The 71233-nt window shown below is 34.8% G+C and overlaps 5 protein-coding genes, 1 long non-coding RNA gene and 2 other non-coding genes across 13 annotated transcripts in view; 1 reads left to right on the forward strand and 7 right to left on the reverse strand.

The window, feature by feature from the left end:
• Nucleotides 1–490: 490 nt before the first annotated feature.
• LOC110797286 (factor of DNA methylation 1) lies at nt 491–8906 on the reverse strand. Its single transcript, XM_022002381.2, has 9 exons — nt 8749–8906; nt 6010–6920; nt 5094–5275; nt 4614–4703; nt 4148–4435; nt 3830–4045; nt 2912–3148; nt 1577–2048; nt 491–838 (listed from the first exon to the last, which is right to left on the reverse strand). Exons 1-7 carry the CDS (start codon nt 8814–8816, stop codon nt 2921–2923), a joined length of 1983 nt encoding a protein of 660 aa, XP_021858073.2. The 5' UTR covers nt 8817–8906; the 3' UTR covers nt 491–838; nt 1577–2048; nt 2912–2920.
• A 3796-nt stretch (nt 8907–12702) lies between these two features.
• On the reverse strand, nt 12703–28710 carry LOC110797288 (factor of DNA methylation 1). 3 transcript variants are annotated; one of them, XM_056829149.1, is made up of 20 exons: nt 28560–28710; nt 27269–27657; nt 26460–26638; nt 26231–26285; nt 24037–24322; nt 23233–23411; nt 22791–22880; nt 22242–22721; nt 21305–21517; nt 17854–18095; nt 17587–17710; nt 15290–15482; nt 14690–14783; nt 14448–14512; nt 14278–14325; nt 13939–14092; nt 13595–13822; nt 13445–13519; nt 13277–13355; nt 12703–13085 (listed from the first exon to the last, which is right to left on the reverse strand). In XM_056829149.1, exons 3-10 carry the CDS (start codon nt 26504–26506, stop codon nt 17928–17930), a joined length of 1518 nt encoding a protein of 505 aa, XP_056685127.1. In that variant the 5' UTR covers nt 26507–26638; nt 27269–27657; nt 28560–28710; the 3' UTR covers nt 12703–13085; nt 13277–13355; nt 13445–13519; nt 13595–13822; nt 13939–14092; nt 14278–14325; nt 14448–14512; nt 14690–14783; nt 15290–15482; nt 17587–17710; nt 17854–17927. The 3 variants fall into 3 exon arrangements, with proteins under 3 accessions (XP_056685127.1, XP_056685129.1, XP_056685128.1); XM_056829151.1 differs by having other exon boundaries at nt 13595–14092; nt 24037–24329; XM_056829150.1 differs by lacking the exon at nt 14448–14512 and having other exon boundaries at nt 13595–14092.
• An 855-nt stretch (nt 28711–29565) lies between these two features.
• On the reverse strand, nt 29566–36877 carry LOC110797284 (factor of DNA methylation 2-like). Its single transcript, XM_022002380.2, has 9 exons — nt 36711–36877; nt 36545–36600; nt 33868–34754; nt 33219–33400; nt 32129–32218; nt 31758–32045; nt 31305–31520; nt 30939–31198; nt 29566–29960 (listed from the first exon to the last, which is right to left on the reverse strand). Exons 3-8 carry the CDS (start codon nt 34745–34747, stop codon nt 30971–30973), a joined length of 1884 nt encoding a protein of 627 aa, XP_021858072.1. The 5' UTR covers nt 34748–34754; nt 36545–36600; nt 36711–36877; the 3' UTR covers nt 29566–29960; nt 30939–30970.
• Nucleotides 36878–38137: 1260 nt separating this feature from the next.
• TRNAP-UGG (transfer RNA proline (anticodon UGG)) lies at nt 38138–38209 on the reverse strand. The gene has a single exon. It is a non-coding gene; the product is annotated as a tRNA-Pro (tRNA).
• Nucleotides 38210–38290: 81 nt separating this feature from the next.
• On the reverse strand, nt 38291–38362 carry TRNAP-AGG (transfer RNA proline (anticodon AGG)). Its single transcript has one exon. It is a non-coding gene; the product is annotated as a tRNA-Pro (tRNA).
• Nucleotides 38363–39773: 1411 nt separating this feature from the next.
• Nucleotides 39774–46832, reverse strand: LOC110797302 (monocopper oxidase-like protein SKU5). Of its 2 annotated transcripts, none has more exons than XM_022002406.2 (9): nt 46364–46825; nt 44776–44885; nt 44412–44682; nt 44180–44318; nt 42729–43092; nt 42095–42460; nt 41930–42008; nt 40620–40816; nt 39774–40078 (listed from the first exon to the last, which is right to left on the reverse strand). In XM_022002406.2, the coding sequence occupies exons 1-9, from the start codon at nt 46508–46510 to the stop codon at nt 39952–39954; spliced, it is 1800 nt and encodes a 599-aa protein (XP_021858098.1). In that variant the 5' UTR covers nt 46511–46825; the 3' UTR covers nt 39774–39951. The 2 variants fall into 2 exon arrangements, 1 of the variants encoding a protein (XP_021858098.1); XR_008920960.1 differs by lacking the exon at nt 39774–40078 and adding an exon at nt 41213–41363 and having other exon boundaries at nt 40680–40816; nt 46364–46832.
• Nucleotides 46833–53935: 7103 nt separating this feature from the next.
• Nucleotides 53936–56070, forward strand: LOC110797303 (uncharacterized). The gene is made up of 2 exons (XM_022002407.2): nt 53936–54602; nt 55435–56070. Exons 1-2 carry the CDS (start codon nt 54135–54137, stop codon nt 55495–55497), a joined length of 531 nt encoding a protein of 176 aa, XP_021858099.1. The 5' UTR covers nt 53936–54134; the 3' UTR covers nt 55498–56070.
• Nucleotides 56071–68142: 12072 nt separating this feature from the next.
• LOC110797304 (uncharacterized) overlaps nt 68143–71233 on the reverse strand; it is a 6115-nt gene continuing 3024 nt past the window's right edge. For all 3 annotated transcript variants that reach the window (XR_008920669.1, XR_002535806.2, XR_008920668.1), the window contains one exon: nt 68143–69093. This is a non-coding gene — a long non-coding RNA (uncharacterized lncRNA). The remainder of the gene's footprint in view (nt 69094–71233) is intronic.

Consider the following 71233-nt stretch of genomic DNA (forward strand, 5'->3'; position numbering starts at 1 on the left):
AGATGATCAGTCTAGATTAAGGTGAAAGGATTAAACTTGTTCAGTTACTCCCTTCTTCAAGACTTAGCAAGATGTCCAAAATTTTTAAGATTGAAATTTGAACTTTATGTGAAGTTTATAAATATTAGAAGTTTACACAACTCTAAAATGTGGAGTTATGACTATTGACTAGTAAGGCTATTAAATTTGATCATCGGTAAATTACAAGTCAGATATAATCAGTTCAAATATATTGGAATAATGTTTTATGCGGGATGACTGTTCTCATGCGGATTGAATGTGAGATATTTTTTCCGAGTCACTCCACTTTTATCAGATGTCGGTCGAATCAGGTCAATTTTAACAGCCCTAGTAATGAGATTGACAAGAGCATAAGAAGTTCCGTCTATACTTGTAGTCAACATCTACATTAATATGGGTCAACTGTTGTATAATACTCCGTACTTGGCATTGAATGTCGAAACCTTAGTGAAACCGCACATAAGTGACATAAGTACCAATGTCCAACATGCTTCATGGCTTCTTGAAAAGAGGTTGTACACTTCAATTATAGTCAACGGAGTAAGCCCAATTTGACCCCAAAAGGTAAAAAGATCATTTTGTGCTTCACATATAACATAACCAAATGATTTGATAAACAATACCGGTTACAAGAGTAAACTTCATAGTTGATACTACTACACTAGAGGTACAATGATACCGTCACCGTGTCAAGGTGTCGATAACCAACCACCTAGCCACCCATCAACCAGTTACATCACAAAAAAGGCGGCGCCAAACGAGCTAGTGTTGAACCTCAGCTCGTTCACTCCAGTTCCTATACTCATCCCCCAGAATTCTGTCAGGATCATTCATGCAAAACATAGTAATTAGTAAGGTCATCTGCTTATAAGATTAATGAGCATTTTAAATCAAATAATAACCTGTTCAATGTAAAGTTTAAATGCTGATCGAATAAGATTACAATTTACAAGACCTGCTCAAATATGACAACATAAACAAGCAAACATGCAGACTCTCTCATGCCAATTCTTACTGTGGAATGTAACTACAGTTCTGAAGGCAGGATAGTCAGATTAGTTTACATCAGGAGTTCTTAGACTGTTATATATATATATATATACTCTGACATTATCTCTGAGAGCAGGGAGATTTATGTAATAACAACAACTGCTCAAACCAAACTTGAACCCAAATCAATAAGTTATTACTCTGACATAAGTTGCACATAATCACATAGATCAGGTGATCTAATATCAGGATTTGTTCTGGTCAGCAATAACCACTTACCTAAACCTGAACTTATTAGACCTTATACGATCCTTTTCTTCTCATTAACTTAGGTAATCCTTAAGTTAATTCCACATCTGGCGGACTTACTGGCTTATATCAGAACTTATTTTTCCTTATCGTACAACTCGAAAAGGGTGTGAATCTTAGGAAGAACAAATATCCTATCATCCCTACGGAGTATAGCAAATAGGCTAAGGCGCTAAGCTCACTGGTTAATTATCAAACAGTTCTATTCTCTTTAATCACTGATTTTAAGCACAATCAAGAGGAAAGAAAAACTGACCATCTTCAGATCTTACTCAGTCTGTTTCTTCTGGAAATCTTTTGGTTCAAAATATTCTGATGCTGTCAATATCCACACAAAAATACTGTTGCTCTGTCTTCCAACTTCCTGTGCACAACTTCAGAAGCTCCTACTATTCAAAGAGTTACAGATTTGCACGTACAAATTCCTTTCTCTTTCAAAATGAGCTGTTGTCAATCTCCTCCCAAAAAACCACTACGGAATTTCGACATACTTCTAAGTTATATTGTATTACCATTCTACCAGATTACTAGCCACCAAGGCCCCCAAAAAATACCAATCAACCATCTGTCATATACAACCATAAAACCAGCTGAGAAGAAGAGTATATATACATTCAAAAGACATCAAAAGTCAAAAAACTCATCTCCTAATCCTTGTGTTCATCTTCTGGTTTCCATCTCAGAATTGTCAAGCAAAAAAACATCATGCCAAAAATCATTCACATCCCCTGCATAATCATACAAAAAAAACCATTTATGGAGTTTTTCATATTTCAGAAGAAATTAGATGATACAAAGACATTTCCTCAGAAAATAAACATGCATGCAAACATTCATTTGTGTGCTGTCACTATGTCATACGCACCCAACATATACACTGCAGAAACATTTGCCCACAAACAAAAACCATATTCCAAAGAACTTGGGTGTTGCTCTGGCATGCTGACATACATACTATGATACTAGTACAATTTTGAAAACATGATACAGGACATTTTATATGTATATGTATGTGTAGAACTGTAGATGCTATGTGTCATTGATTCAAAGAAGAGGGTCCTCCTATATTATTTCCTTAAAGGGTCTTCCAAAATACTCTTGCAAATGAAATTCATTATCAAGTATTCAGAAATTGTTTCACACACAGGATCAACAAACCTAAGATTGTGTGCAAGAGCTAATACTGTGTATATTCTTAAGATCAAAATTATCTCATCCACTAATCGCATATAACAGAAATGGAGTAAAAGTTGAACACTTTCAATTCTAGAACACTTGCAGCATAAAATTAGTTGATTCACAAGGTCATATTATCAATGAATTGGGGTGGACATAGCTAACATCAAGCTCAAGATTCTGAGAATCAGGTAAGAATGATATTGCCAAACACCCGAAAACAGAAATAAGCCTATTTAACCCTTTGAACTCCCTAATGATCAGAAACACTTACCAAGCTATCATTTTCACAAAACAATCTAATCATCAGAAACAACTTCCAAGTTATCTGAATATATCATGGAATTGCACAAAGGAAATGACACGCAACACCACAGAAAACAGCAATGTAACCAAGTTAAGCTGTCATACTTACATCGCAACTTCACCTCTTGCGCTTCAAAGTCTTCAGGTTCTTAAAGATATAATTCACTACTTCCTTAACTGTTGCCTTGCGTCCTTCCTTGTAGTTCCAGAGTTCGTTGACCACATATCTCCCACTTGGATTATACTCATTCACCTCTTTCAAGGCTATTACAACTGTTTTGTACACTTCCTCGCCCCATTCCTCCTTGAGCTTCATCAATTTTTCATCTTTCTCATTGATTATTTCCTGCAACATGAACCCATTTGTTAGGAATTAAACGCAACTTAATTAAATCGACTACGACGTGTATCGGAGACTGGAGTCAAAATCGTACTAAATGTCAATACGTCAAAACATTACGAAGAAATACATCATTGGAATATTATTTGAATGGTTTCCTAGAAACCTTGAGATTCTTTGGAAATAACGTGAAAGCAAGAGATGGATTAGGAAAGTCAAGTCATATGGTATTTCGTTCACAAAGGTTTTGGCAAATTTGTTAATCACTTTGTTTCCTAGTTTATGCAAATGTAATTAGGAAACTAATAGTATTTTGGTATGTTTGTATCTCTAGAAGCATTTAGATTTGGGGAGCAAATATAATTCTAGTAGGCGGGGGTTTCTAGTGTAGCATATAAAAGGGGATTTAGGACTAGCTAGAAAATAGGAGGAAAAAACACATTGGTGAGGGGTTATTGTATTATTTTGCAGGAACTTAATATAGAAATGAGAAAATCTAAATTTCCTCGTAACCACTTGTGTCCTTTATTATTGTTTTTGCTATTTGTTCTACATTGTATTAGTAGGGTTTGTTCCTAATTGTTCGTGACAAACATTTAGTTATAACACCATTGCAAAGTACTAATGATAAGTACAGAAAACCAAAAAGACAAGCAATTTGGACTTCAAAAGGAAGATATAATTCACCTCAGTCTTTCCATCATGTTCAAGGATACCGAAAGGATGCCACGCTGAATCTTTTAAATTCTCTTGCCACAACGAGCACCCCTCACTTGCCTTCATAAAGGCCTCATCTATTGTGAATCTTCTCTTACATTCTTCAACAAAGGCCTTCCCATCAATTTCACCCATTCTTTTGACTCCAATATTAGTGCGGTTGCTTTGCAACATTTCCGATAGACCCTAGCACATAGTAAAAGTAAAATGTATGTTCATCATTATGTGAAAACAGAGAAACACATTGTAGCAACTACAGTTGGAGAAATGATGTTGCAAAGACAATACTGCAATTAACACTTTGCGAGCTTTCTGCAGTTCATCGTTGCTCTGCCTTTGTTTTATCATAAGAGCTTGATTTATATCTTCTAGATGGTTCAAATCGCCAATCTTCTGTTCCAACTCTTCAGCCATTTTCTTCATCTTTATCTGTACTGCGGCGTCATCATCATCTCCCAAATGCTTCATAACTTCTAGTTTTCCTCTTAACTCCTCGATCTCCATTTGCAGCTTCTGCTTAGCATCCAGCTCCTTTTCTAACTGAAGAATCTTCTTCAAGGACTCTTCCTTCTCTCTCTGCACATTCAGTATTAGGAATCATAGTGTTGATATAATTCCGGTGTTTGTTTTATATAAAGTTTCCTATTGTGATTAGGTTTAGGAGTTTATGTGGTGTTAGGGTTGTGTACATTGTAGTATAAATATGTTATAAATATGCACATGATTTAATGGCAACATGCTAATCAAATTTTACCTTATGTTCTTCAACAAGCCTCAATACATTTTCATCTGCTTTCTTCTGCTCCACAGTAGCCATTTGCAGCGAATTGTTTCTTTCATCATTCTAAAACACCGTAAAGTTTCTCCCAAATTAGAAAACCCAATGTAGATGACTTCGAAAAATACATCTATGGTTTACAAGATATCAGCCACAAGTCCACAACGACACAAGAAGCACAAATTTTGAAACATAGCATGGATAAAAATGGCAAACTTAGATACATTTTTCCTTTTAAAAAGCTTAGACACACAAAACTTGAAATATAACATGTACAAAGAGGCTGAGTTAACAATAAATGAAACCATCTTTTTCGATATACAGTATACTAAGTCCATCTAAAATTTTAAAGCAGGAAATTGACAGCGAAAAATACACGAATTAAACAATTGACCTTTGTTATCTAAAGCAAATACAGGGAAATCATTAAAAATAACAACCAAGAAAAAAGCTTACCTGCCGCTTCTCCTCCTCAAGTTTCTGAAACTCACGCTCAGTTAAGACCTCACGTTTGCTTAATTCTCTAGTACGCCAATCAACCTGGCTTTTTAACTCATCCAATTCGCGGTTCATTTTTTCTTGTTCTGCTAATATCTTTTGAAAATGATCCCGAGCATTGCGCTGTATCTCACGGGTTTCTGTCACACAAAACAATAACTACATAAGGTAATTAAACAAGCTTGGAGCTTTCTAAATTTTCACCCCTCCCCTGTCCTTGAACAGAGAAGAAACTTAATCAAACACAAAATGTGATCCTAGGGCAAACAAAAGAAAGATATGTTTTCTGAAGATGAACTCAAGTAAAACTGACAGTTTTATTTATCAACATGTGATAACCTAAAGAAGAAGATCCCATATCAAAGACAAGGCTCCATGAACAAACACTTGCTAGCTCTCGCCCTCATGCAAATCACTCAGCAATTTGGATTATACACCCGAGTGCACAGTGCTCATTCTACACCCTAATGAACATTCATTGAGCACCTAATGAACATGGATAATGATTTCAATGTACGCGTACAAGTGAAATATTCTAAGATATGTTCTTTAGATTTGAACTATATGTTCATTTACTATTTGTTCTTTGGGTATAAACAACATGTTCTTTATATTTGCACTAAATGTTCATTTAAGATCAGGGTGTGCACAGTGAGCATTGCATTATGCACGTGGGTGCACAAACCATATTTTGAAATCACTAGGCCGGATTTAGTTCCACAAAGACAAAGATAAAATGGATCAAACATATTCTAAGTTTCTAACATCAAAAAAAAAAAATTGAACTATATAACAGATGTATCAATAAAATCATCATAGCACATAACAGGATGAGAATGTAATCCGGGACAAAAAAAAAAAGAAAAAAACAGACCTTCATAAAATGCCTGGTGCATCCTGTTTTTCTCTTCCAGCATCCGACTCAAGGACATAGCTTTCTCATTAACCTTAGATTGCATTTCCTCCAAGTGCTGATTCTTTATATCAATCTCATTCGCCAAGATAACAACCATATTTTCTTTCTCCTGTTTTTCCTTTACCATAACTTCTGAAAGTGTCTTGAGTTCTCGGTTCTTGCGAAGGTACTCTCCCATCTTGCCCTCCGCATGATAATCATCTGCACGTGCAAGCCAACCGTAGATGCCACTACCAAGATTACCCTTTTCAGCAATCCACTCCTTCTTGCTATGACGACCAGATTCAAATGACATCTCAAAGTCCATTGCGTTTTTAAAACTAGCCCATTCCTTCTCAAAGTGAACCACACCTTGCATTGCAGTTTGTTCTTGTTCTTGTTCGTCATGAAAAACCTCAACTCGAATAGGCTTATACTTGGAGAAAGTCTTCATCCAAAACCCACTATCAGTCAATTGTTTACCAGTCTTCACATCACTCACAATATTGACAACAACACCAATCCATGGCCAGCAATAGACATCCTCCTTTTTGTCACTAACTTGTGGTTCGGGATCAGCTGATTGTGTAAGTTCACATACAAAACCCATATCAACTACAAGATATCTTTCCAATGCAAGATGTGTAGCCTTTTGTTTAGCACTTCGATGGGAAGCACCCTTGGCAACACCCGAGGCGTGTTGGTAAAGGTCCTTGATTCCAAACTCTTGCTTCTTCTTTCCGGCACAGAACGGACACCTAAGTGTACCATTTGAGTTCTTCACTTTATATGTCCCGGTTTTCAGCTTTTGATATGGTTTCTCTACGTACTCCTCAATCTCAGAATCGCTGATGCCTGAACCTTCACTTGAGCTGTTCTCCATCATGTTCCTTCAAAAATGTGGAAAACAAATGCAACATTTAGAAATAAAATGAACTCACTAGTCGTGTTTTGGGCATGCTAGTAGCAGCATTATGCTGACAGAATGAATCATATGAATCTCTCATAGTATAAAAGACTGAATATAACAGATTGATCTTTTCATAATCCATTAAAAGAAATCTAATTTTCTTATAAATATCTACAATCATATCAAATTCCACCAAATGTCTCTAGGTTGAAGTTCAAATAAACAAGTACTACCTCCGTTTTGCTATACATGCAGATTTTTCATTTGGGCACTATTCATCAACCAACTTTGACAATCTTTCTTTCACCATCATGTAAGAAAAAATATAATCAAGTGAGATCTTGTTAAATTCATATCAATGCAAGAATTTCAAAGACTGCGTATAACTTTTTGAGTAATTTTTACTTATACTCATTTTGAGATACTAATGTCAAAAGTAGCATGTTAGAATACGTTAAAAAGAAATGTTGCATGTATTGTAGAACGGAGATAGTACAAGCTAGGCTCAAGTCCCCCGGCTAACAAAACAAGAAGTTGAAATCAGCTCAAAGTACAAAAAAGGCAATAGTTAAACTGTTAACTACTTTTCCCGCCGAAAACTGCATAACAGAATTCCTATTTTGGGAGCTAATCTTAACTAACTATGGAGTACTTGGTATTACACACTCCCATTATACTATTTACAAGTGTTTATTTCAAAAAAAAAAAAATTACAAGTGTCTTCTCTCACAATTTTTTAAAATTAGAGTCTCATACAATAAGCCCCTGGAATCCGGCACAATCTTTGACCCTAACCAAAAAATATAAAAAATTTCCGACAAAAATATACTAAAAACTGAGTTTAGTTTCATTCAGCTAACTTAATTTTCATCTAATAAGAAAAAAAGACCCTGATTTGGGAATTGACAGTTGAAAACATTTCCATGAAAAACATTTTCTATTGAAAAACACCACAACAACAACAACAACAACAACAACAACAACATTTAAGGTTGGCTAACATAAACCATTATAAGGAATCGTCCGCGAAACATGAAGATAAAATGTCATGTTAAAGAGAGTAAACACGCAAAATTGACAGAGTGAAGGGGAAAGTAACGGGGCACGAAAAATAGGTATTCGGTTTAAAGAAGAAACACAATAAGTTTAAATAAACAATAAAAAAACATACAAAAATGAGAAGTTTGGAAAGGAAAATAGGAAAAAGAAAAGGTCAGTTGGCATATATTATCAATTTATCATCTACAGCCGCCCTATAAAGTCTACTGCCCGTTTCAAAATGATCTTTACACTCTCCTTAGCATTCATACCCATCTTATTACGATTTTTTAACTCACTTTTTATTACTTTATTCATTTTTCCTTAGAGCCACCTAATTTTTACACATTTTACTTATTTTATTCATATTTTATTATATTCAACCAAATTTTTTTAAATTTTGTCTTAATATTTGTATAGCATATTGACGGTAAAAATCTTTATGAAACGGAATAGTATCACCCTATTTCGAAAAGTACAATTCCGGATAAATTATCAAAAACAAAATAAAAAAAACACAAATTATATGAAAAAAATAGAAAACACAAAAATCATCTCCCATGAAACCCAATGTTAAGAGGGAAACCCACTTTACACCAAATCAAACTGAGGTTAACATGCATTCATAATTTCGTGATACTGGAACAAAATTAAGACCAACAAACTATAATTTTAAAATAAATCGCACCCAAAGAAGTTGATTATAACAAAAATTACATAAACAACAATCGTTTCAAAGATTCATAAGGAAAAGAAAGAGAGAATTTTACCTGGGAAGAGAAAAGGACTCAAGAACTAAGAAAGACCTGCAAACCTTTTGAATTTTCTTTTCATGCATATCAGAGTCATGAGTACTTATACTGGCACGGTTAGACACTTAGACTTCCATATTAAATTATTTCATAAAAGCAATTGACCGATTATACACTTCCTCGGGGAAGCGTGCTTTAAATTTCAAAAAAAAAAAAAAAATGTACTACAAATCTACAATAACAAGAGACTAGATACTCTGTACAAAGAAAGTGATACTTTGTAGGTTCTTATCAATACCTAGTCAATCATCAATACCTAGTATTTAAAAAACATAACCATCACTATTTCAATGACACATAAGCAATACTATTTTGATGACATGTGTCTCAATCAATACCTAGTATTTAAAAAGCATAACCATCACCATTTCAATGACACATAAACAATACTATTTTGATGACACATGTCTCAATCAATACCTAGTATTTAAAAAGCATAATCATCACCATTTCAATGACACATAAGCAATACTATTTTGATGACACGTGTCTCAATCTTATTAATCTTTCTATTTACTTTTTGTTATAAAAAAATAATGGTCATTCATTATTCTACTTTATTGTCATTAGTTATTATGTAGTATACTACTTATCTCGGTCTCTTTAATTTACTAGAATTGTACTGCATCCATCCCATATTTATAGTGTTTATTTGACTAAAAACACGGGTTTTAAGAAAAGTGTAATATAGTACACGGAAATTTAGAATATAGTACATTGATAATTGATTTGTATGAGAAAGTGAAGTATAATACATGGATAAAGGATAGTACATGGAGATCGAAGTGTTGGGTTTTCAGTGCATTCTTAATTAATATAGTACATGGGAAAGTTGAAAACTTAATGGCCAGAAATAGAAACATGATTTTAATTTTGGGACGCTTAAAATAAAATCAGGACTACAAAAACGGGACAGAGGGATTACCAAAAATTAGGATCGATACTCAACTTTATTATGCCTAAACTACCGTCCTCTACTTCATCTTCCCCATTATTCACTTTCCCATTAACTCTCCAAACTTAATTATTTTCAATGTCAATTTAATTCAATCCCCAAATCTTCTCCCCTTCTCCTGTAGCATTAATTCAAAATTTAACCTCACTAATAGACTTTTGACTGATCCGTTTTGAAACGGTAGGAGATTATAGGGTGTTTTAATTCAACATTTCTATTGTTTATTTTCATGCATGCAATTCAAGCTGAAATACCACCTCCCCCCCCCCCTTCTATCTCTCTCTAATTAAGCACGTTGTTCTTGATTTCTTAAGCACGTTGGAATTATGTTGTTTATTTTTCTTGCTTAATTAGTTTCAATTCATTTTGCAGAGAAGGATAATCTTATAATGTATGGTTTCCATGCAAATGATTAAAGGTGGGGTTTTATTTGTATATTTTTATCGTTAGGGGAACTTACAATTAGTTTTAGTTCTCATATAAGGAAAGTTTTGTCAGTATAGTTCAATAGTTAGACTTTGGTAAGTCTTTCCCTTAATTGGATAACATGAGTATAGTCGTAAACTGTAACAGTTGCAAATTTGTTTGGTCTTTGTACAAATGATATGTTATTGGTGGTAATAAGTGATTTAAAGTGGATCTATTTTTTTAGGGAAGATAAACATAAGCAGAAAAATGTAATGATTAAAAAGACAAGACTTCATATGTTAAAGTTTTAATTATTGTCATTTGGTTTAAACACCTTCTAACACATACTTAAGAACAACATAACTTCTAAATTCCATTACTCGACCAACATATAACCAGTCCGTTCGTCGAACGGGCCCAAAAACTAGTTTAAATGATATAATAATTGAGTTTAAGATCTTATTGACACATATTTCTTTAATTTTATTTTGTGATTTATACTTAATAAAAAAAAAAATTGTGTGGAATCTTATTAGATTTGTATTAATAAATATTTTTAAAATATAACTTTTATAAATTTTTTTCTTATCCATAATTAAAAATATTAAATTTTGAAATCGTGTATTGGCAAACGTGTCTAAATAATTATATCATATAAAAAAAGACCGATGAAGTATTTTAAGTGGACACTAATAACTTAGGGTCCGTTCGGTGTCGTTTTTTGTTTCCACTTTTCTATTTTTTACAAAATAAAAACCAAAATATGAAAACCACAAAAGGTAGATTCCAATTTTTTGTTACCAGTTTTCAAAATCTACATGATTACTATAAGTAAGATTATTTTTTAGTTCATTATTCAATATAAATCATATAATTTACAAAATCAAAAACCAAAAACTGAAAATTAATAGTAATACCGACCGAGCCCTTAATTAAGAGTTGTCTTTTATGCTTGTAAGAACTCTTTTTTTTTTGTTATATTTACTTGTAAGATTTAAATGCATGTACTTAGAGTTGGCTTATACAAATACTAGTCTTATATGCACGCGATGCGTGCGAATATAAGAACAAATTTGTGTTATTACATATAAACCTGAAATAACATGTAAAGAATATAATATAAATGCGATGCGTGCGAATATAAGAAACATATAAGTTAGATATAATCGAACACATATAAACAGATTGATTAAAATGATAAGAATTTATTTAAGGGGCTAAGATTGATTAAAATGCTTCTTTGGTTGTCATTATATTCTCTATTGTATAAGAGTGGAGGGTATTTTAGTAATCCAAGGAGAACACGAAAAGTGGATTTACCAAAAATAACCTCACCTCTTCATCCTTACTTACAGACATCAATTTCATCCTCCATACTATTGAATTTTTTCACATCTTCATTATTCAGCTTCATTTTCTTCAAATTCCGAGGAGCTTTCTTCTGATTATTTCCACGCTTTCCCATTTTCTCAAAAACAAATTGCAGAAACCTCAACAAACTAAAAATTAACTAAAATCCTGATAAAAATTCACAAAACCAAATTAAATTATTAACACCTAATTAAAAAAGGAAATAAAATTATTGCTTGAAAATAATCACAAAATGAAATTAAATTACAAACACCTAATTAAAATCCTAATAATTACAAAATAACTAAAAAAATCCCCAGAAAAAGAAATCTAATTTAAACAAAACAGAAAAGCAAATGAAGAACTTTTACCCGATAATTGAAGAAGATCGATCAAACCCAGGAATTTCACCCAAATTTATAGAACCCTAATTGGAGCGCACTAAAATTCAATTGGAGCAACAGCAGGATTCAATTCCAGATTTGCAATTCTGAGAAGATTAAGTTAGTCAGAAAATTGAAATCAAATGAATCCATCATCTGAATCCCTCTTTTATTTGAATAAATCAATCAGAAAATTGAAATCAAATTGAAAAAGGGTAAATTACGATTGGAATTGTAAAATACTCACCATTATTGTTTTGGAAACTTCTACTTTCTGGATTCGCAGCCGGAGTACCCTGGAAAGGAAAAATCGACCGAGCTTGAGTCACGTTGTGTTGAATTTCTGAGTAGGCGGAAGCCATTGAAGAGCAGATTCGAAAGGATTGAGAGAGAAAGGGCGATGGAGTTGAGAGTGAACGGACGTGTGTTCTGGGTAATTTTAGGGCTTGGAATCAAAGTGGTTTAATTAGGGGGAAGGTATTACCGTCTTTTTCTTTGGGGACACGAAAAGTTAATTTACTATTTTAACCTCAGCTAGTCTTATATGCACGCGATCCGTGCGAGATTATATAAAAAATTAAAATTGTATTACTACCACTAAATATACATACTTCGTATTAGATTAAAAAAATATTCGCAAAGTTCATATTTTAAAAAATTAAGGTTATAGTATACAATCATACATCTAAATAGTGTAACGGAGTAATCATGTGTTTACTTTAATGAACAACATGACGACCTAAAAGCAGTTGTTCAAGAGATCACAACAATTCATCTTCAATTCATTGTCATACACAAAAATAAACCTCACAACCATGACTCAAGAACGTCTCCATAAAATTAACAAAATTTACAAAATGTTCACACTTGAAATCATGTCTATATACAAATAGTTCAGCCACGGTTCGACAACAGCATAAGCACTTATGAACCCTCTTCTAAAGGGATATCAAAATACATCAAACCACTAACACAATATCAAATTCAATTGTAAATTTGTTGATACATGCATTTTCACAAATAGGGTACTTTTAAGCAACTATAGCTCTCCTCTAAAACCTGCACTTGACAAATACTGATTCAAGATCATTTCTTTGCTTAGGATATCGTCCCCTCTCCAGAAACAGCCCTTCAAGTGACCGATTTGTGACCATCTCCTTGCTTAGGATCTCGACCTCTCTCGTGGTGGAGGAGATCGACTGCGATAATAGTTAAGATGCAATGGAGTAATTAAGTACACAGTTGAGTTGAAGAGAGAACTGAATGTTCTTTAAGTTCACAACAGATATTTTGTATAAAAGAACAACATGGGCATGGGGACTCACATCTATACCTAGTACCTCATTAGTCGGAAAAGCTCAAGGGAATTAGGATGGAAATGAACACAAACCTGTGGTATCTTCCTCCATTAGCAAGGCCTTCATCTTTAGCATAATCAGGAGTTCCCCTGAGTTTCAGGTCTAGAACGACTGCATCAATATTCAACAACATAGAATCTATAAATTAAGTCTTAAATTGAGTCTGAGGAGAAATTGAGGTGTTCAGTTTAGAGATTAACTGAACATGTGATATCTTCCATTAGAAGTTCATCTTTAGGATAATCAGGCGTTCCTCGACCTCAAGTCTAAAGCGACTGCATCGACAGTATAGGTTTCAGTCCCAAAATGGTAGAGAGATGAAGATAGTCAGGTTGGATATGAACACAAACCTGTGGTATCTTCCATTAGCAGGGCTTTCATCTTTAACAAATTCAGGACTACCCCGAGCTTCGGGTCTAGAGCGACTGCATAAACAATAAATGTTCTAAAATTAATAGAGATGCACGCGATGTACGAAGCTCAAAGTTAAATAAATACATTAGAAAAAAATAATTTCCCTAGTTTTATAAGACTCCATAATTTCCCTTCCCGTTATAGTCTCCTTCATTTCCGTAGAGCTGTCATATGTCCAGTAACACCATTAACAATTCTCCCATCATCATCATAATCATCATCTAATCATCAAATCAAAAATCATCAAATCACAAAGAAATATACAGTCGATAATACTAACCCCTTCTTTCTGATCCAGACTCCACCTTGCCGTCACTCGTCCTCGAACCTTGCACCGTCGAATCCCCACCCTGTTTCTGATTAAAATTACCTCCATAGTAATTCTGATCTTTATAAACTTCTGGTCTAGGCTCTTTCACACCCTCTCTTGCTTCCTATTTTAGTAAAAAAAATCAAAAAATCAAAAAACTTTCACTAAAATCAGTTTCTAATGCAGGCTGAACTCAAATCAGTTTCTGATGCAGGCTGAACTCAAATCAGTTTCTGATGCAGGCTCAACTTAAATCATAAATAACAGTAACAACGAAATTAAACAATATAATTAATTGCACTTAAATACCTGTCCAACTGCACTTAGTAGTATTACATCTGAGTTATATTGCTGCATCTATAACAAAAACAAAAAGAACAAATCATCAATTTCTCAACAAAAATGGAAATAAATTCAATTAATTGGAAATAAACCAAATATCAAAATCAATAATCAATCCGTAAATTATGTGGCGTTACCTAATTCATAGTCCATCCAGCAGTATTCAACACTTTCTGTGACGTTAAATTGCAATTTCCTATTCCTATACCCAACCAAACACATCACTGAACTACTAAAGACAATAAAATTACACTAACAATAGTCATTCATACTACACTAATTTAATTAAGACAGACATAAACATGTTTTCATCTACCAAACGCAAAGAACCTTAAAAATAACAAAATCAATTGAAAATAATTGGGGGAAAGAAGCTCACGTTTGGAAAGGAACCACTCCTGCCAGTAGGATCTGCAACATCTTCTTTCTTAAAATCACCATCTTCAAAGTGAGATCAGTAGAGAAATTCGAACCTGAATGACGAAGAATTCCAAGTTGATGTTGTAATTAAGTTACACTTCAGTCAACTAAAAAAATTCAATCAATATGCCAAATTTCCGAAAATTATACAAAAATAACCTCAAGTGTTTCCTTATTGAATAGGGATCAACAAATTATACCCTTGAGCTTGGCATATTTTTTTATCAACAAATTCTATATATTTATTTATTTTAATTTTACTATCACTGTCCTCAAAGGGGTTGGTACAACAACTTGGTAGTTATATTAATTAAATTAATGCAAAAACACAAAACTAATAAAATATCTTAATCATGCATAACAGTCATTAATTCAATTATGTGATCACATAATCACCAGACCAAAGGGGGAAAAATTCAATTGACAAATACTATACTCTCCCATTAATCCATTTCATATTATTTGACCAAGATCCTAATTAGTCCATTCGATATGTACGTACATAACCTTAAAAAAACGATGATATGGAAGGGAGTAAAAATAAGGGGAAGAAATTTACAGCTAGGGTTTTCCAGAGGGTGAATTTGTCCAAATAGTAAGAAGGACAGCTGCTGCTGCATTCTCCTTGTTCTCGGATTAGCTCGTTTTACCCATTATTATGCTTATCATTCTCTAACCTGATTTCTTCCAATGTCATAAAACTATGATTTATGTCTCCTTCACTCCTCTCTAATTCAACCATTGCAATGCGTCTGAAACCCAAAAACAAAAACAACCAAAAAGCAAATATTTTGTCAAATAATTACGTTTCGTAATAGAAAAAACCATAATCAACATCAAGATGAAGTAAAAGGGAGAAAGAATACTGCCAAAACTGCTAATTTATTCTAGATCGTCAACGAAACCTTGAATTTGAATGAAATCAGATCCCGAAATCTGCAAAATTAAAAATAAAAATCGAATTGACAATCACTCACATCACCTTTCTCACGCAGCGGCAGCTTTTGCCCATTCATTAAGAGAGAAATCAAATTCTCGAAGAGTTTCGAAGTCAAATTTGGGGAAAACAAATCAGTTGATTTTGGAGAGAGAGAGATTCAAAGATTTTCTGAGAAAATTTTCTCTCTTTGTGATTGTGTTTTCTGAGTGTGTTTTGATTTGTGGAGATTCAAAGGTTTTGGGTTATGTAAATTGAATTAGGTTTGCCGTTTCTGTTTCTTTTTGCCATTAAACAAAAATAATCCGATCTCAGGGGTAGAAGACGAAGATGAATCGAAGAATAGAAGATAGAGAAAGGGAGAAGATGAAGACTTACCATAGTTGCTGCTGAGGTTTCACGCATCGAAAGAAAGGGAGATGGAGTTGAGATGGAGGGAGGGAGGGAGGGAGAGAGAGAGAGAGGGGAGGAGAGTGTGCGGTAAGAGACCGCGACATTTTAGGGTTTGTAACTGTGATTAACGGTTAAACGGGGGAGGGCATTATTGTATTTTCTCAAGTGGACACGAAAAGTTAATTTACCAAAAAAACCCTCAGGAGTTGGCTTATATAATAGAGATAAATAGAGTTGAGACATTATGAATTTAAGTCTTATGACTACTTGAGTCGATGTCTTTCTCATGGAAAGAGAATATCTTTTTTATTTCACATGATTATTTAAAAATAATTTGGAACGAAATATTTGCTCCAAGAAAACAAAGGGATAGTAGAGTAGTAATTTTTTCCAACATTTGAAATATAGAATAATAGAATTGTTTCGTGAGTAATTTTGTCTGACAATAGAATATAGAGTTATTTGGTCACTAACCCGCAGAAAGTTGTTGACTCGAGTCCCTTTAGTCTTTAGAGCATCAATACTAAGGCCAACTCTTATTTGCTCACTCTTAATCTCTCTCCTTATCCACCTCATCCCATCTCTTATTAAAAGTTTATCTATCAACAAACTCAAGAAATAGGCTAACTCTTATATACTAACTCTTAAATACTTTTTTACATATCTTTTTTTTTTAAAAAAAATAGCCAAAAAATATGCATAAATATACACCTCACCCCACTCTTATTTCTAAAAGTTACTTCTTATTTAGAGGATGTCTTAATCAACCTCTAAATAAGAGGGAGCTAAGAATTAGCTCTTATTTATTAAGAGTTACCTCTTATATTTTCTCTCTCCTTAAGAGGGGGCTAAGAGCTCCCTATAATTGATGCTCTTACGGAAGTAAAACTTTTTAACATCACCAAACAAAAATTTTAATATAAAATTTTAAAATTTAATTCATTCTACAATATAAGTTCAACCAAATAACAATAGGTAAGGTCAGCGGATCAGCTTTCAGTAAAGGCTCTATTTGTTTTGACGGAAAATACTTTCTCGGAAAATATTCCTATTTTCCTTTGTTTTGTCAAGGATGGAAAACAAATTTCCAAAGGTGAAAACCAACTTTCTCAAGGGGAAAACCAATTCTCCTTTTTTTAAAAACAGGAACCAAATATTTTCTACTTTAATCCCTTATATTTCCTTCTCTCTTTTCATTTCCATTTCTATGTTCATTTTCTTTATAATTTTTCTTGTGAGAAAACAAACAATGGAAAACTATTTTCTCTTAAAAGTTGTTTTTCAGAGAAAATTATTTTCCTTTGAAAAAAAAAGTTCCTTAAACAAATGAACCCTAAGAAGTAAGAATGAAACTTCAGCACATAGACAAGTACATAAATGACTCGTCACATCCAAAACAGCAGCATTGTATGACGGTACACCGTACACATATTTCATTACTCCGTATTTTGAGTGCATGATACGGACAGAGTACGCACATCTGTAACTGAGAACAGGATATATACATATCTGTGCCTGAATTTTACCATATCTATGAACTCGCCAAAAAGTTGTCCATGGTTTGTTTTAACCACACTGGCTGTTGCTGTTGCTGTTGTTGCTGTTGTTGCTGTTGTTGTTGTTGATGTTGCTGCTGCTATTGCTGTTGTTCTTGTTGATACGTGTATACATGCAATAAACGCAGACCAAAGGTTAAGCTCAAATATAGGGCAAGCAGAAATTCTGACTCCAACATCCAGTAAGTAAACAACTCAAGTCACACTTTTAGACCAACTTGATATTAAAATACTTACAGTTGAACAACTTCGCCTCTGACGCTTTAGAGGTTGACTCTTCAGATTCTGGAAAACAAAAATCAAAACCTCTTTTACAGTTGCCTGTAGTTCCAAAGCTCTTTCACGACATATCTCCCGCTTGGATTGTACTCATTGATTTCTAGCAAGGCCATTGTAACTGCTTTGTAGACTTCATCACCCCACTGGACCTTCAGTAACTTCAACTTCTCATCTTCCTCGTTGATTACTTCGATTGCTTCCTGCATCGTGAATCCATTTTAAGGTTCAAGTGTTGGATTACTAGTTAAATAAACCATGGTTTCATGAGTCAATATTCACAATTCAGTTCTAATATTCAATTGAAACTTGTTGCACCAAAGATAGTAGAAGATACTAATTCGGTCTTTTACTACTGTTGGGGTGTTAAAATGGGCCCACCATTTTAACCTAAAAGCCAATAAAATCCACTCAAGCCCAATATCCCTTACAAGGCCTCAAAGGCCCAACAAAGGCACTATATATACCCCTCAAAGGGCAAGGTAAAGAGGTCATTCTCTAACCCTAGAGAAGCCACCCTACTCTCTCTCCCCTAAACACCTCATTTTATACATCAATTGTACTGACTTGAGCGTCGGAGGCTCCGCCTCGGGGACCCCCCTTGGCCCGGAGTTCATTTTGCAGGCACCGTACGTGATCGGAACTCAAGACATCAAGGACGCTCCTTCCATCGTTTCAACCCCGGAACAATTTGGCGCCGTCTGTGGGGATCGAGAGCAATAACCCATGAAAATCCACATTTTCATACTATTATGTTCAACCGCAAAAATGGCCGGAAATCTGAAATAGCCGACCAAAAATTACTGTTTGTCAACAAATTACGTTATAATGGGTAGTGTGGTGACAAATAATGTTGCTACAAATTGTTGCTACAGATCGTTACTACATTTTGGTGGCCCAGTAGCCTCAAGGCCAAGTAAAGATGCTTTCCCACTCTCCCAGATCTGCAAACTCATTTTCAGAATAAAGAGGATTCATTTTGCTTGAGTACAGATTTTTGGAGCCAGTAACAGCTCACGCGTGAAAGTTATGAATTTGGAAATAAAGCAAGTTTCCACAACTCAGACTCAACTGAGCCCACAATCACCTTGCACGATTGGTAACAACAACATACATTGGCATGATGGCACTACATCACTTCCGAAGGTAAAAATCCGAAGGATAAAACCGAGCCGAAGGTAAAAATCCGAAGGATAAAACCGATCCGAAGGTAAAAATCCGAAGGATAAAACCGAGCCGAAGGTAAAAATCCGAAGGATAAAACCGAGCCGAAGGTAAAAATCCGAAGGATAAAACCGATCCGAAGGTAAAAAGCCGCTCCGAGATTACAACTCGAACCGATGTTACAATCCGAGCCGATTTTAGAAGCACGTTCTTGAACAGATCTTCGGATTTGAAGAGCGAGGTTAAAAATCGCTCCGAGATTACAACTCGAATCGACGTTACAATCCGAGCCGAAGTAAAGAAATCGCTCCGAGATTACAACTCGAACCGCTGTTACAATCCGAGCCGATTTTAGAAGCACGTTCTTGAACAGATCTTCGGATTTGAAGAGCGAGGTTAAAAATCGCTCCGAGATTACAACTCGAATCGACGTTACAATCCGAGCCGAAGTAAAGAAATCGCTCCGAGATTACAACTCGAACCGATGTTACAATCCGAGCCGATTTTAGAAGCACGTTCTTGAACAGATCTCCGGATTTGAATAACGAGGTTAAAAATCACTCCGAGATTACAACTCGAATCGACGTTACAATCCAAGCCGAGGTAAAGAAACCGCTCCGAGATTACAACTCGAACCGATGTTACAATCCGAGCCGATTTTAGAAGCACGTTCTTAAATAGATCTTCGGATTTGAAGAGCGAGGTTAAAAATCGCTCCGAGATTACAACTCGAATCGACGTTACAATCCGAGCCGAAGTAAAAAAACCGCTCCGAGATTACAACTCGAACAGATGTTACAATCCGAGCCGATTTTAGAAGCACGTTCTTAAACAGATCTCCGGATTTGAAGAACGAGGTTAAAAATCGCTCAAAGATTACAACTCGAATCGATGTTACAATCCGAGCCGAAGGAAAAAAGCCGCTCCGAGATTACAACTCGAACCGATGTTACAATCCGAGCCGATTTTAGAAGCACGTTCTTAAACAAATCTCCGGATTTGAAGAACGAGGTTAAAAATCGCTCAAAGATTACAACTCGAATCGATGTTACAATCCGAGCCGAAGGTAAAAAAAAACCGCTCCGAGATTACAACTCGAACCGATGTTACAATCCGAGCCGATTTTAGAAGCACGTTCTTAAACAGATCTCCGGATTTGAAGAGCGAGGTGAAAAATCGCTCCGAGATTACAACTCGAATCGATGTTACAGTCCGAGCTGAAGGTAAAATCCGAAGGTAAAAATCCGAAGGATAAAACCGAGCCGAAGGTAAAAATCCGAAGGACAAAACCGAGCCGAAGGTAAAAATCCGAAGGATAAAACCGAGCCGAAGGTAAAAAATCGAAGGATAAAACCGAGCCGAAGGTAAAAATCCGAAGGACAAAACCGAGCCGAAGGTAAAAATCCGAAGGACAAAACCGAGCCGAAGGTAAAAATCCGAAGGACAAAAATCCGAAGGTAAAACCCGAGCCGAGATTACAACTCGAATCGATGTTACAATCCGAGCCGAGGTTAAAATTCTGAGCTGAAATCGGCTTTCACTTGGAAGTGATCAAAATCAAAACCCAACCCATTTTTCAAATAGAATTGGGTCTGGGGGGCATTTGTTGGGGTGTTAAAATGGGCCCACCATTTTAACCTAAAAGCCAATAAAATCCACTCAAGCCCAATATCCCTTACAAGGCCTCAAAGGCCCAACAAAGGCACTATATATACCCCTCAAAGGGCAAGGTAAAGAGGCCATTCTCTAACCCTAGAGAAGCCACCCTACTCTCTCTCCCCTAAACACCTCATTTTATACATCAATTGTACTGACTTGAGCGTCGGAGGCTCCGCCTCGGGGACCCCCCCTTGGCCCGGAGTTCATCTTGCAGGCACCGTACGTGATCGGAACTCAAGACATCAAGGACGCTCCTTCCATCGTTTCAACCCCGGAACAACTACTATTGATTATTGGAAAATATTCACAATTCAGTTCCAATATCCAATATTCATCAGTAAAAGTGCTGGTGGTTTCTTATTAATTGATTCATGATTTTTCATTTCGGTTTAATAACCGACATCATTGGCCGGGTTGGCTTGGCTTGGCTTTGGCATGTACTGTTTGGATTGAAAAGAGAGAACTTTTAGTACGCGAGTTACTGTTTGGTTAAACCTATTTAAACTTATTTAAGACAAATTAAAATTAAGTTCGGATAAGTTCAGACAATATAAGTTGAACAAAAAAGAAGCAAGAAAATATAATTCACCTTCATCTCCCCTTGGAATTTGACTTTGAAAGGATGCCACTCTGGATCTGACAAATTGTTCTGCCACAATGAGCACTCCATTCCTGCTTTTGTCAAGGCTACATTCGCTGGGTATCTTCTCTTGCACTCCGAAATAAAGGCCTTCATGTCGATTTCCCCCATTCTTTTCACTCCAATGACAGTGTAATTACCTGGAAAAGTGTGCGACAGACCCTAGATCACAAAGAAAAATAAATGAATTTTCTGACAATATAATGCAAAAGCATAACCTAAAAGAAAGCACGAAGCAGCACAGCACGAAGCAACAATGAGATAGAGATAGAACAAGTCATAAATCCATTTCAATTGTCTGATATTTCTAACATGCAGCTGATGAAGAAATCAGCACAATGGAAACAACAGCAAGGGGAAGAACAAGATATTATGCATTACCACATTTTACAAACATTTTCCTTGCAATATTTTTAATCAAAAAGTATCTTATGGGATAATTTTGTCCAATTAAAATGCACTCCAACCGTTAACTAATTCTTTCCTTTTCCCAATACTTCCACATTAATCCGTTTTATTGGACTTATTTTGACTGAACTTGTATTATATGAACTTATTTTATCTGAAAAAAAACTTATTTTGTCTGAAATAAACCTACTTGTGCGTGAAAATGTCTGAAAAAAACTTATTTTTGTTGAACTTATATTGTATGAACTTATCTGAACTTAACTGAACTTAAGAACGTATCTGAACTTATTTGGTCTGAAATTAGTCAAAATAAGTCGAACAAAACAGAGCCTAAAGAGGTTGGGTTATAACACACTATGCAATGTAAATTTAACTCTCTTCTTGCCTTTGGACATAAACTTTTCAGATGTTCGAGGTAAACTATATAGAATAACAAATTGGGGCACAGACCAAACCTATATCTAATGGCAAGACATACCACAATTGATGTAGCCCGGGCATCTTTCAGTTCGTCATTGCTCTGCCGTAGTTTAATCGCTAGTACTGTATTCGTTTCTTCCAAATTGCTCATCTCTTCAATCTTATCATTCAATTCTTTATTCATATCTTCCAAATTGCTCACCTCTTCAATCTTATCATTCAATTCTTCTGTCATCTTCTCCATCTTTATCAGCATGGCAGCATGATCAGCATCTCTCAAAAGGTTCTCCCTATCACTTAGCTCCTTTTCTAACTGAGAAGATGATGTCTCAACCGAAGTTTCCAAATGGTTCAAAACTCCAATCTTTTGATTCAACTCTTCAGTCATATCCTCCAACTTCCTCTGGTATACAACAGTGCCATCATCTCCTAAACACTTCATGACTTCAAACTTTCCTTTAAATTCTTCGATCTCTAACTGCAACTTATGCTTAGCTTCAAGCTGAAGAAACTTCTTCAAGGGCTCTTCTTTTTCTTTCTGCAAATTAAAATTTAAGTCAGCAAAAGCTAATCATAGTATGAAGTATGAACATGCTTTTCAGTTCACCTGCTGTTCTTCAGTGAGCTTCAATATATTTACACGTGCTGTCTGCAGCTCCATGGAAGCCACTTGTAGTGAATTGATTCTTTTAACAGTCTAAAAAGCATCAGACAATAAGTTAGGGGACCTAACACCAAATGCATCATCAATAAAAGGACTACAGATTTAAAGGATGACACCTTTGTACTATTTAAAGGATCGTCCATAAAATATCATCTAAGTAGACCTCTCACTAACTTACAGTTCAACTTGACATCCTTAATAGTTCGGAAAATTTAAATTGATAACCAAAATTTGGAAATCACTGAGCTTCCTCCATAAATGCAAAAGAAAAACTATTGATCTCAACAAATAGGAAAGTTCTCCAACATATAGGAAAGCAAATCCAAGAGTCAATCTGGTAAATGTTCATAGCACAAACATGAAAAGAAAGGAAAAATAAATTAACCTGCTGCTTTTCCTGCAGTTTCTGTCGAACACGCTCAGTGTAGACATTACTTTTGTTTATTTCCTGGTCATAACAATCTAGCTGTCCTTCCTTAGTCTTTAGCTCGTGATATACCTTCTCGTGCTCTTGTGATATCCTTGTAACATGACATTGAGCAATGCCCTGCATTATCTCCATTTCTGTCGAGAATCAGGCATGCAAAAAAAAAAAAAAAAATCAAGGTCTGTTCAATTTATCAGTATTTTGTCATTTTGCATGGTGCCGCGGAGGCAGGGGCATGATCCTTGAAGAAACTAATCATACACAAGAAAAGTAAGGTTGAATTAGCTCACAAGATTTACTCTAAGACAGTTCAGCACAGCAAATGCTTTCTTGCCAATATGTGGATAGGTGAATAGGTAAAAGACCCACATGTTTATTGCAAGAGTGAAAGACTTAGGCATCGATGGAGAGCTAGAATATAACATGCCAGTTAGCTCTAGCCTTAACACCAGACCAGCAACCCAAAGTTAGAAAACAGTTTATAGACCATGGGAAGAAACAAACCAGCACGTAGTATGACGAAAGAAACATGATCTTAACCATAGTTGTTAAGAATGGAGAGGAAACGAGGGGTGGGGGCCTAAGAACCAAGCCCATTGCACAGTTAGGTTCCACCAATTTGTAGTAGGAGTAGCACATTTGGGCTATTAATCAAAATCCCTTTACTTTGATTTCAACAAAAACATCTTCAAATTGAACCTAACAAAAGTTCCTACATGAGAGAAAACAATGCTTTAATTTCTCAGGAAAAGAGAAACTGACCTGCATCATACAATGCTTTCTGCAGCTTGTCTGCTTCTTCAAGAATCAGATTCGAAGGTATAGCTTTGACATTAGGGCGGCTAGTTTTAGCTTTCCCATAGTTACGGTCAATCGTCTCTAGTAGTGTTTTATAGCTTTGCTTCCTCTTATCCCGACAGAATGGGCACATGAAGGCACAATCTAGGTTCTTGTAAACCCCGGTTCTCAAGGCGTGAAATGGTTTCTCGGAATACTTCTCAATCTCAGAATCAGTAATGTCGGGGTCTTCATCTATTCTGTAATCCATCTAGCTCCTTGAAAATAAGGGGGAAATGTTATGTTACTAGACTTGCAACTTGACCCATTATTAAGATTAACTACTTCTCCCGCCTAAAACTGCATAACAGAATTCCTATTTTGGGAGCTAATTGGTATTACACACTCCCATTATGTTTACAAGTGTCTTCTCTTAGAATTTTTAAAAATTAGAGTCTCATATAATAAGCTCCCGGAATCCGGAACTATCTCTGACCCTAACCAAAAAATAAAATAAATCCGACAAAACTATACTAAAAACTGAATTTAATTTCATTCAACTAACTTAATTTTTATCTAATAAGAAAAAAAAGAACCAGATTTGGGAATTGACAGTTGAAAACATTTTCAGCAGAAAACAATTTCCGTGAAAAACATTTTTTATTGAAAAACACCACAACAACAACAACAAAATGATTTAGTGTCGGTAACATAAACAGTCATAAGGAACCGTCGGAAAAAGAAAAAGTTAGTTGGCATATATTATCTCCCTCCACTCAGCTTTATCTAAAGCCGCCCTATTTCCTCAATCCCCAATAATGTTTCAAAATGATATTTACATCATGTTTAATTCTATTTTTAGACAAAAACATTTACTACATTACCCTTCGTACTCATTTTACCGCACAATATTTATGATTTTCACTCCTTTTTCTTACTTTATTCATTTTTTTAAAACCCCACACAATTTTTACACATTTTTTTTAAACTTTATTGAGTTTATTCATATTTTATTATATTCAACATATTTTTCTACTTTTATCTTAATACCAGCCCCGACCCTGAGGGTAGGAGGGGAGTGCAGCGGCAACATTTTATTTTGATGTTAACAATCCCACCTTTTGTATTGTTCATTCAATTTTATTTTTTAGCCTGCTTTTCTTTCTTTCATATTCACTTTTATTTTGGAGGAATTTTCTCATTCATAATTTTAATGTAATTTTTTATGTTATTAAAACTCTCTTTTGTATTAGCATTATGTTTAAGACAAATAAGTCCACATCGAGCTTAAGTATGTAGTGCTTGATATATAATTTAGTTTTCACTACTCAGTTGTAATTCATGTAAATAAATTACTTATGGGGTGGAGTGAATATATGTTAGATAGTCCTGAAAAATCAAAGTTCAAACTTTAACGAAGATAAAAGTAAATTTAGAACTACTAATATAATTAAAGATATTGATACTGATACTTCTCTTGCTAGAAAATAATATATATTTAGAACTACTAATATTTTTTTTTTGGGGGATCAAATAATAACCCTATTTATGCATATTGACTCTCTAATACTCCGTCTATTGTACTAATTGATTGCAAGTTTTTAGAGCAGACGAATTGAAATTCTAGAAAGACATAAGTAAAAAATATATTAATTTTAATTTGAATCTGAATATGTAGTTGATAGGACGAACATTTTGATGCAAATCTTTTTTTCCCAATTGTAAAACTATATATTTCAGTTATTTATCAGACATATCATTTCGGAAGGAGCCCTCAATCCCTTATTTAGCTTAGGGCCCCGAAAAATCAAGACCGGACCTGCTTAATATTGGTATAAATAATAACGGTAAATATCTTTACGAAATGGAGTTAGTATCACCAATTTCGGAAAGTACAATTTCGGATAAATCAAACAAAAAAAACACAAATTGCATGAAAAATTAGAAAACACAAAAATCCTCTCCCATGAAACCCAATGTTAAGAAGGAAAACCACTTTACACCAAACCAAACTGAGGTTAACATGCATTCATAATTTCGTGATACTGGAACAAAATTAAGACCAACAAACTATAATTTTAAAATAAATCGTACCAAAATAACTTGATTATAACAAAAATTACATAAACATCACTCGTTTCAAAGATTCATAAAAGATAAAAAAAAGAGAGAATTTTACCTTGGAAGAGAAAAGGAGTGAAGAACTAAGAGAAACCTGCAAACCTTTTGAATTCCTGTTCATGCATATCAGAGTCATGAGTACTTATACTGGCACGGTTAGACTTCCATTTCTATATTAAATTATTTCATAAAAGCAATTGGCCGACTATACACTTACTCGGGGAAGCGTGCAATAACAAGAGACTAGATACTCCGTACAATAACAAGAAAGGGAAAAAAAAGTTAACCTGCTGCTTTTCCTGCAGTTTCTGCCGAACACGCTCAGTATATACATTACTTTTGTTTAATTCCTGGTCATAACAATCAAGTTGCCCTTCCTTAGTCTTTAGTTCATGATATACCTTCTCGTGCTCTTGTGATATCCTTGTAACATGACATTGAGCAATGCGCTGCATCTTCTCCATTTCTGTTGAGAATCAAGCATGCAAAAATTTATCAAGGTCTGTTCAATTTATCAGTATTTAGTCAATTTACATGGTGCGCGGAGGCAGGGGCATGATCCTTGAACAAATTAATCATACACAAGAAAAGTAAGAGTTGAATAGTTGAATTAGCTCACGAGATGTACTCAAAGACAATTAAGCACAGCAAATGCTTTCTTGCTAATATGTGGATAGGTGAATAGGTAAAAGACCCACATGTTTATTGCAAGAGTGAAAGACTTAGGATATAACATGCCAGTTAGCTCTAGCCTTCACACCAGACCAGCAACCCAAAGTTAGAAAATAGTTTATAGACAATAGGAAGAAAAAAAACCAGAACATAGTATGACGAAAGAAACATGATCTTAAGTTCTTAACCATAGTTGCTACTACTCGTTAAGAATGGAGAGAAACCAGGGGTGAGGGTCTATGAACCAAGCCATTGCCCAGTTAGGTTCCATCCTAGAACCAATTTGTAATAGTAGTGGCACATTTGGGCTATTAATCAAAATCCCTTTTACTTTGATTTCTATAAACACATCTTCAAATTGAACCTAACAAAAGTTCCCACATGCGATAGAGAACAATGCTTTCTCAAGAAAAGAGAAACTGACCTGCATCATACAATGCTTTCTGCAGCTTGTCTGCCTCTTCAAGAATCTGATTCGAAGGCATAGCTTTGACATTATGCCAGCTAGTTTCAGCTTTCGCAAAGCCAGGGTCAAACTTCAAATATCTAGCCAAAGCAAGATGGAGAGCTTTCCTTTTTGATCTTCGCTGAGCAGAACTTGTGGCGGCAAAACCTGAGACATGCTGTAGTAATGTTTTAAAGCTACATGATTGCTTCCTCTTATCCTGACAGAATGGGCACTTGAAGGTACCATCTGGGTTCTTGACTTTGCAAAGCCCGGTTCTCAAGGCGTGAAATGGTTTCTCCGAATACTTCTCAATCTCAGAATCAGTAATGTCGGAGTCTTCATCTATTCTGTAATCCATCTAGCTCCTTGAAAACAAGGGGGTAATGTTATGTTACTAGACTTGCAACTTGACCCATTATAAAGATTATACCAGAAGTAAAATCATGCACACGGAATAAACAGCTGAATCTCAGATAAAGACTAAATCTAACACATTCTTGATACTTCATAATTCCTAAACGATTAAATTATGTCCGATCTGCAATTTCGAATTCAATCATAACGCAAGTCCTTAAGAACAAATTATGAACTTTGCCAAAACATTTCACATAAACTCCCAAAAGATGCACCCACTGAAGCACTATCATTCAGAATTTATAGGTCAAAAGATTTCCACTTCAAGAACAAGTAAACAGCAGATTATTCCAAAACCCCATACTCTACATCAACATTCTTACAACCCTAGCCGAAACAACCAAAAATCGCCAAACCGTAGGTACAAGATTTCAAGCATACTGTCCATTACACCAACAATTCAGATGTACACAAGCACTTCACCAAAACAGATTATCAGAATTCAATATTCTAGTTACCCAAAAGTTACAATTTGATCAAGTACATCGCCAAAATGCAGGGTTTTGTACGTATAAACCATAGTTTAACGTCTTTAACCCTACATAAAAGTATAAAACCCTAGCATTTTGTAACATGGAAACATTAATGTTGAGTGATAATTGCAAATTAACAACAATCGCATAAAAGAACAACAAATACAAGTGGGTCTTACATAATTTCAACAGAATTAGTATCCTATATAAAAAGAACCATAAATTGCAGAATTCAACCCTAATTTGTATGCGTTCATAATTTTACTGATACTGAAGCACAAAGCCACGTGAAACAACAGATTTTTAAAGAAAATGGTAAAGGTTTATTGAGATGTACGAGTGAATGACATGAACAAGCAAATTTAGTAATGTTGATGTACCTCGGGAAGAGCGTATTGAGGAAGTTTGCCGTGGAATTCCCAGAGGGAAAATTCCGGAGTTCAATTGAGGGAGAATACTGTGTTCCAAATTTGCACTGCAATTCAAAGGGATTTCTGCTGATCAGAGTAACGATGTTGCCAAGTTTGACTATGTGGACGGTACAACAGTAATTTTTTAAGTGTTGCAACCGAGTAGGGGTGTAAATTCTCCGTCCGACCCGTTGAACCGATTTATTTGTCCGACCGATTATACTCAAATCGTTTAGAACCCGCAAGTTATGACTTCAAGTCTGATCTGATCCGATCCGATTATATTCAACCTGAATCTGACTCAACCCATTAATATTGATATGAATCTGATAACAGGCTGATCCATGACAATCTTGATCCTTTCAATCCGAAGCGAAGCGATCTGAAACTCGTTTATGATCTGATCCGTTTCAACCCGAGAATGTTCCAACCCGAAAAAATCCGTTTAATCCGATATGTTTGTAATCCGTGACTCATTTAATCCAAACCGTTTCAATCCATAACCCGTTTAATCTGAATTGTTTCAACATGTGATCCGTTTACTTATAAAGTTATACTTCTTATACTTGTAACCTTATAAAGTTATTTACTCCAAAAATAGCGTCTTATAACGATATATAGTTATACAATTATGCTACATAGTTATGGAGGCTTCTCTTCGCCCCCAAGCTTACATCCAACACTAGCGACTAGTACTCCTATTTGCGTGCTCCATCTTGAGATGTTCAATCCCACATATAAGTTCTCTACATTGCATAATCAGATTAAAATTAATATCACAAACATTGTCTTGTGCTTGAATTCTATACACCGTCTTGTGTACATGAAGTACTAAGTACTTGTACACGCCATTTCCTTGAAACTCGATAAAATTAAGGTTCATTAAGAACCTGAATCAAATAGTCGTAGACTAATCATCGAGTTTTTCGACCTAATAGACATTAGGTCTTCACTCCGTACGTGTAGCAAAATAATGTTAACGTAGAAACATCAGTAAAAAAGGTCTCTTTTGCACCAAAGAAAACTGTATAACATCTCCAAAAAAAAAAACCAAGGCACTCATCAGATCAAAACTTTCAAAATGAGATGCTGTCAATCTGCATCCAAAACAAGGCTCCCTCTTCCTGTGCACTCACTAACAAGCAATTTCAGAAGCTCCTATATAATTCAGAGTTATGGATTTACATATTCAAATGCTATTTCTTGTCAAAATCAGATGTTGTTTATCACCTCCCACACACCATTATAAGCAGAACTGCAAAAGAGTAACTATGTACATTCTAAGCCTCACATCATTAGTCTCAAATCTCGTCTCCTAATCCTCTTGTTCGTCTTCTCGGTTCATGCAAATAAAAAAATCAAACAGATCCCCTGCATAATCATACAAAAAAAAGTGATTATGGAGATTTTCAGAACAAGTGTCTCCCTAAAATCAAACAAATATTCAAAAATATGCAAATACTTGGATAAATTAACATGAAACTGCAAGAACAAAACTTTAGCCCAAACACGAAAAACACAGTAGTTTGTTTCATTCAATTCAAATTTGAAGAACATATTCCACAGAACTTGGATGTTGCACGTGCATACTGACATACTAGTAGAATTTTGTGAGCATGATATATTGATGCATGACATTATATATGTATGCTTAGATGATCAGTGTCAATGAATCAAAGAAGAGGATCCTTCTATATTGCTACTATAGACTAAGGTTTCCATGCTCGGTGCACATTAAGTCTCCGTTTGGTAGGGTGTAAAACGTTATTATAGAAAATGACTTCCCCCTTTTCAATCATTTTAGGCTGTTTAGTTTGGCAAGGAATGGAAAACAATTTTCCATAACTCACTCAAAGGTGGAAAAACCTTTTCCATTTAAAAGGGAGGGAAACCATTTTTACACCTTTCCTCCTTACCTCCCTCCCCCTCTCCCTTCTTCCCCTCAATCTTCACCATCTTCACCCATTTTCTTTCAAGGAACCAAACAAAGGAAAATTAGTTTGGAATTTTGTTTTCCCTTGGAAAATCATTTTGCACTGAAAACGTTTTACAACAAACCAAACGGAGCCTAATTCACAAATTAAGCATTACCCCTTCCCCGGTTTTCAAAGGGATTTCCTCTAACTAATCTCTGGGAGGGTGGATGCAGAACAGGTAAGACCGTAAGACAAATATTGCCATACACCCTTAAACAGATGTAAGCACATTAACACTTTGAACTCTCTAATGGTCAGAACTCATAAGCAAATATATCATGCAACTATGAAAACTGCACAAAGAAAATGACGCGCAACATCACAGATTCACAGCAAAACAGCAACCAAGTTAGGCTGTTATACAGATACTTACACTCAAGAATAGTTTCAGACAGCAACTTATATTCACTTCTTGCGCTTCAGAGCCTTCAGATTCTTAAACACATAGCTTACAACTTCCTTCACAGTAGCCTTTCGACCTTCCTTATAGTTCCAGAGCTCATTCACCACATATCTCCCACTTGGATTGTATTCATTAATCTCTAGTAAGGCAACTTTAACTGAGTTATACACTTCAGCACCCCACTTCTCCTTTAGCCTTGTCAGTTTCTCATCTTGCTCATCGATTTCTTCCTGCATCAACAATCCAATTTCATGTTCAAAAACAGTTGAAACAAATATGAAATGAAAGACTTGGACTTGGAATATGTGAGTTGAACAAGATCTAAGTTGAGTTTACCTTAGTCTTTCCATCAGTGTGAGTAATTTTGAAAGGATGCCATGCTGGATCTTTCAATTTCTCCTGCCAAAATGAGCACCCTTTACTTGCCTTTATCAAGACCTCATCTCCTTTGAATCTCTTCTTGCACTCGTTTACAAAGGCCTTCTCATCAATCTCCCCCATTCTCTTGACTCCAATGTTAGTTCGATTACTTTGCAGGATTTCCAACAAACCCTAAACCACATCAAGTAAATGTGTAAAGAATGCAAGTCTCGGCAATAAAATAGAGATAAATCCATCTCAAATGTCAGATAACATCAGCTAATGAAGCAACCAGGATATTAATTAAGAATATTAATCTCAAACTCAAACAAAGGGATATTAAGAATAGTAATCTTAAACTCAAAACAAAGGGATATTAAGAATAGTAATCTCAAAGTCAAACATAGAACATAGGAGTATAGGACATACGGCGATTAATTCTGCACGAGCTGGCTGTAGTTCATCATTGCTCTGCCTTTGTCTAATCATAAGAGTTTGATTCATAGCTTCCAAATGATTCATGTCTTCAATCTTTTCATCCAACTCATCAGAAATCTGTTTCAACTTCATCTGGACTGAAATGTCATCATCATTTCCAAGATGCTTGGTGACTTCTAGTTTTCCTCTTAACTCCTCAATCTCCATCTGCAACTTCTGCTTAGCATCCAGCTCCTTTTCTAACTGAAGAATCTTCTTCAAGGCCTCTTCCTGCTCCCTCTGCATTATCAAAATCATAGTCAGTGAGCGAAATCAAATGAACACGTGTTGATGGCAATGTATTACATGAAATGAACAATCACCTTTTGTACTTCAACAAGCCTCAAAACATTTTCATCTGCTTTCTGCTGTTCCACTGAAGCCATGTATAGTGCCTTGTTTCTTTCATCATTCTAGAAAATCATCAGATTTCAAGTGTGTTAACTTTCATCAAAATTAGAGATCGTCAAATGCATAAACCTCTACCATCTTTCAGAACTTACATAGTTATACGTAATATAAGATTACAGTAAGACACAAAAACACAAGGTGAGGTCAACTAAAGACACTGACATATGTTCTAGGCAAAAATGATGATTCCAAACAAGCAATTATATGGAACTATAACGAGAACTACTTAGTTTGTACTCATTGATATCTGTTTTTACAATGCTGGAACAGATCAAACTGGAATTTACCAAGAACTGAGAGGCCTAATCCTGTTAAAACTTACAACTGTGGCTTATTACTGTAACGAAAATGATAAAGGTCGCAACATGCGACCTTTAAGCCGTGTCACAATGATGACATGGCATGCTTATGTGTCATGATTTAAATTGGAAACTAAAATATTTAACTTATATAATCTATTATATACCTTTCAAAAAAATGTAGGAAAATCTTAATATTCTAATTTGTTTCCTTCTTTACATTGATTACCTTATTTATATATTTTTATAGTAAAAATATTGAATTGATAGTAAAAATATTCTGATGACGCATGGCCTACGTGGCGCCTATATGTACCAATTAAACTGCGACACGTAAGATTGCGACAATTAAATGTTGTCGCAACTTGCGACCTTTATCATCACCCTGTTCGTAAAACCATGCTGGTTTTGTTTTCTTCAATATGCATCACATCCTCATCACTTGAAATTCTGAGTGCCATTATAAGTACCAGTGACATAGATAGGAAGCCAATCAAAGCTCACAAGAGGAGTGGAAGATGGTTAGCAAATTAATCACCAGCAGAATAGTAGAAAGGGAACCTCGACTAGAGGCAGAGTAAAATCACTGACAATTCATTACAACTAGCTGTAATCTTTGATTGACTTGATTGAAAAGTGGTTCCATACAGAAATATTTCATCTGATGTATGCCAATTGTGATTGAACATATTAAGAGAGTTACCTGCAGCTTCTCCTCCTCGAGTTTCTGCCTTTCACGCACAGTTAAGACCTCACGCATGCTTAACTCCCTGGTGCGCCGGTCAAGCTCTCTTCTCTTAGCCTCCAGTTCATGCATCATCTTCTCACGCTCTTGTAATATCCTATCAACATGTTCTTTTGCCATTCTCTGCATATTCTGGGTATCTGTTGAGAGTCAAACATGAAAATTCATCAGATAATGTGGCAGGTATATGAAGATTATATAGGACAAGACATAAAAACCTTATAATCTTTACACTGTGCATGGATATGTCCCACTCCCTAGAACAAAATATGCCCAAGTAACCTCAGAAGTTCAGTATTTACTCAAATAAGGCAGGAAGAAAGGGTGAAAGACTGTGGTATTGATGTATTACTGGTATCAATGGAGAACTGTAACAGACACTTACCAGTAAACCCTGACACTTATGCAAAAAAACCGTTTTTCCTGACTAAAACCAATTTACAGGCCAGTTCTCCAGAAAGGGAGAAAATTGTTTTCCGTTCATACAAATCGAAATGAAAATATTGCACCAAGTAGAATAAACCAAACAAAGATCAATCATAGGCTAAAATCAAACTATATTCTCTAAATAGACTGAAAGCAATGTGGGTTATCAATGGAAACAGACCTGAATAGAATGTTTGCAGCAGCTCATCTTTTTCTTCAAGCATCCGACTCATGGACATACTTTTTTCAGAGACCATGGATTCCATTTCGATCATATTTTGATTTTGCACATCAATCTCATTTGCCAAGATGACAACAGTTCTACTAGCCTCTTTTCCTTGTTGAATAATATCAGAAAGTGTCTTGAGCTCGGTGTTCTTGCGAAGGTATTCTCCTATCTGCCCCTCTGAGTAGTAATCATCTGCACAAGCTCTCCATCCATAGATACGCGAACCAAGATCACCTTTGTTTGCAATCCACTCCTTCTTGCTACGACGATCAGCTATAAAGGACTTCTCAAAATCCAGTGAAACCTTGTGACTTTTCATTTCTTTCTCAAACAGCACAACAGCATTTGCAGTACCTTCTTGCTCATTGTGGAAAACTTCAACTCCAAGTGGTCTGTACATCGAGAAAGTGTTCATCCAAAATCCACTATCAGTCTTTGAATCATCATCCACAATGTTGACAACAATGCCCATCCATGGCCAGCAGAAGACCTCTTCTGGTTCACTAAGTTGTTGTTCTGCCTCAACTGGTTGGTTAGTTTGAAGTGGTGTAAAACCTAAGTCAACTTCCAAGTATCTTGCCAATGCAAGATGAGTAGCCTTCTGTTTGGCACTCCTATGAGCAGCACCTTTGGCAACACCTGAAGCATGCTGGTGTAGATCTTTGAGGGCATATTCTTGCTTCTTTTTTCCTGCACAGAATGGGCATCTAAGGTTGCCTTTTACAGTCCATACTTTGTAAGTTTTGTTTCTCAAGGCTTGGTATGGTTTCTCCGCGTACTCCTCAATCTCAGAATCACTTATTCCAGAATCCTCATCTGAGCTGCTCTTCATCAGAATCCTGGAGAAATCAGAAAATGTCAAGCTCTTGGAACAGACAATTGAACTAAACTGAACTGTTATGCTCTCAGCATTAACAACTGATGTTTCAGAACATGATTTACTGTAATTTAACTTGTTGATATTTCAGAATTTCTAAGAACAAAATTTCTTACTAACACACTACACATCATATACTTCTATGCAAATTACAAATATTGGTGACACAAATTGACATGAAGGCCCCAAGAACAAAAAATTCACTAGGCTCACACTCTCACAACAGATGTAGCAACTGGTGAATATTTAAAGAAAACATCAAAAACTATAGGTAGGACTTTCATTGTTAATCCAAAATCATACGAGTAAGTCAATACTAACTCCATTTCAAAATAGTTATCACTTTAGGATTTCCTATGATATGACCATATGAGGATTGAGCAAGTATTTGTTCATCTTAGGCTTGTGTGTACAAGCATTTATGCTTACTTCTTACTGCATGAATTAATCAAAACATAAAAAAAATCAAAAGATAGGAAATAAATAAAAATAATAGTGAAAATAAAAGAAGGGAAGTGTGAAATCACTATTCTACCCTTAATATGGAACTTTTCTACCTCCATTTGATGTACTTGTCAATTTTTAGCCAAAATGATAATGTACTTATCATTGTTATCCATAAATCCCCATAAAACATAGAGAATTTTCAGTTGTATTTATTACTCCATCCATCATTGCAAAAATCCCATATATTCAGCTACATTTATTGCTCAATCTATTCCTATAAAAACATGTTGCATTTCCATTTCCATTTCCATTTCTATTTCTATTTCCATTTCTATTTTGACCCTTCCAAAATAAGTCATCCATGCCGAATTTTTTAAGATTCGGTAATAAGTACTCTCTGTCACCATGTGTCTCCGTACCTTAATTCAATCAGATCTTGTTCCAAGGCACAAAATTTCCACACTTACAAACGCAAAAATAAGTACTCGTACTACCTTATGAATATGGGTGACTTTGTGCACAAAATTTCCAAACATACAAACGCAAAAATAAGTACTCGTCCTACCTTATGAAAATGGGTGACTTTGTGCACAAAATTTCCAAACATATAAACGCAAAAATAAGTACTCGTACTACCTTATAAAAATAGTATGAAAATGGGTGACTTTGTGCACTAAATTTCCAAACATACAAACACAAAAATAAGTACTCGTACTACCTTATAAAAATAGGTGACTTTATATAACATAAAACAGAGACTTTTATAACCTCAGGTGCCTTGGGCGAAACTTTTCACACAAAAGCATAGAATTTATCATTATTTTACTTTCAGAATTTTCAATATTTTACATTCTGCGTAATATTCAGATCTGCGATTGGAAACTTTCTGCACATCCCGAGGATGAACAGGTACTTCCTTACAAGTACGCTCAGCCGCAATATAATAACCAGGCAACAACATTTTCAGGTGTTCCCACCCATTTAACAACAGAGAATAAAATATTCAATTTTTACTAAAACCCACTATTAAAAAAACCCAGTATTTGCAGATTCCAACCGCCATATGCAACAATATTATCATATTTTACTACTGAAAGAAGCACAAACCCAGATGAACAGTTCAACAAATGGCAATAATTTTTCGAACAAATGGTAATTTTTGTGATTACTAATAATGAAACAGATAACGAGGGCAAAAATCAAAGCAAAATGTGGTTTATGCTGCGAAAACAAAGGGTTTCTAAAAAATTAAAGCAAAATTACTGTACTAATCATTTTTATTTAGTACTAATGAAAAATTATTACCTTGAAGAGAAATCTTAAAACCAACTGTTTGTTTTCTTGAGGTTAACCTCTGGCTGCTGTAAAATCAAGCGGTAGAATGTTAGATCTTCATTACAACTTACAAGTGTCAATATTTAAGAAACAAGTAAGTTTGACATGAAAAGATTTGATTTTTATGTAAACTTACTCAAAGCGCCAACTTTGGTGCAAACGGTAGAATGGTAGTGGGATGTTCTAGACTCTTCTAGTAAGTCTAATATAGGTAAGGATTAGGGTGCACCAATTTTTTTTACCAATATGAGTCACATGACTATTTCTAAGTAATGCCTATTTTTTCTATCACTCACAAGTCAGAAACCCTTTGGCTCTCAAGTCTCAAGGTGTTTCACTTTAATGGGCCGAGAAACGTACTCTTTAAAGTTTACATCAGGGATTGTAGTTCATAAAAAGTACTTGAGTCTTTCGTACCAATATAAAAAGTACTTGAGTCTCAGATCTCCTAATTTGTAAAATTGTTGTAGTTTGTTCTAACAAATTTCTTTTTTTTCCTCTTTTGGTAATGAGGGTTATTTTCAACTTATTTTCAAAAAGAATTTTGTCCTTGGCCTATTTTGTTATAATTATTATTGCTATTTAAGTTACACTAGTTCCTAATTCCCCACTCCACTCTCATTATCAAGGTGTTGGGTATGTTCGGCCTAGAAACTCTCTGAAGTTTACACTAATAACTTGATAAGGGGAACGTTGAAGCAACATGCATTGGTTATTATTTGTTTTTTTAGTTCAATATGATTTTTGTCATGTCAAGATTGTCAACGTACCTATGAAAATCTAGATATTTAAGTAAATTTCTCCGATTTGTGAGAAATAAAATTCTTTAACTATTTCAAATTCTCATGCTTTTTGTCTAACTAAACATGTATACCATGTAGAAGTTCTATACTTAGAACTAGAATTGAGAGAAAGAGAGAAGTAGTTTTATTGATCATAGAATTAATGATTCATTGTTACAATTGATTGCGGTAATACATCAGGCTTTTATACTAGTGTGCTAGTTTGTAAGAAGATCGAGAAAATACAGTACAGTCAGTTAGTTATAACTAACTGTTGCATCTTATAACAACTTATGACAAGTCAGCAATCTGTGTAAAGCAGTGACAAGTCAGCAATCTGTGCACTATGATCTTCTAGTGTTAGCAAACGATTAGTAGTGCAGTGATCAACTGATCGAGCTTTGTTGTTGGCTTGGTCTTGATCATGTGTGTTGCTGAGTTAGTTTTGATCTTGTACTCCAATAAAACATCTCATTTTCCAGTTCTTAGAAAGTTTCTTTTTTCTACTACATACTACTACGTAATCCGTATCTATCAAACTTCGAACTTTAGGATTACTATAAGCAAAAGGTTTGACACAGCAATATTCAAGTAATTGTTTGTTTTTAAAGGGAATGGTAGCTTTGGGGAACAATGAAGCACAACAATAATTTCTTTTATAAAAAAAACAAAACGTAAATAAAAAGTAAATTTAAATGGAATGGTAGGTTTTGGGAACAATAAAGCACAACAATAATTTTCTTTTATAAAAAACAAAACGTAAATACGGAGTATTAAAAAAGGGGCATTCCGAGAATCGAACTCGGGACCTCTCGCACCCAAAGCGAGAATCATACCACTAGACCAAATGCCCGCTTGATAATAGCCTTCTCACCGTTAAATAATTGAACGTTATTCAGAATCATAATGAAGCTGGTTATACAAAAATTAAAAAGGGGCATTCCGAGAATTGAACTCGGGACCTCTCGCACCCTAAGCGAGAATCATACCACTAGACCAAATGCCCTTTGTTGGTTAGTAAATCAAGTTTTTACATTTTACCATGGTACTTCTTCTTCTTTTTTTATCTACCGATTTCATACGTTTTAGGTTTTTTTTACCCTCGTTTTTCAAGTTTGATTTTTTTTTTTTTTTTTTTTTTTTTTTTTGAAGGAGCAAGTTTGAATTCTTAAGTCAAGGCAATTTATTAGACCTCCTCCCAAAGTCCCAGCATGATAAAGAAAAAGTATAAATGATTGGTATGTACTCCTTACTGTTAGATTCAGTAAAAAAATTGTACCGTTGTCGTAGTTGTATACTATAACTAAATATATTTTCCTCGTTGATTTACGATAATGTAATTCATACGTGCGTAAGTACGTTAACTATTTAACGGCAAAGTTAGCTAAGAAAATAACATTGGGCTTGTTGTAGTACTGAACAAGTCAACATGTAGCAGGCAAGCAGCAGCAGTACATCGAGGTTCTTTTAAGGAATAAATACGAAACATACAGACTTTTACAAACGACTGGAGTATATAATACAATCAGACAACAAATTTTCTTGTTTAGTATTGACTATTGAGAGAAGACAGGTAATCTTTTCATGTACCTTTGTATCAGGCCCGGTCCTGACCTTTTGAGGGCCCTAGGCGAAATAAGGTATATGGGCCCCTTCCAAAATAATACGTCTTTAACAGAAATTTTTTTTTTTTTTTTGTGAAATCCATTATAGTGTTGAATTCAAATCAATAAAAACTTACTATATCTCCTGCAAGAATTTCAAAATCCGGCTCTAGTTGATTTCTTGAAATATTTCAATAAAATAAATACTCACTTAATTATAAGATAATTAATATGCGTAAAGAGATAGTTTTTGAAAATAAAGGTTCATTTTGAGCATATAAAAATACCAGTTAATCTAGTAGATACTATAACTTTAGAAGTTACTTTCTACCAATGAGCCAAGGAAATAACATGTGTATTTAATGCGTTGTTTATTACCAGTACTAAATTACTGGATAAACAATTATTTTGGGCCCCTTTCCGCCTTGGGCCCTAGGCGGTCGCACCCCTCGCCTACCCCCTAGGGTCGGGCCTGCTTTGTATCTCAAACTCTAATTCTATAATAGTATTATGGGAGATAGCACATGATCTTGATGATATATATACCATGACCATCACATAAAGCAGAACAGATACGCCATTTTCAGGTACGTAGAGCATACTTCATATTACTCTCAACCTGCAAAATCATTGTCTAGTTATCAGCCATGAACGTACATATCCACCCTGATAAGTGATACTCGGCGTTTAGAATACTGGTATTGTTTTAATAAGAGTCATTTCGAATGGGATTCACATTTTAATCCCAAATATTATCCATCTATAGCTAGTTAGCTACTTTAAATCTATTACACATTCACACCACCAGGTTAGTTAGAAGGATAAAAATGGATACTAGATTACTGGGGCGGAGACAAAAACGGTAACCTTACTGTTAGTACATGAATTATACTTGTTCTCAATCTCAGATCCTCACTTGAATTGAGCTCTGGTGAAGGCGCCTTTGGCACACTTCTTCATTTGATGGTGAAAAGTGAATGCCCATGTTTGGCTAAAAAAATATGCTATCAGAATTCAGAATTAGAGACAAAAATGTAACAGCTAAAGCAACCAGCGTTTTACTGCTTATGCAAGGAAGTTGCTGCATCCCTGAAAAGTCTATCCTCTGAGATTGATCCCTGCAGTAAAAGAGGTAATATAGAAATTAAACAAACCATCATTTTAGAGATCAATAATCAATTTATCATCATTACAGTCTTGTTTGATCAACCAATGGCATGCACGGCCCGTTTGGTAGCCGGCCATAGATAATGTCAAAGGGAATGAATTTGTATGTAAATTTTTAAAGAAAATCAATATTCATTCCCAATTTATAATGCTACTTCACTCAAAATTATCTGTTTTTTCTTTATAGATTTTCATTACCATCCATTACCATTTGGGGATAATGCAAATTTATGAAGAAAAACACCAAGTTTGAGACAAATTTTCATTACCATGGATATCATGATGTTTTTTTCTTGTTAAATAACACTAAGATTTATTCTCATTCCCACCATTTATTACCGACTACCAAATGGGCCGTCAGGGGTTTAATGGTATCTTCAGATTATATATTCTCAACTCTTAGAAGTTCATGCTTGGAAAAATTTATACCCAGTGTAACAAAAAGAGGAGACGGGATTCAGTAAAGAGGTGGAAAAGTTTATAAAATCTTACCTCTGTAATGATGCTAGTAAGCCGCAATAGATTGTGTTATCTGGCAAACGAACCTCTGAACTGTCCTTTTCAGAATTCAGAACACTTAGATAAACTTCCTGTCCTAGATACCAAGAGTTCAAGTTTTCAGCCCGGAGATTCCAAATGCCGGAATTGTCAAGTGAAACCATAATGGCAGTCCATGCTCCGGGATAGACCTGAATGTAAGATACAAGTCAAAGAGCCAAGGAACAAGTTATGAGATTTGTGATATGTCAGTAAGTTTACACGAAGTATAAATTTGAATATTCGTTATAATTGCATGAGACATAGTTTAATAATGAATTGTTCGATAAATACTCCCTCAACCCCGATATAAACTTCCTTTTTGACCTTATTCTGATCATCTTTAGTAATTTGGCTGTTCAAAATTATACTGATTTACACTGTCAAAATACAATTGTACATTTTGGCAAAAAAGAAACAATCACTTTATGGTGAAATGAGTGAAATCAATCTTAGAGGCGGGAGCACTTTTTATTGACTAGCTCTGAAGCATCCGTTCAAATGAAGACTTTGGCAAAGCGTAGAATAGACTATAAAGCAGCACATACAATAAGATAGACCATAAAGCACCACACTTGAATTGGAACACATTCCCTTAGTGGCCTTAGCTTCAACCTCATGAGTCATGAGTCATGAATCGTGATACATCTCACAAAAACAATGGACAAAGATAAGAACTTAAGCTGATCGGCTACACACCTGCACAGTGTTACCAAGTACGTAGTACGCTTCAGTATGCGATACGAGTACGAGTACGCAATTCTCTATGTTAAATTAGCCTAATGTGTTCCGCAATACTAATACGCAGTACGTAATACGGGTGTACTCAGTACGTAGTACGAGGGGTAAATGACCGTATTAGTACTAAATCAAGAATATGGTCTGCTTAATGTACATACCCCCATTGACGCGGTTGCCAATCTATTCACATAAAACAATGAGCAAAGTAATACTCCGTATGAGCTAGTTCAGAGACTCAAAAATATAATCCACACATCATTATTGTTTAAAAACCAATAGAAATTAAATATTAAAGAGGCACCAACTCAAGGTATACAAGAAATCATCCAGCCTTATTGTCTGTTCTATCCCCAAAGAAGCTCCGGAAGCTGACCTAGTAGTTGCCTAATGAAAGCAAATCAAGCATTTTTTATAACAAGTGAAACTTGAACATCGTTTTTTTACAAGCAACTCGCCAACCTATCCAGATTCAAGAGCATACCAGTCCATAACATAGTATAACCCAACAGAAATAGAACAAGTACCTGAGTAGTGCAACGAGCCACTGCATCATCTTTGTTGTAGGTGGACCTGCTATTCTCTGTCCACATCCCGTAATCCATGCTAGCAATTCAAATGGGAACTTCATAAGCTGTATTTCAACTTCAAAGGGTACAGAGAAAATAAAATTCTGGCACCTCTGAGCTTACCCAACAACAAAGAAGGCATATCCATCTAAATGATAAGTTTGAACAGTTGTACCAACATTTTGAAGTATAATCTCCACGAAACCTCTGTAAGTTGCATTTATTATCGAAGTGTCAACCCTTGAAGGTCGGTTCATTGGTCGGCTCGGGAAATCAACCTTGTACACTCCCGGTACACTATACAGATGTGCAAGTTTTAAAGGTGTTGAAGGTGTAAAGTAGGATAACCCATTGAGAGTTGCATGCCACTTTCCATCAATTAGCTCTGCAGGTCTACTAACAAGCACATAAACATCCGTGACTGCGATTTGGCCATATCTGAAAGACCCCTGAGGGTTCGGACGGGCAGCACTTGCAGTCAAATTCCACCTGCAGAAATTGCCATTCAAAGAACATTGCAAAATCAGTCAGCTGAAACAAATCTCTTAAATCTTGGAAATAACTGAAAAGTCGGATTAAATTTAAGTTGACCTTTAGCAGTTGAGTAGACTTCCTATTCTATAATTCATCATAAGTAATGAATTGATAAAAGTATATAGTCTCCTTCTAAACCTCACACAAGCAAACATTTCATAAAATCAGAACTAGCAAGACAAGATAAAATATTACTGATAACAGAATTGTGATTAATAACAACCTTATGGATTTTGCTTGATTCATAGAGTAAGATGGGTCTAGATCGTTTGGAGGAACTGGAAGTGGACCTGAAACAGGTCCCTGAGAATTGGAGTAATGCAAGACAGCAACACCAGCAGCACTACCCCCGGAAGAAGAGTTCAAAAACCGAGGACTGGCAACAATGTAGTAGTCAGTGCTCGCATCTTGATCCATGGTGACTAAGAATGAGTAAGATTGACCAACATGAATATCCAAGTCTGTATATTTCTGCTGAACAGTATATGACCCTTCAGTCTCAACAAGAATTAGATTGTGATTCTGGATTCTGAAATTTAAGCTGGTAGAGATACCAACATTTGACACTCGTACACGGTAAGTCTTTCCTGTTTCAGTATAAAAAAAATAAAAAAGAGAGAAAAGGTAATGCAGTGCAGACATTATGCATCAGAAGTTCATAAAGGAAGTCATCTCTCATGTCGGAGAAGAGGATAGTTCCGTGCATGTCAGAAGCTTAAAATACTGGCATGCCAGAAGAAAAAAAATCTACTATTTCCTCTCAAATAATGATTTGTCCCCAGCAATTCATCAGTTTACACAAAGATCTTTTGTCAAATCAGTCATAGTTACCAATCTTAGAGGGGGGGGGGGGGGGTCTAACATACTAAGAACTACAAAGCATAAAACTTCAGTTGATTTATTTTCTTTATTAAGCAGAGTGAAACCTGCTTCCGGAATTTATAAAACATACCGGCACAAAGATATGGATTGTTCTCAAGATCAGAAGGTAATGATAAAGTGAACATGTGAGCTTAAAGATAAAGTTGGATTCAGGGCAGGGATGGATGATCTCCTAAATCTCTATTTTGTTTTTCCATTTCCCAACTTGAGTTGTTATGTATATAGTTCTCCTAATCTCTGACTATCGTTAAGTTACAGTTCAGATAATCGAGGCCATAGTTCAGAGCCTTCTTTATATTCTAGTATGTATCCCAAATAAACAGGTAGACGAATCTAGTATCACAAGCCATAGCACATAAAAAGGGACCTCTGTTGTTGTTGTTTTTTTTTTGACAAGGGACCTCTGTTGTTGTTGTTTTTGACAAGGACCTCTGTTGTTGATAACACTATATGTGTGTACTGAGTGTTCCGTACTTCCGTTATAAGATGTTGAAGTGACATAGGAGTTAGGACCCTTGCAGACAACAGAACCTCATGCATTGAACACACAGCAGGAAAAATAGATAGAGGTGATATACTTCGTACTTTTTTAAGAATTATATATCTCCCTCTGTTACACGTAACCATAAAGCGTAAGACCAGCAGCTATCTAGATGGGCTTTTGACCATTGGCATCCATTTGTCAAATATAAGAAGATTTCTACTCTGAGTATGTGTACGCATTACAAAGAGCCATGAAGAATATGATAAGATTCTAAATGCAACTCGGATGTTTATAAAGCAAAGGTGTACCTGGTTCGACATTTACTAATAGACAATTAACATTTTCAGGAACAACATTTGCATCATAGCGATAAGGACCTAATCCGTTGAAAAGCACACCATCAGGAGCACCAAGATCATGTCCTTCTTCAAGCTTCTTTCGAAGTTCCTATTATCCCAATGAAGAAATTTGATTTCACCAACCTTTTAGTAAATAATCAATTTCTACCTCGAGCAAATGGACATAGAAGTTCATAGTTACCTTATGACTCTTTATATACCAATCACTGATCAAAAGAGTGATGTCTCCATCAGGGTTACCAAAAGGTATCGGGATAATTTTCCTGTTATTTATCGTTATTCCTCCATACCCACCAGCAGCTCTCTGAAAATTGAGGGATGGGAAGTAATAGAAACTCCCAATCTGATCTTTAACTTGAAAATCATATGTCCAGTTCCAACCAGCAGGGATAGCACAGTTTGTCCCTGATACACCATCCTGCCAAGAATTCTTCCTCTGTTGTACACCAGCCCTGCATTTGCCTAAGCATATTAAAATGTCTATTATCAAGTGCTAATTGTCAAAATAACTGAGTTTAATCATCACTCAAATCATTGAAATTTACCAAGTTAGAAGCAGTGGCTCATCAAGATCATTCCTAACATTAATGACAACATTCCAGTTAGTTGTAACATTAAGAACTGGACCTGGAAATTGCCCATTGACAGCAATAACCTGGTTTGTGATACAATGCACAGACGGTTAGAATCTCATCTAGTAAGTGGAGTAGTAATTATCCATCACATAATATATGAAGTGCCAATGTGAGAAAAGGAGATCACAGAACTGTGGAAGAACTATACGAAAATATAAACTCAATCTACAAAAGCAAGAGAATTAAATACAAGATGAGTATGAATCCAGCTTTCCTCCTCGTGATGACCACATGACAGGGTCATCTACTTGTCAGCTTGTTACCAACACCAAAGTGTTCAGATAAGTTCCAGTAAGTTCAGAAGTTCTAATAAGCTCAGATAAGATCCAATAAGATCAGAAGTTCTAACAAGTTCGGTCAAGTCAAGTTCAGTTGTAGCATAGAATATCACAGCAGAAGATAATGAAAGGCCAAAATGGCAGCAGCACAAGATGCAAAATAGTTCAATTAGGAAACACAAGATTTACAAACTTAAAGCAATTGTGCCACAACATAAAGCCTAATGTACAACGGGAAATGGACAAGAGCGTCCACATGAAGCCGAATTAAGCCGTAAATTGTGGTTTCAGTGTTTCTATGACAAACTGAATCATGGATGTTTAATGTTGTAGGATCTAAGTACTACTCCCAACTAAATTATTAGGAAGAAAGAATGAGAAGAATAGTATTAAACTTGCTGTCAAGAAAAAAAAGTCTTAAACTTAATTAACAAAATAAATGTCATTAGCAATTGTGACTAAATCCCAACCACAGGGCTTTCTCTTTTAACTGAAATCGCCTCTCCCTACTAAAGCCGCGTGGTTGGAGTTCAACCACTCGATACATTTACCACCGGTTGGACTAGTTGCTTATATTTCCGCACAAGAACTAATGCACAATGGCCAGCATAACAATTCCAGTCTCTTATGGCCATTTGGGCATCACTTAACTCTCAAGAAACAACCCCAAGTTGATTAGAAAAAGTAGAAACATAATGCACAAAGATCGAGGTCCTGCTTCAAGCAGAATCTTATTGTCTGGTTGCCTGGTTCAATTTTTAAAGGTGCTTTTAACTCAATTTCAGTACCATTTTTCAGCAGAATTTGCAGAAAATACAACTCAATCATCATCAAAATCAGGAGTAAAAGGCAAGCAAATGGCCTCATTATCAAAAGGGCAACTTTACTATTTCAAGACTGGACCCAAAAAAAAATTACCCAAATTGTCAATTTTCAAACTAATTATTCTACTTGGTAAACTGAATCATCCCTTTTTCAACCAAACATGAACAAATATCAAAATTAACAGTCTCCATGTCAATCAGCTTAATTGGTAAAGTCTCAAAGTGGGATCCAATCCCGTCTACTTCACCGCCCATTGCGACACTTTAAACCCCAAAAAAAATTGAAAACAGTACAATTCAACACCCACCGACATGCCCAGAAACATAAATCAAACAATTAAAGACATAAAATCAACAAAATAGCCATAAAATTGAAGAAATAAACAAACCCAAAACCTGCTGTTTAGTTCCAAGAGGGGAGGCAGTAGCATACGAAACTCTCCAATCATAAAACACATATGGGTCTTCACCATGGCAGGATCTAAGCAACCATATCAACTGAATTGCCAAATTAATACCCCATAATTTAGCACAACTGGGCATTCTCTCTCCTCTTTTACTTTTACTTTCTCTACTATGGCAGATTCAAGAGGAAGAGGAGAGAGAAAACGGAGGATAAAGAGGGGGGAAAGTTGAGTGATGAGATGCAGAGAACATTGACATGGAAAGTGGCCATGGAAACACAGCAAAGGAGTCTTCTTCCTTGTCAGCAAATGGGTCCCAGTTTTTTTCTGGGATTTCGAGAAATGGGGCCCTTGCGATTTAAAGGGTGGGAATTGAACAGAGATGATGATGATCATTGATTAGCGGCTTTTTGAATTAGTTCGACATGTTAGAATCTTGCTTTTGAACTTTGAGGGGTTGATAAAACTCACTTCTTATTTATTTTTTTGGAGAGTAGCTTCTTGATACAATTTTGGTAAGCTGGTACGGTATTACGGTAGACCGGTAGTCAATTGGTGATTTTCATCAATTGATGGAGGATTTATGACTAGAGTAGACAGTCTCTGACACGACATGATAACATGATTGAAACCGACACGACATGAACACGTATTGAGAGAAAATAGCAAGTCCATACAGCACGACATGAAACCAACCCGAACACTATTTTTATGGCATTTTTGAATCTTAACAATGTAATGATAATTGATAGAGTATGAAATACGGGGTAGTTCACAACAAAGTAGATTTCTCAAAATATTCTTGGATTATTTTACTTGGTTTTTTTATTTTTCGAAGTAATTAGAGGAGAACATCAATCAAGCTAATTGTTTATATGCGTATTTTAAGCTAAAAACAGCCTTATACAATCAAGAAAATTTACTATGTGTTGCTTTACTCATTTGGAGCTTCCAAATGATAAAATAAGAATAAAAACAAAGTTCTTATCGTATTTTTCTTAAAGTAAAACCGATTGTTCATACTATCTATTAAAAAGAATATTAAGAGATCAATGATTCCTTAATCTATGTATCAGTCATTATTGTGGGCATATAATGATGTTAAATGTAACTGAGTTCGCTGTTATTACTCATTCAATGAAATTGTTTTAAATTTACCTACAAAATTACTATTTATACCGTGAATCATACGAAGACTATATTACGGACTAGTTGAACTAAAATAATAAATTAAAACCCCATGTTTCGATTCTTTCAATTGAGCAATAAACAAAGATTCCAACTCTAATCTTGACATGGTTTAACGTAAGAAAGGCCCATAATCTTGATATTTAGTGGCCCAAAGTCATAACTGAATAACCGAACCCCATCAGGGTTAGGCCCATAGTCCCTTATGTTTCTGAAAGGAATACGCAAACGCCGATATAGGCGAATAGCCACCATGGGCCACAAACCCACCCCTCAACTTTAGGACGAACATTGCTACATCCACCGGCCACCAGTTAGTTAAAACCATAAAAAATAATGGTTAAAATTGACGGTCTGTACACGATACGTTTTATGTTCGAATCTTTCTGTCCCCATTGTAATTTGTATTGTAGACCATTACTCATTCGCTCAAAAAAAAAATACATTGTCCTTATTCTTCTTTCACACCAAAATAAAAAAAAATATATAAAAAGAAAGAAATAATTAATAAAATTGATGAATATTTACTACCACTGTTTTCTATTAGTGGTTGGTTGTTTACCCAATGGATAGACAATATTTTTCAACTAACTTCGTTTGTTCCTATATAAGTGTTTCTTTTATAAAATATATGCCACTCTCAATTTGACAATTTAAGTTATTGCACTAAAATTCTGGTCATCATAATAAAGTTGGATGGAAAGTATTAAAACATGCTTAGGGAGATGGAAAAATAGTTTATATCGAAAATATCAAAGCATGAGGAATAATATTTTCAGGAGGATTTCAACATTCACCATTCTCAAAGCATTATAATTGATATTCCTTGATTAATGATTTTAGTTATATGAGCAAAAATAACCCTGTATCTTATTTGTCACCTAGATTGTTAGGGCATACTTAAGATGACATAAAAAAGGGTATATGGGGCAATAAAAAGGGGGGGAGGACAATGTCGGATTTCAATGTGGCATGGGCCGGCCTGGCCCCCAAGCGGAAAATTTAATGTTTATTTTCAATAGGCCCTCCTAAATTTGTGTATATTTGTAAAAATCATAAACTATATTGTTTAATTATTTTATCGATTCTAATAGTTAAGTTGTTTAAGATTCGATATTACCAGATGAAGTAGTACTAAGTTTGGGTGATAAAAAAGGACGGAGGGAGTCGAACCTATTTGTATTTATTTACTTCCTCCGTCTCTTTTTGTTCTTTACGTTTTTTTTTTTGGTGTCCCAAACTGTTCTTTACATTTCCTTTTATATTATCACATAAATATTTAAATATTCTATCAAAATTTGTGTCCAAATATTATTTTAACCAATCAAATTCATTAAGTCGTTTAATCTCTCACAGTTTTCCATTGGGACATTAAATTTTTTTTCTCATTTTTCCAATATCAAAATTTTGATAAAAGTAAAAACATTATAAATATACGTAATTTGTCTTATTTAACTAAAAGAATATAGAGAAATCTCAATACACTTAATTAATCGTTAAAACGCGTGTAAATTATCAAACGTAAAAAACAAAAAGAGACGAAGGAGTGTTTTTGAGCAATATAACATTTGTTTTTGCACCAACGTAAATGTGGATGTAGCTAGGTGAGCATTGTGGCAGTTATCCTGATATGGGCCTGTAATAATCAAATCAGTGGTCTGATGGCCGAAATTCTCTGTTGGCCAACTATTTACGCCGCACTATGGCCCGCTGTTTCTCTCTCTCGAAACTCGAGTCTCTATTTATACGACCATCTATACTATATATTAAAAGGCGTTTAAAAGAAAGTTTACGTGACACTTGGCGCTCTTCTTATGGGTGGTTTGCTCAATGTAATCTTCATACACATTTAAAAAATATCAAACTTGGTTTGCATAAAGGTTTGAACCCTTGACCTTGAATTTAAACATTAAAGTCTTTACCACTAAGCTATTGCTTGTGTTCATGTTATCATTGCAAAAAGAAAATATAAGTAAATGTGAATATCATTAATGTAGTAACCCGGGGCATCGCCCGGGCCCAAAAACTAATTTTTCAATTAAATCCATGTCCATTTCCCTTAAATATAGTTTGACTTCCATCACTATAGTAATTTGACTGGTGTTAAATCAACGAAATGCATTTCCAATGCAACGCGCCCTTGTTGTATCAACTATCAAGGCGGACTAGATGGTATGGAAAATATATTAAAACGAATCAAGGAGTAAGAGTTATTCCCTCCGTCCCTTAATACTCGTATCGTTTTGACAGGATATATTTATCAATGCACAATTTTGACCATTAATATTTTTAACTACATATTATAAAAATTTATAAATACATTAATATTTTGAAATATATATTAAGATGAAGCCAACAATATATTATATACTAACATTTATTTTCATATACTAGAAATAAAACACGGTCAAAGTGAATTATGTACGTGAATAGTACAAAAATTCAAAATGGTGCGAGTATTAAGTGATAGAGGGAGTAAATGAATAGGGTGATGTTTGGTTGGCATAAAATACAATGGGAATTATGACTTCCTAGGAAGTGAAAGTATTTAGGTGATGAATTTAGGTGGTAAAATATAAGTTTTAGTTTTTTATGTGGTAAAATACAAGTTTTAGTTTTTTAGGTGGTAAAAACACAAATTTTCGAATTTTTTAGGTGATAAAAAACAATTTGTCCTACTCCGTAATTTTTATCAATTGAGCACGATCCGGTACCCGTCTGCATGTCTAACTCTAGGCCACATTACACCACCCCTTAGTAACTTTAACTACACCCCTGATAAGAGTAAAAAAAAAAAACATGATTCCATTCATTAGCCGTAATAACTAATACTACCTCTGTTTCAAAAATATCTTTACAGTTACTATTTGCACGAACTCTAATGCAATATTTAACTATTAATATATCCAATTTCGTATGTGAAAAAATTATAGAAATTTGATATTCTGAAAATACATACCGAGACCATCTAACAATATCTTATATGTAACGTTTTGATGCATATAATAGTGAGAATTTACGGTCAAAGTTTTTAATATTTGGACACATTTTCCAAAGCGTAAAGAACTTTCAGAAACGGAGGAAGTAAGAACCAATAATTACAAGTGTTGACCATATCCCACATGTTAACAACATCAAGAAGATGTTTACAAGGATTATACTACGTCGTATCACATAACGAGGTCCTTAAATTTTACTGGTACACCATGTACTAGGAATATAAGAATATAGGAATATGGATTATGGAGTAGTTTATATTATATAGTTTCGTATATGTTACGTTACTGCATCAAATTAAATTAAATTGAGTCGACGATTTCAGCACTTGACAATATATATATAGCTTGCTTATTGGCAAAATGGCAACATCTGATATTCTGATCAAGTAATCATTTTTGAGTAAATTAAAGTAACACAAAATCGCCAACCCAATCATAAAGGTATAAATTATTGTCAAATTGCATGTTTAACAAAGGTAAACAGTTTTATGTCAAGACAAAATCATCATTATTTTCACGCCCTACTCCTCCCTGTCTCGAACATGCTAATGCTAATTTTGGTGTGTGTTGTTTTATAGTAACTACATCCCTTAATGTTTAACCCGACTTACCTGTCGTCTATATGTAATCTTGTTTATAGGAAAGTTTAGAAAATGAGTGACATGCGGCTAGACCCGATCAAAAGACGGAGCAAGGCCGGGAGAGTCGGGACAATTTTTTTATGCCCAAACATGCTTGAAAAAAAAGGGATTTTTCGGGCTTGACAAATTTTAACAAAATTGGAGTTCCAAATTGCGGCTAAAACCCGTCCAAAGAAACTTAAATCAAGTTGGGTCAGAAAAGTGGGCCTTAAAAAACTCAAATTTTTAGAGTCGGGCTCGAAATGATAAGGTATACATATGGCCAAATAAAAGAAAAAAACCAAATAAAATAAGAGAAATAAGTAAAACTTAAGATTGATGGTCAATGGTGGATAGAGTAAAATTGTACTCCCTCCGTCTCATAATACTCGCAACGTTTTGACTGGGCACACTTGTCAATGTACAACTCTGACCACTAATATCTTTAACTACATATTATAAAAACTTATGAAATACTAATATTTTGAAAATATATATTAAGATAAAGTCAACAATATATTGTATACTAACATTTGTTTTCATATATTTGAAATAAAATAGGGTCAAAGTAAATTATGTGAATAGTGTAAAAAGTTAAACTGTTTCGAGTATTCCGGGACGGAGGGAGTATAACAGTAGAAATGAAAATGTGTAATATCGTGGGAGAAAAGATAAGATGGTAAAAAACTTGTTAAACGTAAGTAGAACATTATAAGGAGTAAGATGAATTAAAAAATTATTGTATTAAGCAAAAATAGCATCTTTTTACAATAAATAATGAAAGTGGATGGCTAGCTTCGTTAGTAGTATCTTGTTGGCAAAGGAATTGGAAATTGTTGAAAGGGACAATTAATTATGATCAATATCTTAAGGGATATTTTTAGTGTTTTTGAATCATTTAGATGATTATGGATGATGTCGAATCTTAATTATTTTAAACAAATGTGGTAGTATACGCAATTAAGTTACATTTTAAGGAAGCATATAGAATAGTTGAAGATGAAATAACAAATTCGGGTCACATCGTATTACCAATATTGTGTAGGAGATCATGATTTCAAGTATTTCAAACCTTCTCTCAATATTGATCATCTGAAACCTGTAGGTGATTTTTTATTTACAGTCGGTTATATCATGGATAACGTTATATTTTTATCCATATATGATTGGTTCTTGTAGGCATATAGTGTTTTCAAAATAGTATTGGTTGTATCTTACAAGACAAAATAAAGTAAAATCAACTATGCAACAGTGAAGATTATGAAATTGTATATTTGGCGGTCGGTTTCTTGTTGGGTTTGAAGCTGATCGAATTTTGGTAAAACAAAAAAAAGTCTCTACCTTGTGGCGTGGCTTATACAAACCCATGATGCAAACCTCATGAAATTTCACCTATAAATATCCAAAATCCGATTACAATGTTTGTGACTACTCACCAACAAATCAAAATACGGACTAATAACAATGGTTTTAGAACTAGGTCATTACCCATGCGGGCTACAAGTACTAAACAAATAATGCACATCGTGATAAATAAGTTTGAGTTTTGATTATTTTCCTCATACGCACCTGAGAAATGTCAAAAGGTACAATAACGTCCTATATACTTGTAGAACGAGAACTCTTAGTTACTCCGTACATATTTGGTTGATTTTATTTTTCAAACATTCTACAATAATGATGAAACTTGATTTAATTCAATAAAATCTCTTACGTACAGATTATAAATTCCTAATATTTGATGATCATAAAAAAATTCACATTAATTTTACTTATTCAAATGGGGTGACTTTTAAGAGTTTAAGCATCATCACATTTGAATGTCATAAACTCCTACAACTAATGAAACCTTGATAAAACCTGATCAAATATAAACGTCATCATTAATCTGCAGCTAATAAATAATGGAGATTGACAAACACAAGCAAACAGGACAAAACAATCATATAATTATGCCTTGGATCCATCTGTCTACGCCGTAAATTACACCTGTAATCACTCTGTTTTTCTCATCCAAATCCAAATTTAATTAAAAATATCCTCTTTTTTCCTTTTCTTTTTTTGTTTTTATTTGAGAGGCCATTTTCCAACTCGTTTATTCTCACATGGCAATTTGCACCCAAATTTAATTCCCCTTACCACCTGTCAACCAAGTATTTTCCATGTCACCATCTAAATTACCCTTATTTACACATGTCAACGACTCGTAGGTTAAATCTTTGCTCTCTCTTAACCATATTCTTATTGCTTACTCCGTATTAAATTTGATTAAATAAATTAAACCATATCTGAAATATCGGACCATATCAATATTAGATACTCACAGAAAATTCCAATTGCATGTTGGTTAAGTGGTGATTGAGGCTGAACTTGGTAGCGAGAATTCGTGTTCGATCCCCCGCAATAAAAATTGAGAGGGACTGGAACCTATCCACTCAGAACTCGCTCCGATCCGGATTAGCCTTAAAGGTGAACCAGTTGCTAACACCAAATACAAAAAAATACTCACATAAAATATTAAGAGCAAACTAAACCAAATAAACAAAAAAAAACACTCAACAAAAATATTATACCAAACCAAAACAAATCAGATAAGAATAAACCATAAACGAGAAAAATCAGATCAGATCAGATCGGGTAACTAAAGCAAACACCTACCACAGGAGATATTGTGGAACTCGTCGTAGAGGATTGGACAAATTATAAATGGGTCCCATATCCTCACCACCAATAATTGATCATTCTCCTAATCCCCTCTGTATTCCTGCTGGCACACCCCCTCTCCCTCCCTCCTCCTCCTCTTCTTCTTCTCCCTCTCTTCCCCTGTTTTCCCCCCTCATTTTCCCAGTCCCCTGTTTCTCTCTCTTCATTTCTTAAACCCTAAAAAAACCCCTCTATTCGTTCTATGATATCAACACCATAGACACCCAACCATAGAATTAAAAAAAATTAAAAAATGACACCCACAAATTCAATAACACGGTGGTTATTCATTGCCATCGCCGTCATATCAACATTCGCCACCGTCTCCTCTTTACAATTGAATTCGATATACGATGTTTTGGATTCGAAAGGGTTACCCAAGGGATTATTCCCCAAAGGGGTGACGAATTTTACAGTCGGAGAAGACGGGAGGTTTGAAGTTTATTTAGATCAAGCTTGTGATGCGAAGTTTGAGAGTGAATTACACTACGAAAAGAATGTTGCAGGGTGGATTAGTTTCGGGCAGATCGGGAATTTGACCGGTATGTCTGCTCAGGATCTATTTCTATGGTTTCCGGTCAAAGGGATCCGAGTTGATGTTCCGAGTTCCGGTGTTATTTATTTCGATGTCGGTGTTGTTCGTAAGCAGTTTTCTCTCTCCTTGTTTGAAACGCCGAGAGAGTGTGTCGCCGCCTCGCATCCCGCTGATATATTCTCCAAAGTATGATGATTTCTGTTTGCCCCTTTTGATTAATTAATTCATTTACCCATTTTCGGGTTTTCAATTACTGCATATTTATTTATCGGGTTTAGGTTTACCGTGCCACCGGTTGTACCTTATCGCGTGGCACTAAGCCTTGGTTTCAGTAAGTTCGGGTTAGTTGATTTTGGCACACTCATGTCAGTGTAGCGCGGTTTTCTATTTATGTTCTCACATAAAGTGTGCCAAATCACGACTTGATAACAGGTGTGCCTAAATTAATTTCCGAAATTGTTGTGGTTAGGAGTAAGAAAAAAGTTGTTGCCAAAATACATGGACAACTTTGTGCTTTAAGTGAACTTAATATACACTACCCTACTAAATTGACCAAATTACAACTAAACTAAATATAGTATAGAACTATTTAGATGGATGTTAGTGGTGTGGAGCTTTCTAGTTGTTAAAATGCCGGGAATTATTGTTTTGGTGGTTAATTGACAAAAATGATTATGGCACACCAAATTTCATTTTAGCACACCCATTATAAGAAAGTTTTTCGTGTTCTATTCACAAGTGTTGTGCCAATATCAGTTTAATTACTTTTTTTGTTATATACTTGTATATCATAATACAGTTTTTCGTGCTCTATTCACAAATGGTGTGCCAAAATCAATTTCATTAATTAATTGTTATATACTTGTATATCATAATAGTGTTTTGCCTGCTCTATTCACAAGTGGTGTGCCAAAATCAATTTCATTAACTAATTGTTATGTACTTGTATATCACAATACAGTTTTTCGTGCTCTATTCACAAATTGCTGATGGAAAAATAATTGTTTTGGTTTTGCAGAAATTGAGTGGAGTTCTACGGTACGGTTTGGATTGGTGGAAGAGTGGAGGAATGGTTGTGTAGAGTTCTTTTGGAGGAAATAATTGAATCAGTTTTTATTCATCATCTTATCATCATCATCATCATCAGTCCATTGTACATTGTGTTGTTAGAGGTTTTCTGGGTTTTCCATGATCCAGTAACCTTTTGCTTGCAGTTTTTCTGTATAGGCACGCAGCAGTCGGTTGGCGAAAAACTAGTTTTCTTCTTCTTGCTATTATTCTTGTCTAAAAAGCAATTTTGGCCGTCTTTGAGTTTGGATTATTGAGTAAATATTTGGGAAATTGAATGAAGTTCTTCGTATGGAGCATGGAGGAGGAAGAGGAGAAACCGCGAAAATCAAAATCGCAACATTTATTATATACAACAAGGAGATCGATCAAAGCAATGTGGATAACAATCCTGTCATGCCAAAAGAATTTGCTCTCTGTATGTCTACAATTCTTAGCTCATTGAGCAGTTTGTCTCCTCATGTAGTGTCAATAGTAGTCGTCGTTGAGAAAATAAAACAATTTATACATGATCCTTTATAGTTATAATCATCATAATAATGAACCAAATGAATAAGTATTATTTCAATTTATTACATTTCAATTATACCTTGTGCAATTCCTTCAATAACACCAAGTTTCTTGTTCATAATCTCTTGTTTTCTCAATAATGCATGTGCTTTCTCTGTTTTTCTTTTAGTAAATTTGTGCTATTTGGTCTCCAATTCTGCAAGCTAGATGTTGTTTTAGTCTCAAAGTGTCCTTAATTGTTACATGTCTCCATGGTTCAATATCTCCATTGATTGTCTCGTGATTAAATATCCCTGTTCTTCTGAGTTTTATTTGGCTGAACTGAACTGAATGAAACTGGAATATAAAGTCTTAAAGAATAGGGTCTATGTCTTATATTCGATGTTTCTAATTCTGCAAGTTATTAGATCTCCAATGTGCAAGCTAAATGTTGTTTTAGTCGCGAAGTTTCATTACTTGTTACATACATGTCCCATGGTTCAATGTCTCCATCGATTGTCTCAGATGAAATGTATAGGTCGTTCTATGACCCTGTTTTTCTTCAGAGCACTATTTAGCTGAACTTAACTAAATTGAATGAAATTGAAATAAGGTCCAAAAGATCAAAGTCTATGTCTCATCTCCTATGTTTCATGATTATGATGGTGTAAAAATTGAATGGTAGTATGCACGAAATTTCTATAGAAAAACACATCGAAAATGTCTTTGTGTTATTATTAGTTGATAAGTTTGAATACTTTTGTTGGTTTGTTCTTCTGTCCCACTAGTTGAACTGGCAGCTCATGCCCAGTTTTGGATGGCTTAGACATTATTATTCCATCCACCTGTATTCTTCTGTACAAATTTGTAATGATACTACTACTACTACTTTTTTTTTTTTTTGACAACAACTACTACTACTCCTATAGCACCTAGTTTGAATGATTCTACAATGATTGTTTTTCCGAATACTATCATTGTAAGTTTGTAACATACTCCGTACTCTATACTAGCAAGTTTAGCAACCATTACCACATAATTCTCAAGTTGGAATTCTGCGATTAGGGTTGCTTTGTTACAACGGTAAAACTTTTCATTACATATTTACATTTTACAGGCGCATATTAGGGATACTGTTAGTGTTTGTGATCGTAATTAAAGAATTATTTAGATGACACTTTTCATTATATATTTACTGGCGCATGTTAGGGATACTGTTAGTGTTTGTGATCAAGTTTAGAGAGTTGTTTAGATGACACTTTTCATTATATATTTACCGGCGCATATTAGGGATACTGTTAATGTTTGTGATCGCGATTGAAGAGTTATTTATATGCTACTTTTCATTATATATTTACTGACGCATATTAAGAATATTGTTAGTGTTTATAATCGTGATTGGAGAGTTATGTTGTTGTTTAGTTGTATTTGGAGTATACATTTGATTCCCTCTTAATGTGAGAGAGTTATCAAAGATGTGACCTTGGGGTGGGGGGGTAAACTTTTGCAACAATTGGAATTATTCTGCAGGTATAAATAGGTTAATTTGGGACACTATTACTCTATAAAGATGTTGACTTCCATTTATTGAAGATTCTTTAAAAAAAAATGTCGAGTTGTCAATTAATGCCCAGTTGGCTTTTGTGCTTATCTTAGTTACGTGATAAGTTGATAAGCACAAAGAGCAGGGGATCTACCGATCTAGGTTGCGTATTCACTTTACAACTTCTTTGAGTTACCCACTAGTCCACTACTAACCTCTATCACCGTTTTGACAAGTTATTAAGGAATCAAGACATACTATAAGACAAACTAATTTAGAAAATTATGAATGTAAAGACTAATCTGGAATAGAGGAGTAGTACTGTGTTTTAAAAGGTTCTCGATTTTTTGACTTTGTTTTCTAAACAATTAAAATCGATGTATAGTGAGACAGACGTGACTTTATATTATGTGTCATTTCAAAAATGTACTCCCTCTGTCTCGGAATACTCGACCCGGTTTGACCGGCACAGAGTTTAAGGGATTTAAATTGACTTATTTAATTTAATAGGTAGTAGTTGATAGTGGGGTATTATTTTAATGTAGTTAGTAGGAAATATGTAAAGGGGTGGGGTTGGGGAGAGTAGGGGTTGAATTTTTAATTATTTTTTGTATGGAGTAGGGGGTAGGTGGGTTAATAGGGGTGGAGTGAGAAATAATATAATATTGTTAGAATATTTCCATTTTTAGAAACAGGTCAAGTATTAAGGGACGGCCCAATAAGGAAAACAGGTCAAGTATTCCGGAACGGAGGGAGTATTTAATATGTGTACTTCCTTCGTCTCTACAATGATAAAATGGAATATTTAGTAATCTCACCAAATAAATACATTCAATATGACCTATATACAAGAACACATGGAGTCTACCTCAAGCAGAAGGGCTCTTAAATTTATATTTCTCTTTTTCTTACCTTTATAAAAAAAATAATTATAAAATTGAATCGAAGTGAGTATAAATAGAAATACTTTGTATAATTGATAAAAATTATGTGAGTGAGAGTTGGGGACAAAATCTAGGACATCGACATGTAGTTTCGGTGATTGGACCCGACTACTTGGTGGGAGCTTATGCAACTCACATGGGATTGTGAATGTTTTTTCAACAAGACAAAAATTATGTTGCAAACTCGATACTCTTTCTTATTTTATTTGATTAAATCATTGATTATAATATCATACCTCTCTAGCTCTCCTTATTATTTGAGTAAGTCGTATCATTATATCACAAGTTACGAATGAATTAGTATTCTAGTACGGAGTATGTCACTTTCTTGCAAATGGAGGTTGTTGAATGAAATATTGTTTAGCTTTTTGATCTGGACATCATTATCAGTGGCTCTGTTTGATCATTCTTTCAACAACAAAAATATATTTTAAATAAAAAATTCTGTTGCATTTTGCAAAGTAGCAACTTGTATTAGTATAATGTATGCTAATCAAATATATTATTTCCTTTAATCAAGTACATTAACCTAGCGTAGATGACATACCGTGATTTTGTTGTTGGTGCAATGGATGATCATCCAAGAGGAACGCGTAATTCAGTTGTTTCTCTTCGGGTGACATAAACCATAATGATTTTAAGCCCCGTCTATATTACTTATTTTTAAAAAACAAGTTCAGATAAGATATAAATTCATGAAAAATGAGGGCTACTCAAGTACAATTTATTAGAGGTGAGCATGAGTCGGATACCAGAACTGATAGCGTTATCTGATCGGGGGAATCAATAACCAATATGCTAAAATTGATAACCATGATCCGAACGGATTAGTTTGAGTATCCGTAGTACGAGTATCCAAACTTTCAGTCTGGATATCGGATTCCCGATATGATATCCAATTGGAAAAAATAGACTTTATAACTAGATTTTTATAATATCATTCAACACCAAATACTAAAAGGGGGGGGGGGGGATCAAAAAATGCTTATGAGATCGTTATCTGGTACCGTAAAATAACCATAATCATACCTGATTCCCAAATTTCGGATCGGGCACCTAACGATAACCATATCAGTTCGTGTACCCACTTTTTCTAACCAGATAAGTTTTTGGTTTTTCGGATAATTTAAATTGTAGAATTCATATAAGTTCATAGAAAAAAAAGAAGTAAAAATCAGGTGATAAGCATATACTACGTGATCCACAGTTCATCCCTTGTTAACTAATCCATTCGTATTTATTTAAGGGACAAACTTGCCTTTTTCGGCCGTATTTATTTAAGAGATACACTTATCATTTATAGTAATTTATCAACCCCATCATCTAATTAAATAATATATCTAATTTATTCTATGACATACTATCCTATTAAACAAATAATTTCAGAAACTCACCCCACCTCCCACCCCAAAATGACATGATCCCTACTTGTTTACTTATTAAAATATCTATCCAACCCCACTTGCTTTATTATTTTATTTCATCCAACTCTTCTTATTAATACCCGTGTCCGACCAAGTGTATCTCTTAAATAAATACGGAGGGAGTAATAACTATTTGGTGGCGATTGAGGTTAAAAGATCATGGGATTCTCCTACGATGAATGAGAGACAAATCTCTCTAGCTCTAGCTCTAGCTCTAGCTCTAGTAGTCTAGTCCATGTACGTACTTATGGCGTTTAACCTTCGTCATTTTCTAAGTCTATACTCTATAGTCACTTACCGCGATTATTGCCGTGTTTTTTGTTCTACAATGTGTTTTATGAAGCAGATATATTCTTGTTGGATTATTAATAATGATGTGTACCTGCAAAATTGAAGATGAATTCCTAATTAGGTGAAGCAGTTTTCATGTGCCATGAAGATGGGTGATGTTGATATAGCTTTGACAATAATGGCTGGTACGTACGTACATGAAATCAGAGCCGTTGATGGTATCAAATCAATGGTTTGTGATGAAGAAGAGAGGATTTGTGTGTGGTTGGGTTGTAGACTTGTAGTAGAATAGATTATAGCTGCTTGGTTAGGGTGGTTGGTCGTTTGAAAAGCTGGTTTGTCAAATTTAGTAACAAAAAGCTGTTGACCATGGGTTTTTACGTTCCACTAATTTATTAGCTTTTTCGTGTCAATAAACAGAGTTCAACTTTTACCAATCATTGGAAACTTTGTTCTTTACTTTCACTTTTTCTTGTGTGTTCTATTTTAAATCACTGGTGAAACAGTTTGTTGATTGCTAACCACACTAGTGTATTCTGAACTAGTCAACGATTCCACGTTTGTGCAAACTGTTAACAATTGGGTAAAAAATCCCCACAATTATTAGGCGTACAGTTGTATAGAGGTACATTTAGAGATGGCAATGTGTCCAAGATCCGACCCAGATTCGGTTGAACCCGATCTATTTTTTAGGGTTTGGATCCAAAAAAGTTAGACTCTTTGGATCTGGGACGGGTTTGGGCCCGGGTCCAAGAATTAAAGACCCAGATCCGACCCACAGACCCATGCATATAATTATATTTTTTTTTAAAAATATAATTCAATCTTTATGTGCTAAACTTTATTCAGTTCTTATGATACTAAACTATATACTTTGTAAAAATTATTTTACGTGACATATAAATAATAATATTAGAAACTTAAATACATATTGTATTACAAGGCTAATATGGTATTTTTTTCCTAAACAAAATTAACGAATATTCCATATTTAGTGATTTTATTAAAGGAACGTTACATTTACGTACAAAAAAATGGGCGAAAAAATTACGTAATATAAGAAAAACGAGGGATAATTTTTTTGGAAAAGAAATATGCTTAGACCCATTTAGGACCCAGATCTGATCCTAGACCCATTAGACCAAGTGGATTTGGATCTGGATCTGATTTTTTTGGACCCAACGGGTCTGGGTCAGATCTAGATCCACCTCTTAAAAAGCGAGTCTGGGTCTGGATCCCATCAAACCCGGACCAAATCCGACCCATTGCCATCCCTAGGTACACTATACACCTTCTCATATTTTCTAGATCTTCTTATTTTTTTCTTTTTCTGGAAATGAAAATACCAACGACACCTCAAAATATAAGTCGTATGATCCAGGCGCCGTTTTCTACATCGACATATTAAATTTTAGAGATATAGTTTGACAATCGGGCTAGTTAATCGACTACCCAAGCACCAAATTCAAAATTGGCAAAAACCGTGAATGAAACTAATTAACACTTTGTAAGTATCTCCAATGGTAAGCTAATTTGATAATTAGCTTATTATGCCACATAAGATTTCAAGCTATTTCATTGTCTAGCTAACTTGTGCTCCAATGGCTAGCAAATAGATTGTTATTTAAATTGGTCTCACATGTCCCACTTGTCAATTAATTATTGGCAACTTTTGAGAGCTAGTTGTCAAGCAACTTAGCTTGTTTAAAGCTAATTTGCTTGGACAAGCTAATTTATTATTTTCACTCCAATGGTCTAGCTATTAGCTTGAAACTTTTATAAATTTCAAGTTAGTCCTTAGCTACAACCATTGGAGATGCTCTAACCACAACATTGGGGAGATCGTGTGGAATTGCACACTTAGCTACACGCGCTAAGGTTCAGACGTGTTTATGTAGGATTTTATTTTTTATTTTTTATAATAAGGAAAGAGAAATCAGTTTAATGTCCGGGCTAATCTATAGCATCCTTATGGAGTTATGGATGATGAGGTAGAGGGAATGGTCCAAAAACAAAAACCACAATGACATGGAATAACAAGAAATTCTTTTTGCTACCATAAAATCCGTCGCTTGATTAGCTTCCCAGTAACAACATTTGATCATAAAATCTTCGAATTGTAGGATGGTTTGGGCTTTATCTAGTTTTATCAACTCAATAATAACAAACTTTTACAGACTCTTCCATTCTGATTAACAACCTACATATCTCCGAGAAGTAAGGTGGAGCGATCTCAAGTCTAAGAAGCTCACTATTGGCAAGAGCATATATAGATATGGTAATCCGTCTTAGAGCTTATCTGGTTGAACCAGATTAGATTTTCTTTGTTTCTTTTCATTATATAGTTTTTCTTACTTTTCTTGTAACTTTAGGGTATGTCAAAAAATAAAAATTGTTGGGGAGATTCTTTTCTATAATAAGGTTTTGGCTTAACGCACTTTAAAATTAGTAGTTCTAGTTCTTTCTCTTCTATCACGTCTCATATATGGACCACCATTTGTTTTTTTATTTATATTGATGCTTGTATATTGACTTAAGTTGTTGTGTTGCATGTGTTTTCTTGCTAAACCTCGTCACCTCCAAATTTAGTTGTAAAATAACTTCTACCTTGTTGAACTCCATCCAAGCACGCAGGAATCTCTAGTTTTCCTCTTCAAGGAAAGGGTCAATCTCAAGTTCTTAACAAACCAATCTACTCAGTTTTGTCCAATCTATTTATAAGAATCGTGAAAAACCCAATATCTAAGATGAACCCTCAAATGAACTACCCTCTTACCCTGTCTTTTTATGGGGTATTTGATTTGTACGATGGTATGTGGTTGAAATCATGAATTATATTATTAAACTGGTATGAGTTTGAAACTTGATTATAACACGTGTTTGGTTTGGGAATGAGTTTAAAACTCTTTTAATTGTCAACCAAAAACACAATATGCGTTTAAACCATTCTAAACCTATGTACCTCATACCCAGAATTCGCGAACCAAACACCCTCTATCTTACCAAAAGTAGTTGTCACGTTAATAGTAAAATTATTTAAACTCTAGGTCACGGGTTTAAACCTTAGCAAACTATATTTGGTTTTTTTTTTTTTTAATGTATATGAAGATTACATGGAGCGAACTACCCATAAGTAGAGCGCCACGTGTCACGTATACTTTCTCTTAAACGTCTTTTAATATATAGTATAGATATCAGCTACTCTGTACATTTTAGAGGGTGTAGAAAAGGTGTGTATGAACACATGGTTTGGCAAGCCTATATCAAGGCCAGTAATTCACGTTACATACGGTCATTGGGTCGAATTATCCACATCTCGTTTGAACCCAGTTGATTTTTGAGTCAACCGGATTTGGCTGGGGTTGGCAATTTCTGACTTGACCCGATAATCTGACTCGAACTCAACCTGAATTTATTGAGGGAAACCTAAACACGACCTGAGCCGAACCTGAACGACCCGAATTCATTTTAATTTGACATGTTTGTCATATTTTGTAGTAGTATCTAGTTTTACACTATCTATCTATTTATATATCTATTATATTATACTAAAATAGACACCACGAATGAAACATGTCTCTTCGTGGTGCAAATTTTCCCGCAAAAAACTCTTTCCTTAAAAACTATATCTACTTTATTCTTTTTTATTTTCTATCTTTTTTATAAACCGTTTATGTGTAGCAAAAAAATATTGGAATATAAAATATGAAAATTAATAGATACTAATTTGCTTAAAATGATTTTGGTAATATTTTAGTCAACTAGATATATCAAATGGAAAAATTAGCATATTAAGTATATAAAATATGTAATACGTATAGGATGAAAGTTTCATACGAAGTATTAAATTACGGAATATTAAATGAGCATGTTCAAGATTTATTTAATTATGCATTTGCTTTATGAGGAGAAACATATCAGTTAAACATTTTATTAAAAATAATAATTTTAATATCCGTGCGTGCACGAGATCTAATCTGATTTTTTAAAATATTTTAGACACCCGAAATTGATCTAAAACCCCAAAACCCATTCCAATCCAATCCAATCCAATCCAACCCATCAACTCAAATTGCCGTCATTAGATCCGACCCATTTTGTAATGGCAACATTAGTGTTTTAGTGTTCCAAGTAATCTACTACGAAGTACTATTTTTCTCTCATCTTTGGGCTTGGCCCTTCTTATCTCAATACTTGGATATGGGCCAGATCATCATATTGCTTGCGTCAATGGAAAGAGCTCAATATCATGGTATGTGTTTCAACCTCGGACACTTGCCATTGTATTCAACTGATGTCGGCCAAACAACACCTTAATATATACTCCGTACATCCGAATGAACAAAATTCAAATGGAACAATGATAACTCAAACATGAAACATGAAACATGAAACAAGAAATTTATTACCACTCCAAACCCAAGATTTTAATGCATTACTAGTACAAAAGAAGTGAAGATTTACTTGGGACAATTTGGGATGCCACATTTTGCAGGAAGGGCCAAGAAAAGGTCCTTATCAATGCCATACTGTAGCAATGAAGTTAAGATTGTGAATATAATGATACGGCTTACCCTAATACGGGTGCCTGGGACTCATATATATAATAATATCATACAGTAGTACAATTACGAGTATACCCTTAGTATCCTCTATTACACCCCTCAATCTGTGCAGGGAAACCACGTGCAGATTGGATCTTAAAAACTGACATGACAAACCTTTCGTAAAAATGTCAGCGACTTGTAACTCAGTAGGGACATAACGTACAACACCAAGTACGAAAATACAGAGTATCAAAGAAACAAATTGTTTCTCTAAGGAAATTCATAAATCATAAAATGAATCTATTTTGTTTTCCATGATTTCATTCTCTTTTTCAACACTTGGATCATTTAAATTGTTAGCCTAATTGATTATTAAATTGATTTTTGATGTATCAACTTGTTTCCTTAAGTATTATAGATTCTTACTACTTCTTTCGTTACGTAGAGATCTTCAAGTGAGTCACATTAATTGATCATGACTTTATCACTTCATATTTGGGTCAGCTTGGGCTCGGTTTGAATTAACCGGTTTAATTTTGTTTGGGTCTAGTTTGATTCGGTTTTGGGTCGGATTCTTGTGAAATTTTAACGAATAGGCGTTTCATTTGGTCTAACGGTTAACTGTCAACATGTCTTTTACAATAATTTGTAAACTGTCAACCTAATAATTTTTTTTGTAAATCTAGCTAATCCATAATTTTATTATTAATATGATCTTGCCCGAATGAAATTATCTTTACTAACTTGATATATTGATTGAAACTAATGTAATGATTCATGTCGGGTTAATTGCGTATCGATAATGATTTCGACTCAGGTTTAAAAAAGTGGAATTTTGGTTCGGATTAATTCATTCAGCCTCAGGTCTATAATAGTGTGGGTCAAATCAATTTCGAGTTTCATCGGGTCAAATTAATTGGAGTTGTTATCACCTTAATCGAGTGACTGTTATTATCAAGTCAGATGTATGCATGTTCCAATCCGTTCGGTTTAGGAAAATTTGGTAATATTAATCCAACCTTTGACCGATTTTCTTTTATTAAGCCCACCTACGACATATTTTTTAATAATCCCACCTTTATTACCCAACAACTTTTATTGGGCCCAACAGGTCATAAAACTGTTGTAAGCGGCATTATTTCTCTACATGGCAGTACTCCCTCTCGATATATTCAGTCATCATCATCAATTCATCACCATCTCGTTGACTTTTTCACCGATTACCGGCCACTTAAGCCCAATAAAAATCGTCGGTAGTAAAGGTGGGATTATTAAAAAAATATGTCGTAGGTGGGATTAATAAAAGAAAATCGGCCAAAGGTTGGATTAATATTACCAAATTTTCCTTCGGTTTTAGAAATATCGGATATTAGATTTCTTGACACGGTTGTGAATCGGGTTCAGATCTTGAGTCTTGAATTGGCTGGTTAAACCGGATGTTAGGTTAATAACAGATAATTTAAGTTCAAAGAGCTTAATTACGCGAACATACTAGGGTAAGATTATAGTTGAATTCGGTGAGTTTCTCGAGTTAGGTCACTTTTAACGACACTACCAAATACTAATAATGCCAATGAACAACCCTTAAGTGTGAAAACATTAGAATTTAGATACACCTGTTATGCAAAAATTATGTATATTACATAAAAATTATGCAAACTGAGGATCTAATGTGTCTCGAATTAAAACTAAATACTTCGTACTACATCATAAACCATAAAATCGTAAATGAAAATTTTGACGTTTTGATCACAAAAAGAAGTTGATGCTCATATTTTTCACCTGTTGTAAAATCTTGCTTTTGCCATTAGAATTTAGATACACCTGGAATATCTAAAAGAGGTTCTATGTTCCCGTTCTCAAAGTCATAAAACCACGCTTATAATATCACTAGCTCAATGTTTAAAAACACGTACTCGTATAACGATTGAGTGCGTAAAAGCTACTCGGAAAAAGAAAAAAAAAGATAAGAATGATAATGTAAGATATGCATAAATAGAAGAAATAAGAAATCGAACACCGAGGCCTGACTAGTAGAAATCATTTCAACAATTCTCGACGATTTGCTTCTTTATCGAATTGTAAAGAAAAAAAAATGTACATTGCCAGCATAACCCAAGCATTTAGCGTACCCGTGTGAATTTCTTCTGCAATTGCTATTAGTAGTACTCTAGCTTTAACAGTGTTAACACCGACTTAATTAGTTAGAAACTAATAAGCAAGTTAAAAAAAAGAAAGTTACAAACTAATTATGTGTGCGAATGCGAATGCGAATGAAGTCTTGAACTCATACCCTGTATATAAAAACCCAGAGCAAACGCAAACAATTCTCTTCGTCTTTTTTTTCGTCAAGTCGTCAACCACATTCATCAATACTCCTACTCTGTAATAAAAACTCAGAGCAAACAATTCTCTTCGTCATTTTTTTCGTCAACCATATACTTCATCAATGAAGACTATGATGTTTTGCCACTATGATGTTTTGCCGTCTATGGTAAAATTAATTTAACATCTTCTCTTTCTCTGTTCATCAATTTGAAGCCATCTTTTTCTTGATTAAATGTTGAATTGTTTGCGTAATTTGAACAGCAACTATCTGATGTACCTGAAGGAAGAGAAAGAAGAAAAAATTCTTCTCTATGCTTGCCGAAATTGCCTTCATCAGGTATTATAGCTTTCTCTTTTGAATAATTATCTGGTTATAGTTTTAGGTTTAGGTGTTTTTATCGGAAAAATGTTAATTCGAACTTGTAATTAATTAGGTTTTAGGAAATAGAGAAGAGGATAGTTTCTAATATGATCCTATTTATTAAAGAAAATGTAGTTGTTGGCGGGAATACGTTTAATTTGAGTTTCTTGATGACTCGTCATCTCATGAATATGAATTTGCATGTCAATTTGTCAATAATACGATAATAAATACGATAATAAATAATCTAATTGGACTGAATTTGCATGTCAATTTGTCATAATTATCTGGTTATAGTTTTAGGTTTAGGTGTTTTTGTGCCTCCTTTTAATCATACGATAATAAATAGTCTAATTGGACTGAATTTGCACGTCAATTTGTCATAATTATCTGGTTATAGTTTTAGGTTTAGGTGTTTTTGTGCCTCCTTTTAATCATACGATAATAAATAGTCTAATTGGACTGAATTGGCATGTCAATTTGTCATAATTATCTGGTTATAGTTTTAGGTTTAGGTGTTTTTATACAATAAGTGCCTTACTGCCTCACAATACATGGTCTTTTCGTAACCTAGAGCTTCTTGTCACGTGCTGACTCTTTTACTTAGTCTTACACGCTGCCTACTAGCGTCTCACACCCGTCGGACTAACTAGTCAAGACACTTCGATGCTTGCTCGATGCTAAGTGATGCTACGAAAGCTTTTGTGTGGAAAATGCTAAGGCACCAAGTGTATGGCTTTTAAAGAATGCTTTGTATTGCTTGAGAGAGAATTACAAGTGTTTGATGCTTTGTACAAATGAATGCCAAGACCTATTTATAGTGCCTTGGTGGCCTAGAGACTTCTACTCTAGAATATTCTACAAGGCTCTCTCAAAGGAGCTCTCTATACATTTCTAGAATATTCCTACCTCCTAAGAAAATCAGAAAATACATGGAGGGTTCTAGAAAATACACACAAGTATGTACAAGAGTGTTCTAGAGTCATCCATGCTAGAATGCTCTAGAGAAATCCAAGCTAGAATGCCCAAGTGTATTCTAGAGTCTTCCGGAGGCATTCCAAGGACCTTGCTGCACCATCGGGCCCAAGCGGGCCTCGAAATCCAATTCTGGCCCGACCATTATCTTCATTGGGTCAAAATATGTGGGACCCCCAAGTTTGAGCCCAATCCAAACTCATTTGGTCCACCAAACAGCCCATTATTATGTTACTGTCATAGGCGTGTTCACTGGGAAATTATAGCTAATTCAATATTTTCCTCTATAGGGGGTGGGTGCTCCTCCCTGCTGCCAGCGCCCATGGGTGCCCCTGTGGCCCATGTTGCTGCCTTGCGGCCAAGCGATGCACTACGATGCTGCCTTGGATGCCTTGTTGCCTCGGTGTGGGGACTTTTTAGAGATGGCTCGTGACATTCTACTGCTTAGGAGGCTGCAGATGATAACAATTGCAGCATATACAGAGAAGTTGCTGCAAATCCAACTCAGGTTGTACAAGGTGTTGCTGCAGATCCAACTCTTCCTAGAACCAAGTCTGTCAGCTGTACTCAATGCAATCATGGAGAGGCTGTCTTTTTCCATGTGAGCTTCTAATTCTTCTTTTTCCATTAGCCAAAGATTTATGAGCCTTTTGAGCACTTTACAAACTAAGGTCTTCGCCTCTTCCACCATAATAACAACACTCATCCTAAGAAGAGAAGCACCAGTTGGAGAATTCAGCAATGTGAAGAATAAAAAATTTAACAAAACAAAGAAAGGAAAACAGAAGAGTAGTCTACGCCACACTCACCCTACTGTATTCCTCTAACCAACATGCCTCTTCACAGTTGGAAAGAAATACAAGAACCATATTGGTATTTTCATTTTCAGAAGAAAAAAAATATAATAATAAGATGACGGGGTTTTGTATAACATATAAGGTGCACCCTATTACATTTTCTTTTCACATGCAAGGAGAAAATATGAGAAGGTGTACGGTGCGTCTGGATACGCCTAATTTAATAATTTTCAGGATTTTTCAACCAATAATCGTTAACAGTTTGCACAAACGTGGAGTCGTTGACTACTTCAGAAACACTACTGTCGTTGGAAATCTTAGCAATCAACAAACTGTTTCACCAGTGATTTAAAATAGAACACACAAGAAAAGTGAAAGTAAAGAACAAAGTTTCCAATGATTGGTAAAAGTTGAACTATGTTATTTAACACGAAAAATCAGTAAGGGACAAGACACAATTTTAAAGCCAAGAAAGGATGTAGGCTATGTTAAAAGATCACAACCACCCTGCATAGGCAATCCAATCAGGATAACAAGAAGAAACACCCAGTGAGATGCAAAAACTATCCCAACTCTTATTGCATTTGTTGAGTATTGAAGATGTTTCAGGAGTGTTCTGGCCCATGTCGACTTGGATTGATGGGTTTTATAGGCGGTTATTATGGTATGTACGATGTTGTAGGTATTGTGAGGTGGGCAGGACCTGTTTAGCTTAGGTCTGATCAATTTCTCAAGTCACCAGGTTCTGTTTGGTGAGTACTGTAGGTTAGGGTTGTTTTTTAAAGCAAGTTGACTAGGGTTGACTTTGCCTGCCATCAAATATAAGCTAGCTAGGTTACTTTAACAAATATAATAAGTAGAAACTTATCATCAAAACTGTGACCCAACAACTACCATCAAAACCTTAAAATACGGAGTACTCACAACTTCTTTATGATTAGATTTTATAATGGAGCATTTGGTATGAGAAGTATAAAACTTAAGTTTTTTTTGTTCACCTTATTTCCCCTCAACACAAGCTTGAGCTATATCACCTAGATGGTTTTTCCTAGAATTTAATTACCAAATCGCACAATTATAATAAGCCTTTAAATGTAGTAGTATAACTTCTTTTTAATTTCCTATTATCAAACCTATTTTGATCAGCATTTTGTAAAACTTGTTAAGAGATGAGGTTTCTAATCCATTTCATATGCGGCTATTTTTCAGGAATCTGATCAAAGTATGACTTTGATCTATGTTTGCTGCAATGCGGATTGTGGTCATAGCTGGAGAGCTTGATTGACCCTGTTGTTGCGATATTTTGTATATTTTGTTTCAGGAGAGATTGATTGATTGACCCTATTGATGTTGATCGATATTTTGTATATTTTGTTTCAGGAGAGATTGATTGGATATTTTGTATATTTGAAAACCAAAAGTAGGACTAATTTTGTATATTTGAAAACCAAAAGTAGAACTAATTCTGCTTTGACCTTGTTGTTGCTGATAATTTTGCTAAATGTTTTTTGGTAATATTTTAGTCAAATCCGTATATTAATATGGGAAGCATGTTCACTCGATATGTTGGTCACATTAGATGAAAAAATTTAAATGAGTATATTCAAAATTTTATAATTATGCATTAGTTTTTTTTCTTTTTTTTTTGAGGGGAATTTAGTTAAAAAATTGTCCCTAATGCGTACGTGCGTGGGATCTAATCTAGTTACTGGAAAAGGTGTGTCTAAGTCAAGTCTAATGGTCAATCAGTAGAGGGACGACAAACTAATAGAAAGGTCTAAAGTTATAATGATGAGATTGTAGTTTTATTTACGATGTTGTGGGCGTAATTTTGAATGACATGAGACTGTCAAATAGGGTCATGGTTTGTCATGACTTCATAATTGTAGTTTACTTATATTGGTTAAATGTTTCAAGTAGAAGATTCCAGGTTCGGCTCCTGGCCCCAGCCTTTCTTCTTCTTCTTTTTTAATTTCTTGCATTTTTGGACTGTGATGAATAACAAAACTAAGCAAGTCATCATAACTTTCCAGTTTTTTACTTCTAAGAT

This window comes from Spinacia oleracea, chromosome 5, assembly GCF_020520425.1.
Source record: "Spinacia oleracea cultivar Varoflay chromosome 5, BTI_SOV_V1, whole genome shotgun sequence".
NCBI lineage: Eukaryota > Viridiplantae > Streptophyta > Magnoliopsida > Caryophyllales > Amaranthaceae > Spinacia > Spinacia oleracea.

What these genes read in the sequence shown, in the direction of transcription:
- LOC110797286 (XM_022002381.2), bottom strand. Translation starts at nt 8,816, where the DNA reads ATGCATGAAAAGAAAATTCAAAAGGTTTGCAGGTCTTTCTTAGTTCTT. An exon ending in GAGTCCTTTTCTCTTCCCAG is followed by an intron (nt 6,921 to 8,748) that starts GTAAAATTCTCT and finishes ACATTTTTGAAG; the next exon opens with GAACATGATGGAGAACAGCT. An exon ending in AACATGATGGAAAGACTGAG is followed by an intron (nt 3,149 to 3,829) that starts GTGAATTATATC and finishes TTCATGTTGCAG; the next exon opens with GAAATAATCAATGAGAAAGA.
- LOC110797288 (XM_056829150.1), bottom strand. Translation starts at nt 26,506, where the DNA reads ATGTATATACTGAGCGTGTTCGGCAGAAACTGCAGGAAAAGCAGCAG. An exon ending in CACTCCTTTTCTCTTCCAAG is followed by an intron (nt 24,323 to 26,230) that starts GTAAAATTCTCT and finishes TCAAGGAGCTAG; the next exon opens with ATGGATTACAGAATAGATGA. An exon ending in AGCTCACTGAAGAACAGCAG is followed by an intron (nt 22,722 to 22,790) that starts GTGAACTGAAAA and finishes TTTAATTTGCAG; the next exon opens with AAAGAAAAAGAAGAGCCCTT.
- LOC110797284 (XM_022002380.2), bottom strand. Translation starts at nt 34,747, where the DNA reads ATGAAGAGCAGCTCAGATGAGGATTCTGGAATAAGTGATTCTGAGATT. An exon ending in GGCTTGTTGAAGTACAAAAG is followed by an intron (nt 32,046 to 32,128) that starts GTGATTGTTCAT and finishes TTGATAATGCAG; the next exon opens with AGGGAGCAGGAAGAGGCCTT. An exon ending in ACACTGATGGAAAGACTAAG is followed by an intron (nt 31,199 to 31,304) that starts GTAAACTCAACT and finishes TTGTTGATGCAG; the next exon opens with GAAGAAATCGATGAGCAAGA.
- LOC110797302 (XM_022002406.2), bottom strand. Translation starts at nt 46,510, where the DNA reads ATGCCCAGTTGTGCTAAATTATGGGGTATTAATTTGGCAATTCAGTTG. An exon ending in GGTATATAAAGAGTCATAAG is followed by an intron (nt 44,319 to 44,411) that starts GTAACTATGAAC and finishes TTGGGATAATAG; the next exon opens with GAACTTCGAAAGAAGCTTGA. An exon ending in ATTAGTAAATGTCGAACCAG is followed by an intron (nt 43,093 to 44,179) that starts GTACACCTTTGC and finishes ATACTGAAACAG; the next exon opens with GAAAGACTTACCGTGTACGA.
- LOC110797303 (XM_022002407.2), top strand. Translation starts at nt 54,135, where the DNA reads ATGACACCCACAAATTCAATAACACGGTGGTTATTCATTGCCATCGCC. An exon ending in CCGCTGATATATTCTCCAAA is followed by an intron (nt 54,603 to 55,434) that starts GTATGATGATTT and finishes TTGGTTTTGCAG; the next exon opens with AAATTGAGTGGAGTTCTACG.